At 51.3% G+C, this 72089-nt stretch overlaps 2 protein-coding genes across 2 annotated transcripts in view; both read right to left on the bottom strand.

Moving 5' to 3' along the window:
* Positions 1–2471, bottom strand: part of SNX4 (sorting nexin 4) — a 13393-nt gene extending 10922 nt beyond the window's left edge. Inside the window, exon 1 of the mRNA XM_044298260.1 lies at positions 2299–2471. Within this exon, the coding sequence (XP_044154195.1) occupies positions 2299–2388 (90 nt within the window). The 5' untranslated portion in view covers positions 2389–2471. The remainder of the gene's footprint in view (positions 1–2298) is intronic.
* Positions 2472–37927: 35456 nt separating this feature from the next.
* On the bottom strand, positions 37928–65891 carry OSBPL11 (oxysterol binding protein like 11). The gene is made up of 14 exons (XM_044298906.1): positions 64921–65891; positions 64564–64782; positions 61338–61406; positions 59511–59686; positions 59337–59416; positions 59030–59215; positions 53595–53796; positions 51340–51485; positions 50549–50686; positions 47946–48435; positions 39070–39256; positions 38802–38984; positions 38548–38701; positions 37928–38455 (listed from the first exon to the last, which is right to left on the bottom strand). Exons 2-14 carry the CDS (start codon positions 64701–64703, stop codon positions 38399–38401), a joined length of 2208 nt encoding a protein of 735 aa, XP_044154841.1. The 5' UTR covers positions 64704–64782; positions 64921–65891; the 3' UTR covers positions 37928–38398.
* Positions 65892–72089: the final 6198 nt, after the last annotated feature.

The raw sequence follows: 72089 nt of genomic DNA, 5'->3' as shown, positions 1-72089 counted from the left end.
GCCTGCGCCGGGGAGGGAGAGGGACGACAGCCAGACAGCCAGCCTGCGCCGGGGAGGGAGAGGGACGACAGCCAGACAGCCAGCCTGCGCCGGGGAGGGAGAGGGACGACAGCCAGACAGCCAGCCTGCGCCGGGGAGGGAGAGGGACGACAGCCAGACAGCCAGCCTGCGCCGGGGAGGGAGAGGGACGACAGCCAGACAGCCAGCCTGCGCCGGGGAGGGAGAGGACAGACAGACAGCCTGCGCCGGGGAGGGAGAGGACAGACAGACAGCCTGCGCCGGGGAGGGAGAGGACAGACAGACAGCCTGCGCCGGGGAGGGAGAGGACAGACAGACAGCCTGCGCCGGGGAGGGGAGGACAGACAGACAGCCTGCGCCAGGGAGGGGAGGACAGACAGACAGCCTGCGCCAGGGAGGAGAGGACAGACAGACAGCCTGCGCCAGGGAGGAGAGGACAGACAGACAGCCTGCGCCAGGGAGGAGAGGACAGACAGACAGCCTGCGCCGGGGAGGACAGACAGACAGACAGCCTGCGCCGGGGAGGACAGACAGACAGCCTGCGCCAGGGAGGACAGACAGACAGCCTGCGCCAGGGAGGGAGAGGGACGACAGCCAGACAGCCAGCCTGCGCCGGGGAGGGAGAGGGACGACAGCCAGACAGCCAGCCTGCGCCGGGGAGGGAGAGGGACGACAGCCAGACAGCCAGCCTGCGCCGGGGAGGGAGAGGGACGACAGCCAGACAGCCAGCCTGCGCCGGGGAGGGAGAGGGACGACAGCCAGACAGCCAGCCTGCGCCGGGGAGGGAGAGGGACGACAGCCAGACAGCCAGCCTGCGCCGGGGAGGGAGAGGGACGACAGCCAGACAGCCAGCCTGCGCCGGGGAGGGAGAGGGACGACAGCCAGCCTGCGCCGGGGAGGGAGAGGACAGACAGACAGCCTGCGCCGGGGAGGGAGAGGACAGACAGACAGCCTGCGCCGGGGAGGAGAGGACAGACAGACAGCCTGCGCCAGGGAGGAGAGGACAGACAGACAGCCTGCGCCAGGGAGGAGAGGACAGACAGACAGCCTGCGCCAGGGAGGAGAGGACAGACAGCCTGCGCCGGGGAGGACAGACAGACAGACAGCCTGCGCCGGGGAGGACAGACAGACAGACAGCCTGCGCCAGGGAGGACAGACAGACAGCCTGCGCCAGGGAGGAGAGGACAGACAGACAGCCTGCGCTGGGGAGGAGGAGAGGACAGACAGACAGCCTGCGCCGGGGAGGAGGAGAGGACAGACAGACAGCCTGCGCCGGGGAGGAGGAGAGGACAGACAGACAGCCTGCGCTGGGGAGGAGGAGAGGACAGACAGACAGCCTGCGCTGGGGAGGAGGAGAGGACAGACAGACAGCCTGCGCTGGGGAGGAGGAGAGGACAGACAGACAGCCTGCGCTGGGGAGGAGGAGAGGACAGACAGACAGCCTGCGCTGGGGAGGAGGAGAGGACAGACAGACAGCCTGCGCTGGGGAGGAGGAGAGGACAGACAGACAGCCTGCGCTGGGGAGGAGAGGACAGACAGACAGACAGCCTGCGCCGGGGAGGAGAGGACAGACAGACAGCCTGCGCCGGGAGGAGGAGAGGACAGACAGACAGCCTGCGCTGGGGAGGAGGAGAGGACAGACAGCCTGCGCCGGGGAGGAGGAGAGGACAGACAGACAGCCTGCGCCGGGGAGGAGGAGAGGACAGACAGACAGCCTGCGCTGGGGAGGAGGAGAGGACAGACAGACAGCCTGCGCTGGGGAGGAGGAGAGGACAGACAGACAGCCTGCGCTGGGGAGGAGGAGAGGACAGACAGACAGCCTGCGCTGGGGAGGAGGAGAGGACAGACAGACAGCCTGCGCTGGGGAGGAGGAGAGGACAGACAGACAGCCTGCGCTGGGGAGGAGGAGAGGACAGACAGACAGCCTGCGCTGGGGAGGAGGAGAGGACAGACAGACAGCCTGCGCTGGGGAGGAGGAGAGGACAGACAGACAGCCTGCGCCGGGGAGGAGAGGACAGACAGACAGCCTGCGCTGGGGAGGAGGAGAGGACAGACAGACAGCCTGCGCCGGGGAGGAGAGGACAGACAGACAGCCTGCGCCGGGGAGGAGAGGACAGACAGACAGCCTGCGCCTGGGAGGAGGAGAGGACAGACAGCCTGCGCCTGGGAGGAGGAGAGGACAGACAGCCTGCGCCGGGGAGGAGGAGAGGACAGACAGACAGCCTGCGCCGGAGGAGCCTGAAGGGCTGGGGACGGAGGAATAGTCTGCAGGGCGCTCACCACTTCCGCCCCCTCTAGGCCCGGGGCCTCCTCTCCGGCCTCGGGGTCTTCGTTGTCAAACAGCCCGGACGGCTCCTCCTCGCCGCTCATCTCTCCGCTGTCACCCGCTTCCGGTATAAAGAGTGACCCGCTCCGGGTGTCAGACTCACAGCTGACAACTTCCGGCCGCGGACTCCACCCCGTCTCTATAGGAACCGGAATGGATGCGCTGCGCATGCGCACCAGATGAACGCTACCTCAGCTGCTGCAGAACCTCCCTAATCCAAGCACAGTGTCCTCATAAATTATCGGGGCGGCCAGCGGGGCCCTATGGGGGAGGGGCGGTCTGCGGGGCCCTATGGGGGAGGGGCGGTCTGCGGGGCCCTATGGGGATCCTGACGAAGCTGGTAGCGAATCCCGGCTCGGGCAGAGACACATAAAACGCGGTCTCTGTGATGTACGTACAATAGAAGCTCGGCGCTCCGGTCTCCGGTCCGGTGAATGAAATCAAACTCATCTGCAAGAGAGAGGAGCAGACATCCTCCTACCGAGCCTGTACTGACCCTGAGACATAAGCTGCATTATACCCCAGAGCTGCACTCACAATTCTGCTGTTATATCATCTCATACTCCTCTTACATCCAGAGCTGCACTCACAATTCTGCTGTTACATCCAGCTGAAAAACAGCCGGTTCCAGTTTATTCGTTGTCTTCAGTAAAGGCTCAGATCACGTCCTGTCTCCTCCATCTCTTCTTGTTGGACCTTGTTCGGATCCTGCCAGGATAAATAGGAGTTCTGGCCCCTTTCACACGGGCGAGATTTCCGCGAGGGTGCGATGCGTGAGGTGAACGCATTGCACCCGCACTGAATCCCGACCCATTCATTTCTATGGGGCTGTGCACATAGCGGTGATTTTCATGCTCTATATTCTGCGTTTTTCATGTAACACAAGCCCCATAGAAGTGAATGGGGCTGCGTGAAAATCACAAGCGAGTGCGGATGCGGTGCGGCTTTCGCGCACGGTTGCTAGGAGACGATCGGATGGAGACCTGATCTGTATTATTTCCCCTTATAACCTGGTTATTATCTGAATACAGACTGCATAGTACAATAGCGCTGGAGGGGTTAACAAAATAAAATTATTTAACTCCCCTTAATCCACTTGTTCGCGCAGCCGGCATCTCTCCTGTCTTCTTCTTTGAGGAATAGGATCTTTGATGATGTCACTATGCTCATCACATGGTCCGTCACATGATCCATCACTATGGTGACGGACCATGTGATGAGCGCAGTGACATCATCAAAGGTCCTATTCCTCAAAGAAGAAGACAGGAGAGATGCCGGCTGCGCGAACAAGTGGATTAGGGGAGTTAAATCATTTTATTTTGTTAACCCCTCCAGCGCTAGTGTACTGTGCAGTCTGTATTCAGATAATAACCAGGTTATAAGGGGAAATAATACAATCTACAGAACCCCGGTCCCAAGCACCGCTAGTGTCCTCTGACTCGTGGTTCAGCGGTACGCTGCCCCCGGTGGTCACTGTCAATCAGACGCACGATGTGATAACATTACTGATGAGATTTTCTGATAAATACTTAGCGGGGAAATTAATTTGATGAAACCCTTGGATCCGTGACCTGATCCTTAATGTTACTATTTGTATAACTACCGATCATGTTCCTTTAATTGTCATAGACTGAGATGCACCTACCTTTCTATTTCTGTACATCAGCCTGATGAAGGGCATCCTATTTGCCCGAAACGTTGCTTTGGGCACCGCCATGTCCGGCCAATACTCCTCTTACATCCATAGCTGCACTCACAATTCTGCTGTTACATCATCTCATACTCCTCTTATACCCAGAGCTGCACTCACAATTCTGCTGTTACATCATGGCATACTCCTCTTATACCCAGAGCTGCACTCACAAGTCTGCTGTTACATCATGGCATACTCCTCTTACATCCAGAGCTGCACTCACAATTCTGCTGTTACATCATCTCATACTCCTCTTATACCCAGAGCTGCACTCACAATTCTGCTGTTACATCATGGCATACTCCTCTTATACCCAGAGCTGCACTCACAAGTCTGCTGTTACATCATGGCATACTCCTCTTACATCCAGAGCTGCGCTCACAAGTCTGCTGTTACATCATCTCATACTCCTCTTACATCCAGAGCTGCACTCACAATTCTGCTTTGACATCATCTCATACTCCTCTTACTTCCATAGCTGCGCTCACAATTCTGCTGTTACATCATCTCATACTCCTCTTACTTCCATAGCTGCACTCACAATTCTGCTGTTACATCATGGCATACTCCTCTTACATCCAGAGCTGCACTCACAATTCTGCTGTTACATCATCTCATACTCCTCTTATACCCAGAGCTGCACTCACAAGTCTGCTGTTACATCATCTCATACTCCTCTTATACCCAGAGCTGCACTCACAAGTCTGCTGTTACATCATCTCATACTCCTCTTATACCCAGAGCTGCACTCACAAGTCTGCTGTTACATCATCTCATACTCCTCTTACTTCCATAGCTGCGCTCACAATTCTGCTGTTACATCATCTCATACTCCTCTTACTTCCATAGCTTCACTCACAATTCTGCTGTTACATCATCTCATACTCCTCTTACTTCCATAGCTGCGCTCACAATTCTGCTGTTACATCATCTCATACTCCTCTTACTTCCATAGCTGCACTCACAATTCTGCTGTTACATCATTTCATACTCCTCTTACTTCCATAGCTGCACTATTCTGCTGTTACATCATCTCATACTCCTCTTACTTCCATAGCTTCACTCACAATTCTGCTGTTACATCATCTCATACTCCTCTTACTTCCATAGCTGCACTCACAATTCTGCTGTTACATCATCTCATACTCCTCTTACTTCCATAGCTTCACTCACAATTCTGCTGTTACATCATCTCATACTCCTCTTACTTCCATAGCTGCGCTCACAATTCTGCTGTTACATCATCTCATACTCCTCTTACTTCCATAGCTGCACTATTCTGCTGTTACATCATCTCATACTCCTCTTACATCCAGAGCTGCGCTCACAATTCTGCTGTTACATCATCTCATACTCCTCTTACATCCAGAGCTGCACTCACAATTCTGCTTTTACATCATCTCATACTCCTCTTACTTCCATAGCTGCGCTCACAATTCTGCTGTTACATCATCTCATACTCCTCTTACTTCCATAGCTGCACTCACAATTCTGCTGTTACATCATGGCATACTCCTCTTACATCCAGAGCTGCACTCACAATTCTGCTGTTACATCATCTCATACTCCTCTTATACCCAGAGCTGCACTCACAAGTCTGCTGTTACATCATCTCATACTCCTCTTATACCCAGAGCTGCACTCACAAGTCTGCTGTTACATCATCTCATACTCCTCTTATACCCAGAGCTGCACTTACAAGTCTGCTGTTACATCATCTCATACTCCTCTTACTTCCATAGCTGCGCTCACAATTCTGCTGTTACATCATCTCATACTCCTCTTACTTCCATAGCTTCACTCACAATTCTGCTGTTACATCATCTCATACTCCTCTTACTTCCATAGCTGCGCTCACAATTCTGCTGTTACATCATCTCATACTCCTCTTACTTCCATAGCTGCACTATTCTGCTGTTACATCATCTCATACTCCTCTTACATCCAGAGCTGCGCTCACAATTCTGCTGTTACATCATCTCATACTCCTCTTACTTCCATAGCTTCACTCACAATTCTGCTGTTACATCATCTCATACTCCTCTTACATCCAGAGCTGCGCTCACAATTCTGCTGTTACATCATCTCATACTCCTCTTACTTCCATAGCTGCACTATTCTGCTGTTACATCATCTCATACTCCTCTTACTTCCAGAGCTGCACTCACAATTCTGCTTTTACATCATCTCATACTCCTCTTACTTCCATAGCTGCGCTCACAATTCTGCTGTTACATCATCTCATACTCCTCTTACATCCAGAGCTGCACTCACAATTCTGCTGTTACATCATCTCATACTCCTCTTACATCCAGAGCTGCACTCACAATTCTGCTGTTACATCATCTCATACTCCTCTTACTTCCATAGCTGCGCTCACAATTCTGCTGTTACATCATCTCATACTCCTCTTACATCCATAGCTGCGCTCACAATTCTGCTGTTACATCATCTCATACTCCTCTTACATCCATAGCTGCGCTCACAATTCTGCTGTTACATCATCTCATACTCCTCTTACTTCCATAGCTGCGCTCACAATTCTGCTGTTACATCATCTCATACTCCTCTTACATCCATAGCTGCACTCACAATTCTGCTGTTACATCATCTCATACTCCTCTTACATCCATAGCTGCACTCACAATTCTGCTGTTACATCATCTCATACTCCTCTTACTTCCATAGCTGCACTATTCTGCTGTCACATAATATGTCAAACTCCAGTCACGTCCACAGCTATATGTCACATTTTGTCTTATAGTTCACATCCAGAGCTGTATTCAAAATTTCACTGTGATATTGTGTCTTATACTCCAGTCACACCTGGAGCTGCCTTCATAATCCTTCAGTTGCATCATGTCTTAAACCCCAGTGACATCCAGAGCTTCAATAAAACTTCAGCTACTTGGAGTCCATCACCGGACAGATCCATCCGTATCAGGGGTCTAGACTCCCCGGATGCAGTCATGTGGCTCTTCTTTTGCAGAAAGCAGGATAATGACAGCATCCAGGTGATGCCCCACTCAGGGGCCCCCTTACAGGCCCCACCCATGTTCTGCTGCAAGCCCCACCCTTGTCCCGCCTCCAGCCACACCCTATACAGTCTTTAATAAGCACATTTTTGTATGGGGCCCCTCCCCCCAAGAAAACTACTGATCGTTACACAAAAACAAGCCCTCACAGGGACCGAAATATAGAAAAGTAATTAAACCAAATAAAAACTATACAAGTTTTGTATCGTATTGAGCCGCAGAATAAAGACGTCATTTTTAGTGAACGCCACGATGTCAAAACCTTGGCGGAATTGTGTGCGGTTTTTTTTTAACCCACAAAGAATTTATTTTTTTCCTGCATTCTGATACAAGACATGGCAAATTAAGTGGCGACATTTAAAAAATGCATCTTGTCCCACACAAATGGGAAATGGGAAAATAAAAAGGTCACGGCTAATGTAAAAATGAAAATGGGCCCGGACTGTAAGGGGTAAAAGGTATCAAACTGCAATGTTTTATATTGCTTGTTTTTTTTTAGAGCATCAGGGTTTTTGCACATTTTACACACACAGCTCTGCTACACACACAGCTCTGAGTGGCACATTATATATCACTGTGTTACACATTTTACATACACAGCTCTGCTACACACACAGCTCTACTACACACACAGCTCTGCTACACACACAGCTCTGAGTGGCACATTATATATCACTGTGTTACACATTTTACACACACAGCTCTACTACACACACAGCTCTGCTACATACACAGCTCTGCTACACACACAGCTCTGCTACATACACAGCTCTGCTACACACACAGCTTTGCTACATACACAGCTCTGCTACACACACAGCTCTGCGTGGCACATTATATATCACTGTGTTACACATTTTACATACACAGCTCTGCTACACACACAGCTCTGCTACATACACAGCTCTGCTACATACACAGCTCTGAGTGGCACATTATATATCACTGTGTTACACATTTTACACACACAGCTCTGCTACACACACAGCTCTGCTACATACACAGCTCTGCTACATACACAGCTCTGAGTGGCACATTATATATCACTGTGTTACACATTTTACACACACAGCTCTGCTACACACACAGCTCTGCTACATACACAGCTCTGCTACACACACAGCTCTGCTACACACACAGCTCTGAGTGGCACATTATATATCACTGTGTTACACATTTTACACACACAGCTCTGCTGTGCACATTATACATGCCTCTGTCGCATACAGCTCTGCTACATACACCACACACACTACTGTGCTGGATTCACACTATACACCTATCCAGGGCCGGTAATGCTATTATTCTCCCTTATAACCGTGTTATAAGGGAAAATAATACAGTGAATAGACTTTCATCCTAGCAACCATGTGTGAAAATCGCACCGCATCCGCACTTGCTTGCGGATGCGGTGCGATTTTCACGCATGGTTGCTAGGTGACAGTCTATTCACTGCATTATTTTCCCTTATAACATGACCCTGCAGCAGTATTACACTGCAAGATGGTCTCAATCGGCAGCAGTATTACACTGCAAGATGGTCTGACCCTGCGGTAGTATTACCCTCCATCTTGCAGTGTAATACTGCCGCAGGTCCAGACCATCTTGCAGTGTAATACTGCCGCAGGTCCAGACCATCTTGCAGTGTAATACTGCCGCAGGTCCAGACCATCTTGCAGTGTAATACTGCCGCAGGTCCAGACCATCTTGCAGTGTAATACTGCCGCAGGTCCAGACCATCTTGCAGTGTAATACTGCCGCAGGTCCAGACCATCTTGCAGTGTAATACTGCCGCAGGTCCAGACCATCTTGCAGTGTAATACTGCCGCAGGTCCAGACCATCTTGCAGTGTAATACTGCCGCAGGTCCAGACCATCTTGCAGTGTAATACTGCCGCAGGTCCAGACCATCTTGCAGTGTAATACTGCCGCAGGGTCAGACCATCTTGCAGTGTAATACTGCCGCAGGTCCAGACCATCTTGCAGTGTAATACTGCCGCAGGTCCACACCATCTTGCAGTGTAATACTGCCGCAGGTCCAGACCATCTTGCAGTGTAATACTGCCGCAGGGTCAGACCATCTTGCAGTGTAATACTGCCGCAGGTCCAGACCATCTTGCAGTGTAATACTGCCGCAGGTCCACACCATCTTGCAGTGTAATACTGCCGCAGGTCCACACCATCTTGCAGTGTAATACTGCCGCAGGTCCAGACCATCTTGCAGTGTAATACTGCCGCAGGTCCAGACCATCTTGCAGTGTAATACTGCCGCAGGTCCAGACCATCTTGCAGTGTAATACTGCCGCAGGTCCAGACCATCTTGCAGTGTAATACTGCCGCAGGTCCACACCATCTTGCAGTGTAATACTGCCGCAGGTCCACACCATCTTGCAGTGTAATACTGCCGCAGGTCCAGACCATCTTGCAGTGTAATACTGCCGCAGGTCCAGACCATCTTGCAGTGTAATACTGCCGCAGGTCCAGACCATCTTGCAGTGTAATACTGCCGCAGGTCCACACCATCTTGCAGTGTAATACTGCCGCAGGTCCACACCATCTTGCAGTGTAATACTGCCGCAGGTCCAGACCATCTTGCAGTGTAATACTGCCGCAGGTCCAGACCATCTTGCAGTGTAATACTGCCGCAGGGTCAGACCATCTTGCAGTGTAATACTGCCGCAGGGTCAGACCATCTTGCAGTGTAATACTGCCGCAGGGTCAGACCATCTTGCAGTGTAATACTGCCGCAGGTCCAGACCATCTTGCAGTGTAATACTGCCGCAGGTCCACACCATCTTGCAGTGTAATACTGCCGCAGGGTCAGACCATCTTGCAGTGTAATACTGCCGCAGGGTCAGACCATCTTGCAGTGTAATACTGCCGCAGGGTCAGACCATCTTGCAGTGTAATACTGCCGCAGGTCCACACCATCTTGCAGTGTAATACTGCCGCAGGGTCAGACCATCTTGCAGTGTAATACTGCCGCAGGGTCAGACCATCTTGCAGTGTAATACTGCCGCCGATTGAGACCATCTTGCAGTGTAATACTGCCGCAGGTCCAGACCATCTTGCAGTGTAATACTGCCGCAGGGTCAGACCATCTTGCAGTGTAATACTGCCGCCGATTGAGACCATCTTGCAGTGTAATACTGCCGCAGGGTCAGACCATCTTGCAGTGTAATACTGCCGCAGGTTCAGACCATCTTGCAGTGTAATACTGCCGCAGGGTCAGACCATCTTGCAGTGTAATACTGCCGCAGGTCCAGACCATCTTGCAGTGTAATACTGCCGCAGGTCCAGACCATCTTGCAGTGTAATACTGCCGCAGGGTCAGACCATCTTGCAGTGTAATACTGCCGCAGGGTCAGACCATCTTGCAGTGTAATACTGCCGCAGGGTCAGACCATCTTGCAGTGTAATACTGCCGCAGGTCCAGACCATCTTGCAGTGTAATACTGCCGCAGGGTCAGACCATCTTGCAGTGTAATACTGCCGCTGATTGCAAATGCTCGTCCAGCGGGCAACTGAGTATTAAGCTTGCTGATAGATCAGGATTGTGCCGTCTGATAGGGATCTGCCGCCAGCAACCACTAGACAGGGTGAGGACGAGCGATGGCACAATGATCACTGCTCCCTATACTGTGGAGGAGATCGCTGCGGTCCCCTCTGCTAGCGAGCAGGCGATTGCCGTGACGGTCTGCCACATCGGTCTGTGTATTACAGACTATAGTGTACATTTTGGAAAGTCCTTGCAGACTCCATTATGGGGGCTGCACAACTCAGACATTAACCCCTTAGTCACCACCGATATGTGTTTTTACGGCTGACGCTAAGGGGCCTTAGGCTGGGCTGCTGCTTTTTTACGGTGGCCCAGTCTAAGTTCTGCACGGGCCCCGCGATGAGAGCTGTGGCCCTGCTCTAACAGCCCGGTCCGGCAGGAGTGCTGACCCGGGCTGTTTAACCCTTTACATGCCGCGGGCAATGACCCTGAAAATGTGATTGCGGGGTGCCCATGTGTGTGAAGGCTGGCCGGGCTCTGATTAGGCCCCTGAGCAGCCCTCAGGAATTTCCAGCAGGCTGTGGCTCTCTGGCGCAGCCTGCTGGTCAATGTTAGAATCGCATTGCCATTAAAATATATATTATAAATATAGGGATAATGCATTTTAAAAGCAATCAAAGTACTGTCTGTTCTAAACAAAAACATTAAATACATAAAAAATTCCATTAAAAAAGTACGCTTTTCAATGAAAAAAAATTCCCCCAAAAATCTCCCCCATATGTTTTCTATTGCCGCATCCGTAACGACCCGGACTACATAAATTATCCCCTACGGTGAATGCCGTAAAAAAAAAAAAAAAATTCTTAGTTGCCACCGAAAAAACGTAATAACAAGCGAACAAAAAGCGCCATTTACTCCAAAATGATACCAATGAAAAACACAAGTCGTCCCGCAAAAATCGATAAATCCCGTAAAATTTATAACGTAAAAACGCAGTGGCAGTATTGCTGTTTTTCCCATCTCCCTCCCAGAAAGAGTTAATAAAAAAAGTTAATCAGAAAGTTATGTGTGCCCCACATTAAAAACTACAACTTGTCCCACAAAACACAAGCCCTGATAAAGTTCTAAAGACTGGCAGGATCAGCGATGAACATGGCGTCTCAGGGGTTCAATCACGGGCGGGGCGCAATCGCCGCTCCCTGTCATTGCACCCACTACAAGGAAATGCACTTCGTGATGAAGTCGCCACAAAGTGAATGTTTTTGTAAAATTTGCTTAAGCAGCTGAATTGGCGCTCTGCCATCTCCTCGTGCTGTCTGCAGATAAGGCGTCACCTAATCCCCTCACATCACCGACCTCCTCTGCCGCCATGTTGGTTGCGGTATAGGATCAAACACTGGGATCATATCGTCCGATCAGTTCCCATGTCTCTGCTGAGCCTTGCGATGTTCACACCCCAAACAGACGATCGTCACCAATAGACATTAGTAATCATAACACCGCACCAGCGTCTCCTCTCCATGGCAACGGCTCAGATCACGTGATCACAACATGATCACATGACCTCCTGACGGCTCTTTTCAACTACCTTTACCATCAGCTCTACAGCAACAAGAATAGTCACATGATCGGAGGGCGGTCACATGACCTAATCAGGCTGAGCTCTACCTGTACCGGTCACTGCACCGACACCTCCACCCTGTACCGGTCGCTGCACCGACACCTCCACCCTGTACCGGTCACTGCACCGACACCTCCACCCTGTACCGGTCACTGCACCGACACCTCCACCCTGTACCGGTCGCTGCACCGACACCTCCACCCTGTACCGGTCACTGCACCGACACCTCCACCCTGTACCGGTCACTGCACCGACACCTCCACCCTGTACCGGTCACTGCACCGACACCTCCACCCTGTACCGGTCACTGCACCGACACCTCCACCCTGTACCGGTCACTGCACCGACACCTCCACCCTGTACCGGTCACTGCACCGACACCTTCACCCTGTACCGGTCACTGCACCGACACCTCCACCCTGTACCGGTCACTGCACCTCCACCGTGTACCACTCACTGCACCTCCACCCTGTACCGGTCACTGCACCGACACCTCCACCCTGTACCGGTCACTGCACCAACACCTTCACCCTGTACCGGTCACTGCACCGACACCTCCACCCTGTACCGGTCACTGCACCTCCACCGTGTACCACTCACTGCACCTCCACCCTGTACCGGTCACTGCACCGACACCCTGTACCGGTCACTGCACCGACACCCTGTACCGGTCACTGCACCGACACCTCCACCCTGTACCGGTCACTGCACCAGTGCCTCCACCCTGTACCGGTCACTGCACCGACACCTCCACCCTGTACCGGTCACTGCACCAGTGCCTCCAGCACACGGATCTGGCTGGTGACCACCTCTTCTCTATAAAAGATGGTTTGGCCGTTCACGTCAATGACATATTTGACCAACCTTTAAATAAAACATTGTCTTTGGTGCATGGAAACCATCTACAAGCTCCCGCTGACTGATCTGCTGTCCTTGCAGGGTGTCTCCGTGTCAGTATACTGGGATGGATCTTATGGGCTTATTAACCCATGAATACCCGATGCAGGCATTAGATGTTTGTGATAACAAGATCAGTCAACAGCAGCATGTTCACTGTCTCCGGGTAGCGACCAGAGTAGAAATAAAATAAAAGAATAAAGATGAATGACCCCGAGGAGAGAAGTGCCGACACAATGTGAATGCTGCTCGAGCGACTGTTACTTTAAGAGATCTAGTTCACGGAAATCTGTGCTTTTTGCCCCGACAGAAGTGAAGACCTAGGAGCTGCCGTGTGTAGACACAATGAGATGTCGTGTTACATGGACGGGGCGACCGGACATCCCTGACAACTGGAGAAGACCCCCGGTGAGGTGCCACCTTATATAAGGTGTCAATGGGGAGGGGCTACATTATATGAGGCTTCACAGGGGAGGGGCTACATTATATGAGACTTCACAGGGGAGGGGCTACATTATATGAGGTGTCACAGGGGAGGGGCTACATTATATAAGGCTTCACTGGGGCGGGGCTACATTAGATAAGCCTTCACTGGGGAGAGGCTACATTAGATAAGCCTTCACTGGGGAGGGGCTACATTGTGATGTGTCACTGGGGGAGGGGCTACATTATATAAGGTGTCACTGGGGGAGGGGCCACACATATGAGGTGTCACTGGGGAGGGGCTACATTATATAAGGTGTCACTTGGGGAGGGGCCACACATATGAGGTATTACTGGGGAGGGGCCAGTCAATGTTAACGCATCTCCACACCATTATAGTACAGTGCTGTGCAGGAGGGGGTTAAAGAACGCCCCATACATCACCTGGTTATTACATGTCATGGCTATGGCCACCCAGAATCCCTTTCTCTGCAGAACCTGATCTATGGGGAGGTCACAGCTGGTTATCCTGGTTCATGAATATAATGCCAGAACTACATGATAGACTGACACCCAGCAGAGCAGTAGTAGTGCAGAGTTACCAGGCATTCCGGGTCTCTGGAAAACTGGTTGACAGCCTGGACATAATCTCCAAAATCTTACATGAAAAAGTGAAGCACGAATAAACCTATAGCGACACGAGAGGCGACTTCCGCTCATCCATCTGATATAAGGGATGAATGTCTCTGTGTGCAGAGCGTCTCCAAGGTAACAGACCTGTGTAGTCTAATCAGTAACCGGGGTCCATCACCATGGAGACACATGGCTGTGCACAGGAGCTGGAGAGGTTTTTAATCCAAGGTTCATCAGCAGTTTTGGTGAATTTTTATTCTGTTGTCCCAAGGCTCACGTGCAGCAGCCATAACGACTTCTATATGCAGATTACCGCTTCCCTTGTCTATGGGCGTGCGGTTGCGCAGCTAGTTTACCGTCTGCACAGTAACAATCAGATGCTTTTAGCTGCGCCAATCTGCAGGTTGCTGCGGGTTCAGTCAGGCTTCATGGTGTGGATGCAGCCTCAAGTCAGACCTGAAACTAATGGAGGCGGGGTCCAGGGCGAACGGGGTCCAGGGGTCCAGTGGAGTACAGTGTAAGCGGTGTATATTGTACGGAGTGTAGTGTGAGCGGAGTACAATATCAGCAAAGTATAGTGTACGGAGTATAGTGTAAGAGGTGTATATTGTACAGTGTATAGTGTAAACGGGGTACAGTGTCAGTGGAGTACAGTGTAAGCGGAGTATATTGTACAGCGTACAGTGTGAGCGGAGTATAGTGTATATTGTACAGCATACAGTGTGAGCGGAGTATAGTGTATATTGTACAGTGTGAGCGGAGTATAGTGTATATTGTACAGCATACAGTGTAAGCGGAGTATATTGTACAGCGTACAGTGTGAGCGGAGTATAGTGTATATTGTACAGCATACAGTGTGAGCTGAGTATAGTGTATATTGTACAGCATACAGTGTGAGCGGAGTATAGTGTATATTGTACAGCATACAGTGTGAGCGGAGTATAGTGTATATTGTACAGCATACAGTGTGAGCGGGGTATAGTGTATATTGCGCAGAGTACAGTGTGAGCGGGGTATAGTGTATATTGCGCAGAGTACAGTGTGAGCGGAGTATAGTGTATATTGTACAGCATACAGTGTGAGCGGAGTATAGTGTATATTGTGCAGAGTACAGTGTGAGCGGAGTATAGTGTATATTGTACAGAGTACAGTGTGAGCTGGGTATAGTGTATATTGCGCAGAGTACAGTGTGAGCTGAGTATAGTGTATATTGTACAGCATACAGTGTGAGCGGAGTATAGTGTATATTGTGCAGAGTACAGTGTGAGCTGAGTATAGTGTATATTGTACAGCATACAGTGTGAGCGGAGTATAGTGTATATTGTACAGAGTACAGTGTGAGCGGAGTATAGTGTATATTGTACAGCATACAGTGTGAGCTGAGTATAGTGTATATTGTACAGCATACAGTGTGAGCGGGGTATAGTGTACAGCATACAGTGTGAGCGGAGTATAGTGTATATTGTACAGCATACAGTGTGAGCGGAGTATAGTGTATATTGTACAGCATACAGTGTGAGCAGAGTATAGTGTATATTGTGCAGAGTACAGTGTGAGCGGAGTATAGTGTATATTGTACAGTGTGAGCGGAGTATAGTGTATATTGTACAGCATACAGTGTGAGCGGGGTATAGTGTATATTGTACAGCATACAGTGTGAGCAGAGTATAGTGTACAGCATACAGTGTGAGCGGAGTATAGTGTATATTGTACAGTGTGAGCGGGGTATAGTGTACAGCATACAGTGTGAGCGGAGTATAGTGTATATTGTACAGCATATAGTGTGAGCGGAGTATAGTGTATATTGTACAGCATACAGTGTGAGCGGGGTATAGTGTATATTGTGCAGAGTACAGTGTGAGCGGGGTATAGTGTATATTGTACAGCATATAGTGTGAGCGGAGTATAGTGTATATTGTACAGCATACAGTGTGAGCGGAGTATAGTGTATATTGTACAGTGTGAGCGGAGTATAGTGTATATTGTGCAGAGTACAGTGTGAGCGGAGTATAGTGTATATTGTACAGCATACAGTGTGAGCGGGGTATAGTGTATATTGTACAGCATACAGTGTGAGCGGAGTATAGTGTATATTGCGCAGAGTACAGTGTGCGCGGAGTATAGTGTATATTGTACAGAGTACAGTGTGAGCGGAGTATAGTGTATATTGTGCAGAGTACAGTGTGAGCTGAGTATAGTGTATATTGTACAGCATACAGTGTGAGCGGAGTATAGTGTATATTGTACAGCATACAGTGTGAGCGGGGTATAGTGTATATTGTACAGCATACAGTGTGAGCTGAGTATAGTGTATATTGTGCAGAGTACAGTGTGAGCGGGGTATAGTGTATATTGTGCAGAGTACAGTGTGCGCGGAGTATAGTGTATATTGTACAGCATACAGTGTGAGCGGGGTATAGTGTACAGCATACAGTGTGAGCGGAGTATAGTGTATATTGTACAGCATACAGTGTGAGCGGGGTATAGTGTATATTGTACAGCATACAGTGTGAGCGGAGTATAGTGTACATTGTGCAGAGTACAGTGTGAGCTGAGTATAGTGTATATTGTGCAGAGTACAGTGTGAGCAGAGTATAGTGTATATTGTGCAGAGTACAGTGTGAGCAGAGTATAGTGTATATTGTGCAGAGTACAGTGTGAGCGGAGTATAGTGTATATTGTGCAGAGTACAGTGTGAGCGGAGTATAGTGTATATTGTGCAGAGTACAGTGTGAGCGGGGTATAGTGTATATTGTACAGCATACAGTGTGAGCGGAGTATAGTGTATATTGTACAGAGTACAGTGTGAGCGGAGTATAGTGTATATTGTACAGAGTACAGTGTGAGTGGAGTATAGTGTATATTGTACAGCATACAGTGTGAGCGGAGTATAGTGTATATTGTGCAGAGTACAGTGTGAGCTGGGTATAGTGTATATTGTACAGCATACAGTGTGAGCGGAGTATAGTGTATATTGTACAGCATACAGTGTGAGCGGAGTATAGTGTATATTGTACAGCATACAGTGTGAGCGGAGTATAGTGTATATTGTACAGCATACAGTGTGAGCGGAGTATAGTGTATATTGTGCAGAGTACAGTGTGAGCGGAGTATAGTGTATATTGTGCAGAGTACAGTGTGAGCTGAGTATAGTGTATATTGCGCAGAGTACAGTGTGAGCTGAGTATAGTGTATATTGTACAGCATACAGTGTGAGCGGAGTATAGTGTATATTGTACAGCATACAGTGTGAGCGGAGTATAGTGTATATTGTGCAGAGTACAGTGTGAGCGGAGTATAGTGTATATTGTACAGCATACAGTGTGAGCGGAGTATAGTGTATATTGTGCAGAGTACAGTGTGAGCTGGGTATAGTGTATATTGTGCAGAGTACAGTGTGAGCGGGGTATAGTGTATATTGTACAGCATACAGTGTGAGCTGAGTATAGTGTATATTGTACAGCATACAGTGTGAGCGGAGTATAGTGTATATTGTGCAGAGTACAGTGTGAGCGGGGTATAGTGTATATTGTACAGCATACAGTGTGAGCGGGGTATAGTGTATATTGTACAGCATACAGTGTGAGCGGGGTATAGTGTACAGCATACAGTGTGAGCGGAGTATAGTGTATATTGTGCAGAGTACAGTGTGAGCGGAGTATAGTGTATATTGTACAGCATACAGTGTGAGCGGAGTATAGTGTATATTGTACGGAGTACAGTGTGAGCGGAGTATAGTGTATATTGTACAGCATACAGTGTGAGCTGAGTATAGTGTATATTGTACAGCATACAGTGTGAGCGGGGTATAGTGTATATTGTACAGCATACAGTGTGAGCGGAGTATAGTGTATATTGTACAGCATACAGTGTGAGCGGAGTATAGTGTATATTGTACAGCATACAGTGTGAGCGGAGTATAGTGTACATTGTGCAGAGTACAGTGTGAGCGGAGTATAGTGTATATTGTACAGCATACAGTGTGAGCGGGGTATAGTGTATATTGTACAGCATACAGTGTGAGCTGGGTATAGTGTATATTGTACAGCATACAGTGTGAGCGGGGTATAGTGTATATTGTACAGCATACAGTGTGAGCTGAGTATAGTGTATATTGTACAGCATACAGTGTGAGCGGAGTATAGTGTATATTGTACAGAGTACAGTGTGAGCTGGGTATAGTGTATATTGTACAGCATACAGTGTGAGCGGAGTATAGTGTATATTGTACAGCATACAGTGTGAGCGGGGTATAGTGTACAGCATACAGTGTGAGCGGAGTATAGTGTATATTGTGCAGAGTACAGTGTGAGCGGAGTATAGTGTATATTGTACAGCATACAGTGTGAGCGGAGTATAGTGTATATTGTACAGCATACAGTGTGAGCGGAGTATAGTGTATATTGCGCAGAGTACAGTGTGAGCGGAGTATAGTGTATATTGCGCAGAGTACAGTGTGAGCGGGGTATAGTGTATATTGTACAGCATACAGTGTGAGCGGAGTATAGTGTATATTGTACAGCATACAGTGTGAGCGGGGTATAGTGTACAGCATACAGTGTGAGCGGAGTATAGTGTATATTGTGCAGAGTACAGTGTGAGCGGAGTATAGTGTATATTGTACAGCATACAGTGTGAGCGGAGTATAGTGTATATTGTACAGCATACAGTGTGAGCGGAGTATAGTGTATATTGTACAGCATACAGTGTGAGCTGAGTATAGTGTATATTGCGCAGAGTACAGTGTGAGCGGGGTATAGTGTATATTGCACAGAGTACAGTGTGAGCTGAGTATAGTGTATATTGTACAGCATACAGTGTGAGCGGAGTATAGTGTATATTGTACAGCATACAGTGTGAGCGGAGTATAGTGTATATTGTGCAGAGTACAGTGTGAGCGGAGTATAGTGTATATTGCACAGAGTACAGTGTGAGCTGAGTATAGTGTATATTGTACAGCATACAGTGTGAGCGGAGTATAGTGTATATTGTACAGCATACAGTGTGAGCAGGGTATAGTGTATATTGTACAGCATACAGTGTGAGCGGAGTATAGTGTATATTGTACAGCATACAGTGTGAGCGGAGTATAGTGTATATTGTACAGCATACAGTGTGAGCGGGGTATAGTGTACAGCATACAGTGTGAGCGGAGTATAGTGTATATTGTACAGCATACAGTGTGAGCGGAGTATAGTGTATATTGTACAGCATACAGTGTGAGCGGAGTATAGTGTATATTGTACAGCATACAGTGTGAGCGGAGTATAGTGTATATTGCACAGAGTACAGTGTGAGCTGAGTATAGTGTATATTGTACAGCATACAGTGTGAGCGGAGTATAGTGTATATTGTACAGCATACAGTGTGAGCGGAGTATAGTGTATATTGCGCAGAGTACAGTGTGAGCTGAGTATAGTGTATATTGCGCAGAGTACAGTGTGAGCTGAGTATAGTGTATATTGTACAGCATACAGTGTGAGCGGAGTATAGTGTATATTGTACAGCATACAGTGTGAGCGGAGTATAGTGTATATTGTACAGCATACAGTGTGAGCTGGGTATAGTGTATATTGTACAGTATACAGTGTGAGCGGGGTATAGTGTATATTGTACAGCATACAGTGTGAGCGGAGTATAGTGTATATTGTACAGCATACAGTGTGAGCGGAGTATAGTGTATATTGTACAGCATACAGTGTGAGCGGGGTATAGTGTACAGCATACAGTGTGAGCGGAGTATAGTGTATATTGTGCAGAGTACAGTGTGAGCGGAGTATAGTGTATATTGTACAGCATACAGTGTGAGCGGAGTATAGTGTATATTGTACAGCATACAGTGTGAGCGGAGTATAGTGTATAGTGTACAGCATACAGTGTGAGCGGAGTATAGTGTATAGTGTACAGCATACAGTGTGAGCGGAGTATAGTGTATATTGTGCAGAGTACAGTGTGAGCGGAGTATAGTGTATATTGTACAGCATACAGTGTGAGCGGAGTATAGTGTATATTGTACAGCATACAGTGTGAGCGGAGTATAGTGTATATTGTACAGCATACAGTGTGAGCGGAGTATAGTGTATATTGTACAGCATACAGTGTGAGCGGAGTATAGTGTATATTGTACAGCATACAGTGTGAGCTGAGTATAGTGTATATTGCGCAGAGTACAGTGTGAGCTGAGTATAGTGTATATTGTACAGCATACAGTGTGAGCGGAGTATATTGTATAGCATACAGTGTGAGTGGAGTATAGTGTATATTGTGCAGAGTACAGTGTGAGCTGAGTATAGTGTATATTGCGCAGAGTACAGTGTGAGCTGAGTATAGTGTATATTGTACAGCATACAGTGTGAGCGGAGTATAGTGTATATTGTACAGCATACAGTGTGAGCGGAGTATAGTGTATATTGTGCAGAGTACAGTGTGAGCTGGGTATAGTGTATATTGTACAGCATACAGTGTGAGCGGAGTATAGTGTATATTGTACAGCATACAGTGTGAGCGGAGTATAGTGTATATTGTACAGCATACAGTGTGAGCGGAGTATAGTGTATATTGCACAGAGTACAGTGTGAGCGGAGTATAGTGTATATTGTACAGCATACAGTGTGAGCGGGGTATAGTGTATATTGTACAGCATACAGTGTGAGCTGGGTATAGTGTATATTGTACAGCATACAGTGTGAGCGGAGTATAGTGTATATTGTACAGCATACAGTGTGAGCGGAGTATAGTGTATATTGTGCAGAGTACAGTGTGAGCTGAGTATAGTGTATATTGTACAGCATACAGTGTGAGCGGGGTATAGTGTATATTGTACAGCATACAGTGTGAGCGGAGTATAGTGTATATTGTACAGCATACAGTGTGAGCGGAGTATAGTGTATATTGTACAGCATACAGTGTGAGCGGAGTATAGTGTATATTGTACAGCATACAGTGTGAGCGGGGTATAGTGTACAGCATACAGTGTGAGCGGAGTATAGTGTATATTGTACAGCATACAGTGTGAGCGGAGTATAGTGTATTACAGCTACAGTGTGAGCAGAGTATAGTGTATATTGCGCAGAGTACAGTGTGAGCGGAGTATAGTGTATATTGCACAGAGTACAGTGTGAGCGGAGTATAGTGTATATTGTACAGCATACAGTGTGAGCGGAGTATAGTGTATATTGTACAGCATACAGTGTGAGCGGAGTATAGTGTATATTGTACAGCATACAGTGTGAGCGGAGTATAGTGTATATTGTACAGCATACAGTGTGAGCGGTGTATAGTGTATATTGTACAGCATACAGTGTGAGCGGTGTATAGTGTATATTGTACAGCATACAGTGTGAGCGGAGTATAGTGTATATTGTACAGCATACAGTGTGAGCGGAGTATAGTGTATATTGTACAGCATACAGTGTGAGCGGAGTATAGTGTATATTGTGCAGAGTACAGTGTGAGCGGAGTATAGTGTATATTGCACAGAGTACAGTGTGAGCGGAGTATAGTGTATATTGTACAGCATACAGTGTGAGCGGAGTATAGTGTATATTGTACAGCATACAGTGTGAGCGGAGTATAGTGTATATTGTACAGCATACAGTGTGAGCGGAGTATAGTGTATATTGTACAGCATACAGTGTGAGCTGGGTATAGTGTATATTGTACAGCATACAGTGTGAGCGGAGTATAGTGTATATTGTACAGCATACAGTGTGAGCGGAGTATAGTGTATATTGTACAGCATACAGTGTGAGCTGGGTATAGTGTATATTGTACAGCATACAGTGTGAGCGGAGTATAGTGTATATTGTACAGCATACAGTGTGAGCGGAGTATAGTGTATATTGTACAGCATACAGTGTGAGCGGAGTATAGTGTATATTGTACAGCATACAGTGTGAGCGGGGTATAGTGTATATTGTACAGCATACAGTGTGAGCGGAGTATAGTGTATATTGTACAGCATACAGTGTGAGCGGAGTATAGTGTATATTGTACAGCATACAGTGTGAGCGGAGTATAGTGTATATTGTACAGCATACAGTGTGAGCGGGGTATAGTGTATATTGTACAGCATACAGTGTGAGCGGAGTATAGTGTATATTGTACAGCATACAGTGTGAGCGGAGTATAGTGTATATTGTACAGCATACAGTGTGAGCGGAGTATAGTGTATATTGTACAGCATACAGTGTGAGCGGAGTATAGTGTATATTGTACAGCATACAGTGTGAGCGGAGTATAGTGTATATTGTACAGCATACAGTGTGAGCGGAGTATAGTGTATATTGTGCAGAGTACAGTGTGAGCGGAGTATAGTGTATATTGTACAGCATACAGTGTGAGCGGGGTATAGTGTATATTGTACAGCATACAGTGTGAGCGGAGTATAGTGTATATTGTACAGCATACAGTGTGAGCGGAGTATAGTGTATATTGTACAGTGTGAGCGGAGTATAGTGTATATTGTACAGCATACAGTGTGAGCGGAGTATAGTGTATATTGTACAGCATACAGTGTGAGCGGAGTATAGTGTATATTGTACAGCATACAGTGTGAGCGGAGTATAGTGTATATTGTACAGCATACAGTGTGAGCGGAGTATAGTGTATATTGTACAGCATACAGTGTGAGCGGGGTATAGTGTATATTGTACAGCATACAGTGTGAGCGGAGTATAGTGTATATTGTACAGCATACAGTGTGAGCGGAGTATAGTGTATATTGTACAGCATACAGTGTGAGCGGAGTATAGTGTATATTGTACAGCATACAGTGTGAGCGGGGTATAGTGTATATTGTACAGCATACAGTGTGAGCTGGGTATAGTGTATATTGTACAGCATACAGTGTGAGCGGAGTATAGTGTATATTGTACAGCATACAGTGTGAGCGGGGTATAGTGTACAGCATACAGTGTGAGCGGAGTATAGTGTATATTGTACAGAGTACAGTGTGAGCGGAGTATAGTGTATATTGTACAGCATACAGTGTGAGCGGGGTATAGTGTATATTGTACAGCATACAGTGTGAGCGGAGTATAGTGTATATTGTACAGCATACAGTGTGAGCGGAGTATAGTGTATATTGTACAGTGTGAGCGGAGTATAGTGTATATTGTACAGCATACAGTGTGAGCGGAGTATAGTGTATATTGTACAGCATACAGTGTGAGCGGAGTATAGTGTATATTGTACAGCATACAGTGTGAGCGGAGTATAGTGTATATTGTACAGTGTGAGCGGAGTATAGTGTATATTGTACAGCATACAGTGTGAGCGGAGTATAGTGTATATTGTACAGTGTGAGCGGAGTATAGTGTATATTGTACAGCATACAGTGTGAGCGGAGTATAGTGTATATTGTACAGCATACAGTGTGAGCGGAGTATAGTGTATATTGTACAGCATACAGTGTGAGCGGAGTATAGTGTATATTGTACAGCATACAGTGTGAGCGGAGTATAGTGTATATTGTACAGCATACAGTGTGAGCGGAGTATAGTGTATATTGTACAGCATACAGTGTGAGCGGAGTATAGTGTATATTGTACAGCATACAGTGTGAGCGGGGTATAGTGTATATTGTACAGCATACAGTGTGAGCGGGGTATAGTGTATATTGTACAGCATACAGTGTGAGCGGAGTATAGTGTATATTGTACAGCATACAGTGTGAGCGGAGTATAGTGTATATTGTACAGAGTACAGTGTGAGCGGAGTATAGTGTATATTGTACAGCATACAGTGTGAGCGGAGTATAGTGTATATTGTACAGAGTACAGTGTGAGCGGAGTATAGTGTATATTGTACAGCATACAGTGTGAGCGGGGTATAGTGTATATTGTGCAGAGTACAGTGTGAGCGGAGTATAGTGTATATTGTACAGCATACAGTGTGAGCGGAGTATAGTGTATATTGTACAGCATACAGTGTGAGCGGGGTATAGTGTATATTGTACAGCATACAGTGTGAGCGGGGTATAGTGTATATTGTACAGCATACAGTGTGAGCGGGGTATAGTGTATATTGTACAGCATACAGTGTGAGCGGGGTATAGTGTATATTGTACAGCATACAGTGTGAGCGGAGTATAGTGTATATTGTACAGCATACAGTGTGAGCGGAGTATAGTGTATATTGTACAGCATACAGTGTGAGCGGAGTATAGTGTATATTGTACAGCATACAGTGTGAGCGGAGTATAGTGTATATTGTACAGCATACAGTGTGAGCGGGGTATAGTGTATATTGTACAGCATACAGTGTGAGCGGGGTATAGTGTATATTGTACAGCATACAGTGTGAGCGGGTATAGTGTACAGTGACAGCTGAGTACAGTTGTGCCTTTTCATAGCTATATAACATTTATATCAAAATATCCTATTATAGTGGATTTGATATATAATAGGCCATGTGTGTTATAGTCACCATTATGTCATGTATTTTAGAGATGGCCGAGAGAAGTGCACGGCAAGGACACGGTGTAAGGTCTATCCTCATGGATGTACCAGTCTGAGAAGAGTCCTTCTGGTCTCCTTGTGGATTTATTACTGAGATACGGATATTCTCTAGACCCTCTGGTGCCAATTATGGTTTAATGTAGCAGAAAATCTGTAATCTCTCTGTATGTGTATAATCAACCTTAGCTTTACGATAAGAAAATCAATAGGACCTGAGTATTGTTTTATATTGAATATTATTACCCACAAGATATAAACGTCCTATGGGTGGATGTTTAAGGCCTCATGCACACAACAGTATTTTTTCACGGTCCGCAGGTCCGTGATCCATGACCGTTTTTTCGTCCGTGGGTCTTCCTTGATTTTTGGAGGATCCACGGACATGAAAAAAGTCGTTTTGGTGTCCGCCTGGCCGTGCGGAGCCAAACGGATCCGTCCTGAATTACAATGCAAGTCAATGGGGACGGATCCGTTTGACATTGACACAATATGGTGCCACTTCAAACGGATCCGTCCCCATTGACTTTCAATGTAAAGTCAGGAGTCCCTTTTATACCATCGGATCGGAGTTTTCTCCAATCCGATGGTATATTTTAACTTGAAGCGTCCCCATCACCATGGGAACGCCTCTACGTTAGAATATACTGTCGGATATGAGTTAGATCGTGAAAACTCATTTCCGACAGTATATTCTAACACAGAGGCGTTCCCATGGTGATGGGGACGCTTCTAGTTAGAATATACTACGAACTGTGTACATGTCTGCCCCCTGCTGCCTGGCAGCACCCGATCTCTTACAGGGGGCCGTGATCAGCACAATTAACCCCTCAGGTGCCGCACCTGAAGGGGTTAATTGTACTATCATATTCCCCTGTAAGAGATCGGGTGCTGCCAGGCAGCAGGGGGCAGACATGTACACAGTTCGTAGTATATTCTAACTAGAAGCGTCCCCATCACCATGGGAACGCCTCTGTGTTAGAATATACTGTCGGATATGAGTTTTCACAAAGTGAAAACTTAGATCTGAAAAAGCTTTTATGCAGACGGATCTTCGGATCCGTCTGTATGAAAGCAACCTACGGCCACGGATCACGGCCACGGATGCCAATCTTGTGTGCATCTGTGTTCTTTCACGGACCCATTGACTTGAATGGGTCCGTGAACAGTTGTCCGTCAAAAAAATAGGACAGGTCATATTTTTTTGACGGACCGGATACACGGATCACGGATGCGGCTGCCAAATGGTGCATTTTCCGATTTTTCCACGGACCTATTGAAAGTCAATGGGTCCGCGAAAAAAAACGTAAAACGGCACAACAGCCACAGATGCACACAACGGTCGTTGTGTGACAGCAGGGCAACCCTTAGGCCTCTTTCACACAGGCGTTGCGGGAAAATGTGCGGGTGCGTTACAGGAACACCCACGATTTTTCTGCACGAGTGCAAAACATTGTAATGCGTTTTGCACTCGTGTGAAAAAAAATCGCTTCATAGAAGTTCGGACTTGGGATCGATGTTGTGTAGATTGTATTATGTTCCCTTATAACATGGTCATAAGGGAAAATAATAGCATTCTGAATACAGACTGCACAGTACAATAGCGCTGGAGGGGTTAACAAAAAATTATTATTTAACTCCCCTTAATCCACTTGATCGTGTAGCCCGGCATCTCCTTGTGTCTCCTTTGCTGAACAGGACCTGGGGTGAGCATTAATTACATGAACAGGACCTGTGGTGACGTCACTCCGGTCATCACATGGTCCATCACATGATCTTTTACCATGGTGATGGATCATGTGATGACCGGAGTGACGTCACCACAGGTCCTGTTCATGTAATTAATGCTCACCCCAGGTCTTGTTCAGCAAAGAAGACAGAAGAGATGCCGGCCGCGCGAACAAGTGGACTAAGGTGAGTTAAATAAAAAAAAATTTTATTTGTTAACCCCTCCAGCGCTATTGTACTGTGCAGTCTGTATTCAGAACGCTATTATTTTCCCTTATGACCATGTTATAAGGAAAAATAATAATGATCGGGTCTCCATCCCGATCGTCTCCTAGCAACCGTGCGTGAAAATCACACCGCATCCGAACTTGCTTGCGATTTTCACGCAGCCCCATTCACTTCTATGGGGCCTGCGTTACGTGAAAAACGCACAATATAGAACATGCTGCGATTTTCACGCAACGCACAAGTGATGTGTGAAAATCACCGCTCATGTGCACAGCCCCATAGAAATGAATGGGTCCGGATTCAGTGCGGGCGCAATGTGTTCACCTCACGCATCGCATCCGCGCGGAATACTCGCCCGTGTGAAAGGGGCCTTAGAGAAGGCAGCGACAGTTCCCAGGTGTCCCTGCCTTCTAGATTGCTGCATACACAGCGCTCACCTGTATACAGATCAGGAACCGTCCCGGTGGTCAACTGACCGCCGGGGCAGTGGAGCAGCTTTTGGGTCATTTACAGACATCGATCAGCCCTGCACTGAGGCTGTACAGCGCTGTATACCGCTGTACAGCCTCTCTGTAACTGGGGCTACTATGTCAGCCCTGCACTGAGGCTGTACAGCGCTGTATACCGCTGTACAGCCTCTCTGTAACTGGGGCTACTATGTCAGCCCTGCACTGAGGCTGTACAGCGCTGTATACCGCTGTACAGCCTCTTTGTAACTGGGGCTACTATGTCAGCCCTGCACTGAGGCTGTACAGCGCTGTATACCGCTGTACAGCCTCTCTGTAACTGGGGCTACTATGTCAGCCCTGCACTGAGGCTGTACAGCGCTGTATACCGCTATACAGCCTCTTTGTAACTGGGGCTACTATGTCAGCCCTGCACTGAGGCTGTACAGCGCTGTATACCGCTATACAGCCTCTTTGTAACTGGGGCTACTATGTCAGCCCTGCACTGAGGCTGTACAGCGCTGTATACCGCTGTACAGCCTCTCTGTAACTGGGGCTACTATGTCAGCCCTGCACTGAGGCTGTACAGCGCTGTATACCGCTGTACAGCCTCTCTGTAACTGGGGCTACTATGTCAGCCCTGCACTGAGGCTGTACAGCGCTGTATACCGCTATACAGCCTCTTTGTAACTGGGGCTACTATGTCAGCCCTGCACTGAGGCTGTACAGCGCTGTATACCGCTGTACAGCCTCTCTGTAACTGGGGCTACTATGTCAGCCCTGCACTGAGGCTGTACAGCGCTGTATACCGCTATACAGCCTCTTTGTAACTGGGGCTACTATGTCAGCCCTGCACTGAGGCTGTACAGCGCTGTATACCGCTGTACAGCCTCTTTGTAACTGGGGCTACTATGTCAGCCCTGCACTGAGGCTGTACAGCGCTGTATACCGCTATACAGCCTCTTTGTAACTGGGGCTACTATGTCAGCCCTGCACTGAGGCTGTACAGCGCTGTATACCGCTGTACAGCCTCTCTGTAACTGGGGCTACTATGTCAGCCCTGCACTGAGGCTGTACAGCGCTGTATACCGCTGTACAGCCTCTCTGTAACTGGGGCTACTATGTCAGCCCTGCACTGAGGCTGTACAGCGCTGTATACCGCTATACAGCCTCTTTGTAACTGGGGCTACTATGTCAGCCCTGCACTGAGGCTGTACAGCGCTGTATACCGCTGTACAGCCTCTCTGTAACTGGGGCTACTATGTCAGCCCTGCACTGAGGCTGTACAGCGCTGTATACCGCTATACAGCCTCTTTGTAACTGGGGCTACTATGTCAGCCCTGCACTATGGCTGTACAGCGCTGTATACCGCTGTACAGCCTCTCTGTAACTGGGGCTACTATGTCAGCCCTGCACTGAGGCTGTACAGCGCTGTATACCGCTATACAGCCTCTCTGTAACTGGGGCTACTATGTCAGCCCTGCACTGAGGCTGTACAGCGCTGTATACCGCTATACAGCCTCTTTGTAACTGGGGCTACTATGTCAGCCCTGCACTGAGGCTGTACAGCGCTGTATACCGCTGTACAGCCTCTCTGTAACTGGGGCTACTATGTCAGCCCTGCACTGAGGCTGTACAGCGCTGTATACCGCTGTACAGCCTCTCTGTAACTGGGGCTACTATGTCAGCCCTGCACTGAGGCTGTACAGCGCTGTATACCGCTATACAGCCTCTGTAACTGGGTCTACTATGTCAGCCCTGCACTGAGGCTGTACAGCGCTGTATACCGCTGTACAGCCTCTCTGTAACTGGGGCTACTATGTCAGCCCTGCACTGAGGCTGTACAGCGCTGTATACCGCTATACAGCCTCTTTGTAAGTGGGGCTACTATGTCAGCCCTGCACTGAGGCTGTACAGCGCTGTATACCGCTGTACAGCCTCTCTGTAACTGGGGCTACTATGTCAGCCCTGCACTGAGGCTGTACAGCGCTGTATACCGCTGTACAGCCTCTCTGTAACTGGGGCTACTATGTCAGCCCTGCACTGAGGCTGTACAGCGCTGTATACCGCTATACAGCCTCTCTGTAACTGGGGCTACTATGTCAGCCCTGCACTGAGGCTGTACAGCGCTGTATACCGCTGTACAGCCTCTCTGTAACTGGGGCTACTATGTCAGCCCTGCACTGAGGCTGTACAGCGCTGTATACCGCTATACAGCCTCTTTGTAAGTGGGGCTACTATGTCAGCCCTGCACTGAGGCTGTACAGCGCTGTATACCGCTGTACAGCCTCTCTGTAACTGGGGCTACTATGTCAGCCCTGCACTGAGGCTGTACAGCGCTGTATACCGCTGTACAGCCTCTCTGTAACTGGGGCTACTATGTCAGCCCTGCACTGAGGCTGTACAGCGCTGTATACCGCTATACAGCCTCTCTGTAACTGGGGCTACTATGTCAGCCCTGCACTGAGGCTGTACAGCGCTGTATACCGCTGTACAGCCTCTCTGTAACTGGGGCTACTATGTCAGCCCTGCACTGAGGCTGTACAGCGCTGTATACCGCTATACAGCCTCTCTGTAACTGGGGCTACTATGTCAGCCCTGCACTGAGGCTGTACAGCGCTGTATACCGCTGTACAGCCTCTCTGTAACTGGGGCTACTATGTCAGCCCTGCACTGAGGCTGTACAGCGCTGTATACCGCTGTACAGCCTCTCTGTAACTGGGGCTACTATGTCAGCCCTGCACTGAGGCTGTACAGCGCTGTATACCGCTATACAGCCTCTTTGTAACTGGGGCTACTATGTCAGCCCTGCACTGAGGCTGTACAGCGCTGTATACCGCTGTACAGCCTCTCTGTAAGTGGGGCTACTATGTCAGCCCTGCACTGAGGCTGTACAGCGCTGTATACCGCTATACAGCCTCTCTGTAACTGGGGCTACTATGTCAGCCCTGCACTGAGGCTGTACAGCGCTGTATACCGCTGTACAGCCTCTCTGTAACTGGGGCTACTATGTCAGCCCTGCACTGAGGCTGTACAGCGCTGTATACCGCTATACAGCCTCTCTGTAACTGGGGCTACTATGTCAGCCCTGCACTGAGGCTGTACAGCGCTGTATACCGCTGTACAGCCTCTCTGTAACTGGGGCTACTATGTCAGCCCTGCACTGAGGCTGTACAGCGCTGTATACCGCTGTACAGCCTCTCTGTAACTGGGGCTACTATGTCAGCCCTGCACTGAGGCTGTACAGCGCTGTATACCGCTGTACAGCCTCTCTGTAACTGGGGCTACTATGTCAGCCCTGCACTGAGGCTGTACAGCGCTGTATACCGCTGTACAGCCTCTCTGTAACTGGGGCTACTATGTCAGCCCTGCACTGAGGCTGTACAGCGCTGTATACCGCTGTACAGCCTCTCTGTAACTGGGGCTACTATGTCAGCCCTGCACTGAGGCTGTACAGCGCTGTATACCGCTATACAGCCTCTTTGTAAGTGGGGCTACTATGTCAGCCCTGCACTGAGGCTGTACAGCGCTGTATACCGCTGTACAGCCTCTCTGTAACTGGGGCTACTATGTCAGCCCTGCACTGAGGCTGTACAGCGCTGTACAGCCTCTCTGTAACTGGGGCTACTATGTCAGCCCTGCACTGAGGCTGTACAGCGCTGTATACCGCTATACAGCCTCTCTGTAACTGGGGCTACTATGTCAGCCCTGCACTGAGGCTGTACAGCGCTGTATACCGCTGTACAGCCTCTCTGTAACTGGGGCTACTATGTCAGCCCTGCACTGAGGCTGTACAGCGCTGTATACCGCTATACAGCCTCTCTGTAACTGGGGCTACTATGTCAGCCCTGCACTGAGGCTGTACAGCCTCTCTGTAACTGGGGCTACTATGTCAGCCCTGCACTGAGGCTGTACAGCGCTGTATACCGCTATACAGCCTCTCTGTAACTGGGGCTACTAGGTCAGCCCTGCACTGAGGCTGTACAGCGCTGTATACCGCTGTACAGCCTCTCTGTAAGTGGGGCTACTATGTCAGCCCTGCACTGAGGCTGTACAGCGCTGTATACCGCTATACAGCCTCTCTGTAACTGGGGCTACTATGTCAGCCCTGCACTGAGGCTGTACAGCGCTGTATACCGCTGTACAGCCTCTCTGTAACTGGGGCTACTATGTCAGCCCTGCACTGAGGCTGTACAGCGCTGTATACCGCTATACAGCCTCTCTGTAACTGGGGCTACTATGTCAGCCCTGCACTGAGGCTGTACAGCGCTGTATACCGCTGTACAGCCTCTCTGTAACTGGGGCTACTATGTCAGCCCTGCACTGAGGCTGTACAGCGCTGTATACCGCTGTACAGCCTCTCTGTAACTGGGGCTACTATGTCAGCCCTGCACTGAGGCTGTACAGCGCTGTATACCGCTATACAGCCTCTCTGTAACTGGGGCTACTATGTCAGCCCTGCACTGAGGCTGTACAGCGCTGTATACCGCTGTACAGCCTCTCTGTAACTGGGGCTACTATGTCAGCCCCAGTTACAGGAGAAATCAATAGTAAAAAAAAAAAAATATTAAAGGGCTTCTGTCACCCCACAACAGTCTTTTTTTTTTGATAGTTACATTCGTTATAGCGCGATATATGAGAATATAATGTCACTTACTTTCATGCGGCCGTTTCTTGAGAAAACGAAGTTTTATAATATGTAAATCCGGTCTCTACCAGCAAGTAGGGCGTCTACTTGCCGGTAGCCGCCGCAGAAAACCGCCCCCTCGCCGTGTTGATTGACAGGGCCAGCCGTGATCTCCTCCTCTGGCCAGCCCTGTCAGTATTTCAAAAATCCTGCGCCTCTGTTCATTCGGCGCAGGCGCTCTGAGAGAAGGAGGCTCGTGTCCTCAGCACTCCCTCAGTGCGCCTGCGCCGATGACGGCTTCTATTTCGGTGATGTCATCGGCGCAGGCGCACTGAGGGAGTTCTGAGGAGACGAGCCTCCTCATCTCAGAGCGCCTGCGCCGAATGAACAGAGGCGCGGGATTTTTGAAATACTGACAGGGCTGGCCGGAGGAGGAGATCACGGCTGGCCCTGTCAATCAACACGGCGAGGGGGCGGTTTTCTGCGGCGGCTACCAGCAAGTAGACGCCCTACTTGCTGGTAGAGACCCGATTTGCATATTATAAAACTTCGTTTTCTCAAGAAACGGCCGCATGAAAGTAAGTGACAACATTATATTCTCATATATCGCGCTATAACGAATGTAACTAGCCCAAAAAATAAATAAATGACTGTTGTGGGGTGACAGAAACCCTTTAAGTCAAATGTCCCCCAGAGGTCTTGTATGACCTTATAGGGGACACAAAGTGAAAAAAAAAAAAAAAAATAAATGGTTCACATGTAAAAAAAAAAAATTCCCCAAGTAATAAAAAAATTATTTCAAAATAGGAAAAAAATAAAATAGACATATTTGGTATTGCCGCGTCCATGACGGCCAGCTCTATTAATATATCACGTGATCCCCCCTGTCCGATAAACACCATAAAAAATAAAAAGCTATTTTTGTCCCCTTACATCACAAAAAGTGCAACACCAAGTGATCAAAAAGGCGTATGTCCCACAAAATGTTACCAGTAAAACAGTCACCTCATTTCGCAAAAAATGAGCCCCTGCATAAGAAAATCGCTAAAAAAATAAAAAAAACTAGAGCTCTAAGAACACGGAAACATTAAAACATCATTTTTGGTTTCAAAAATTGTATTATTGTGTTAAAGTAAAATACATTTAAAAAAAAGTAGACATATTAGGTATCGCTGCATCCGTAACAACCAGCTCTATAAAAAGATCATGATGACCCTACCCCTCAGGTGAACGCCGTAAAAATAAATAAATGGAAAGTGCCACAAAAAAGCAATTTTTTGTCACCTTACATCCCAATAAGTGTAATAGCAAGCGATCAAAAAGTCATATGCACCCAAAAATAGTGCCAGTCATCTCCTCCCGGAAAAAAATTATACTCTACCTAAGATAATCGCCCACAAAAAATTTAAAAAACTGACTCTCAGACTATGGAGACACTAAAACATGATTTTTTTTTTTTGTTTACAAAATTATATTAATATGTAAAACTTAAATAAATAGAAGAAAGTAGACATATTAGGTATTGCCACGTCCGTAACGACCGGCTCTATAAAAATATCACATGACCTAACCCCTCAGGTGAACACTGTCAAAAAAAGAAAATAGAAACTGTGCTAACAAAAAAAATACAAAAATAAAAAATAAATCACTTTTGTCACCTTACATCACTAAAAGTGCAACACCAAGCGATCATAAAGGCGTATGTCCCCCAAAATAGTACCAATCTAACAGTCACCTTATCCCACAAAAAATGACCCCCTACCTAAGGGCTGATTTACACGAATGTGTGCTGCCTGTTTTCGTATTGCGGACCGCATTTGTGGATCTTCAATACACGGGCACTGTTCCATGTGCATTCCGCACGGATGCGGACCCATTCACTTCAATGGGTCTGCAAATCTGGAGATGCAGAACGGTGCACTACGGAGTGCTTCCTGGGGTTCCATGCCTCCACACCCCAAAAAGATAGAACTTGCTCTATCATTTTGCGGAACGGAGGTTATCGCGGACCCATTCAAGTGAATGGGTCCACGATCCCCATGTGGCTGGGCCACGGTCGGAGCCTGTGCATTGCGGACCACAATTTGCGGTCCACAGCACGGGCTTCACACGGTGTGAACAAGCCCTAAGACAATCACCCAAAAAATGGCTCTCAAACTATGAATTATTATTTTTTGTTTCAAAAATTATATTATTGTGCGAGACTGAAATAAAAAAATTATAGATATTAGGTATTGCCACATCCGTAAGAACCTGCTGTATAAAAATATCACATTACCTAACCCCTCAGGTGAACACCGTAAAAAGAAAAATATAAGAAGTGTGTCAAAAAAAACATTTTTTGTCACCTTACATCACAAAAAGTGTATTACCAAGCAATCAAAAAGTCATATGCACCCCACAATAGTACCAGTCATCTCATACCGAAAAAAAAAAAAATGAGCCCCTACATAAGACAGTCTGCCAAAAAAACCTTATGGCTTTCAGAATGTGGAAACAAATTTTTTTTTTTCTTCAAAAATGCTTTATGTAAAACTGAAACAAACCAAAAAAATGTGTCATATTTGGTATTGTCGCGTCCGTAACAATCTGCTCTATAAAAATAGCACATGATCTAACCTGTCAGATGAACATTGTAAATAACAAAAAATAAAAACTGTGCCAAAACAGCTATTTTTTGTTACCTTGCCTCACAAAAAGTGTAATATAAAGCAAATAAAAATCCTATGTACCCTAAAATAGTACCAACAATACTGCCACCTTATCCCGTAGTTTCTAAAATGGGGTCACTTTTTTGGAGTTTCTACTCTAGGGGTGCATCTTCAAGTATGACATGGTGTCAAAAAACCAGTCCAGCAAAATCTGCCTTCCAAAAACCGTATGGCATTCCTTTCCTTCTGCGCCCTGCCGTGTGCCCGTACAGCAGTTTACGACCACATAAGGGGTGTTTCTGTAAACTACAGAATCAGGGCCATAAAGATTGAGTTTTGTTTGGCTGTTAACCCTTGCTTTGTTACTGGAAAAAATGGATTAAAGTTTGACAAAAATTTGAAAATTCTGAAATGTCATCTCCATATTCCATTAACTCTTGTGGAACACCTAAAGGGTTACCAAAGTTTGTTAAATCAGTTTTGAATACCTTGTGGGGGTTATTTCCCAAAATGAGTCACTTTTTTGTAGTTTCTACTCTAGGGGGGCATCAGGGGGGCTTCAAATGTGACATGGTGTCAAAAAAACAGTCCAGCAAAATCTGCCTTCCAAAAAACATGGCGTTCCTTTCCTTCTGCGCCCTGCCGTGTGCCCGTACAGCGGTTTACGACCACATATGGGGGGTTTCTGTAAACCCTTGCTTTGTTAGCGGAAAAAAATGATTAAAATGGAAAATCTGCCAAAAAAGTGAAATTCTGAAATATAATCTCCATTTTCCATTAATTTTTGTGGAACACCTAAAGGGTTAACAACATTTGTAAAAATCAGTTTTGAATACCTTGAGAAGTGTAGTTTCTAAAATGGGGTCATTTTTGGGTGGTTTCCATTATGTAGGCCTCGCAAAGTGACTTCAGACCTGAACTGGTCCTTAAAAAGTGGGTTTCGGAAATTTTCAAGATTTGCTTCTAAACTTCTAAGCCTCTAACGTCCCCAAAAATACAATGACATTCACAAAATGATCCAAACATGAAGTAGACATATGGGAAATGTAAAGTAATAACTATTTTTTGTAGTATTACTATTATAAAAGTAGAGAAATTGAAATGTTTAAATTTTTGGTAAATTTAGTATTTTTTATAATTAAAAATGACATTTTTTGACTCACGTTTACCAGTGTCATGAAGTACAATGTGTGATGAGAAAACAATCTCAGAACGGCCCGGAGAAGTGACAGCGTTTGAAAGTTATCACCACATAAAGTGACACTGGTCAGGAAGGGGGAAACGGCCCAGATGTGAAGCGGTTAAGGACATTTATGTATCTGTTATATATATATATGTGCACGTGGTCTGACTGGCTGCTGCAGTATTTGTGAGTGTATGTATTATTCTCAATAGGAACGCATACATTCCTAGAGTATACATAAATAGCAAATAGGCCAGCACTACTCACTGTTATTGGAATGATTCCAATACGTGGCGGTGCCCGCAGCGTTGAATCCTGGTCCTAGGATTCCCGTAGTAGCCAGAGAATGTGTAGAATAAGCCACGGCACTCCAAAGGGATCCAATTGGTTTCTTTATTACACCTTGTGCAGCAACGTTTCAACCTAATGGTCTTTATTACGGAAGAAATCAATTGGATCCTTTTGGAGTGCCGTGGCTTATTCTACACATTCTCTGGCTACATTCCTAGAGTATGACGAAAACAGTTTAAGTATAAACCGTGTTAATGAATCTCTGTCTAGGGAAAGATGTGTTATTTTAGTAGCAGAGGAGGCGCAGAGATCTCTGTGAGAGAACAAGGTTCGTTATATTAGCAGTTCATAAATTTGAGAGTATGGGAAAAGTCTAAATGGTGCCCAAAAGACTGTTTTTGTGTCAAAATTAACCCCTCAGCTCTGATTTAAGGCTCCATGTGTCATGTGTATAGAATGTGAGATGAATTCAAACTTGGATATTTAACCCTTACTAGGATGATACTTATAGCTTAGGTATTAGTGTCACCTAGGGGTAAATGGAAACTAATAGCTTAGGTAATATTGTCACCTAGGGGTAAATGAGTAACATTACACCAACAGCAGAAATGCATTTTGGGTAATACAATGACATCACAGTCATTATCATATGTACACGCCTAGCCGACAATGATTGGAAAACTCCAAGCTAGGAAGGTGTGTCTAACTGATACGTTTGTGATCATAAACCACACACACACACACAAGGGGAAAAAGAAGAAGAGCAACAGGAAAAAGACAGGGGGAACAAGGAAACCACAGAGAAACAAAGAAAGTCCAGGAGAAAGATCCCAATGACCAGGGCAGACTTTGGAGCTGACTTCCCTTAGTCTCTGCACATCTGCATTCTCGGGTAACATATAACTTTAATCCATGTAGTGTTGATATAAATTAATTAGCCCGATATTTAGAAAACTCCCCGTTGTATGGCGGATGTATAGTTGTTAAAAGTGCTACATCAATATGGTCACTATTCAGTAGAGATGCATATTACTGAATAAAATATCTAAATATTGATTTCAGAGGAAATTCTCCGTTTGGAATAATTTCATTCCATAGTCAATACCAGGCTTGATAATTTAAGTTGAGTGACAATCCTACCCGATTAGGGTCCAGTCACACGTCCGTAGTGTATTGTAGATCCACAATACACCCGGCTGACACCCCCATGGAAATGCCTATTCTTGTCCGCAATTGCGGACAAGAATAGGACATGTTCTGTCTTTTTCCAGAGCCGCGGACTGTTAAATCGGCGGCGCTGTCCGCATCCATTCCGTCCCTAGAGAATGAATGGGTGCGGAACAGATGCGGACCCATTATTACAGACGTGTAAATGGAGCCTTATCTGAGATTTGTCATAGTTTTGTGCAGAGCAAGGGTTTGTGTTTATTATTAACATTATTGAGTTTTATATCTGATGATTGTGGTAGAGACGGATCGGATCACATTTTATGATTGAGAGGTACCGTGCATACGCTGGTCTTTGTATTAGTGCCATCTAGTGGTGAATATTAGGTACTGCATGTGTTACTGCATATTATTGACTTTTATATTCATTAAGATTTGATTGTATCTTAAGTTACTGTTTAGTAAATCATTTATATTTTTGCATAGACGCTTGTACCACGATTTACTGATTGCACAACATCATTAAATTAACAACAACCTCATTTTGAGGTGTTTTATATGTCCACCTCGAGGATCAATTCCCTTTGGAAAAAAAAACTTTGATCCTTTCTTTTATATAAAGCCTTTTGCTTTCTAACCCCGACAGCACAGTGCAATAGTGAAGGCAGCTCTGGATGTGACTGGAGCATAAGATATGATCTAAGTAGAATAGTGACGGCAGCTTTGGATGTGACTGGAGAATATGATGTAAGTAGAATAGTGACGGCACCTCTGGATGTGACTGGAGTATATGATGTAAGTAAAATAGTGACGGCAGCATGACATGATGTAACCCCCGATAAATACCAGTGTTAGGGGGAGGGTAGTCAGCTGACGTTCTGCATCATACATGTTCTAATCCTCTCTTTGCGTGTTTCCCTTTTTACTAGGGTCACCAAGTCTAATATACGGAATGCCCCCCATAGGGCATCACCGCCGCGGCATTCAGGAGAAACTCTGGACGGAGACAATTCACAATTTATTCTCTTCTTCCATCACACAGTTTCACCCCCAAAGCTCCGGAGCCCTAACACCAGAGAGGGGGCCGCTCCCACAAGAGCAGACACGCGGCTTGGAAGACGACATTCAGAAGAGAGAGATAAGGCACCACTCTTACTGTACAACCCCCATCATCCTCCTGAGCCCCCAGCCCATCCAACCATACGGGGGGCAGAGGCAGCATGTGCAGGGAAAGGATTAATCCACATTTCTCAAAAATAAACCTAAACAAAAGCAGATTGTGGTCGCATCCGGAGTGGGACGTTCCAACCGCTCAGGGAGCAGTCAGCGACAAGAAAGAGGCAGATTAATACTGGATGAGATGCCAGGAGTTCAGAGCAGAGGAGTAGTCTCTGTGTGTCCAGGCTGGGGGGTAGAAAACAGGGGTGCCAACCCCGCAGGGGGGGTCCGTGCTCCATTCCTGCAGATTCACCCAGTTTAGAGCGAGGAGCTCCAGCTCTTCCACAGAGGGTGGTTATATATCCAGCCGTCACCCTGTGGACCGCAAAAACACACAATTAAAGGGGGATTCAGAGCACAGCGGGGGCACAGGACCTGCAGCTCTGGATGGCAGCATCTTTTCTTACCTCCTTGATGAAGTACTTGGTTTTCCAGGGCGTCTCGGTCTCGGCGCGGTGCCTCTCCTCCGCCCGCTGGCGCTCCTCCAGGACTCTCTTGTGCTCCGTTGCCTTCTCTAAGTTTTTCGCCATCAGGGCTTCTGTCACATGAGACCAAAGCCTCCTGGAGCAGCAGAAACAAGACGGTTATGAGCCCACGTAGAAGCGGCCCCCACTGCGCAGGGGGTGGAGCTTGACGACTAGGTACAGGCCAGCCTCCTCACCTGGACTCGAACGGCCCCTGCTTCTCCACCGGCCGCACTCTCTTCCTGGTCACCGGCAGCTTCGTCAGATCCACACATCTGGTGTCGCCGCTGCTGGACGTGAACTCCAGGACGCTGTTCCACTCGCCCTGAATCTTGCAGACCACAGAGTTTGTAGGGTTGTGCTTCACCTCACCAGTCACCCTGAAAAATAAAGCCCACAAGTCACCTCCATGATGCTGCACAGTCCTGAGGACCTCCGGGTGCTCACCCATTCCAGGATACTCGCCTGTGTAACTTTCCTCCATAGAAAGGCTTTGTGTGGAAGGTGATGGCTGCAGAATAGCCCGTCTTACAGCAGTTCACGTTCACTTTCCCTCCGAGCTCCACCCATGGTACGGTGAGGATGGAGCGGGCGTAGGCGCAGGGCAGCGTGAAGGTGTACTCCTCATCATAGTCCAGGAGGCGCAGGACACCTAGAAACGGACAACACTGAGAACAGCCCAAAAAGGAAAGAAACTGCTCCCCAAAGACCTGAATGTGAGTGAGCAGCTCCAGGAACCCGGGACATCCTAAAACTGAACGAGTATCACCCCAAACATCGTCCATCGGCCGAGTGAGGGACAGAAGACCAGAGGCCCCCGAATCTATGGAGGACTTCTACAAGACTCTTCTGATCAACAAGGGTTAAACATATGTCACCTCTAAATCATTACTGTACCAGAGAAAGAATGAGCCTTCATAAACAGCCTATATTATACTCCAGAGCTGCACTCACTATTCTGCTGGTGCAGTCACTGTGTACATACATTACTTATCCTGTGCTGATCCTGAGTTACATCCTGTATTATACTCCAGAGCTGCACTCACTATTCTGCTGGTGCAGTCACTGTGTACATACATTACTTATCCTGTACTGATCCTGAGTTACATCCTGTATTATACTCCAGAGCTGCACTCACTATTCTGCTGGTGCGGTCACTGTGTACATACATTACTTATCCTGTACTGATCCTGAGTTACATCCTGTATTATACTCCAGAGCTGCACTCACTATTCTGCTGGTGCAGTCACCGTGTACATACATTACTTATCCTGTACTGATCCCGAGTTACATCCTGTATTATACTCCAGAGCTGCACTCACTATTCTGCTGGTGCAGTCGCTGTGTACATACACTACTTATCCTGTACTAATCCTGAGTTACATCCTGTATTATACTCCAGAGCTGCACTCACTATTCTGCTGGTGCAGTCACTGTGTACATACATTACTTATCCTGTACTGATCCTGAGTTACATCCTGTATTACACTCCAGAGCTGCACTCACTATTCTGCTGGTGCAGTCACTGTGTACATACATTACTGATCCTGAGTCACATCCTGTATTATACTCCAGAGCTGCACTCACTATTCTGCTGGTGCAGTCACTGTGTACATACATTACTTATCCTGTACTGATCCTGAGTTACATCCTGTATTATACCCCAGAGCTGCACTCACTATTCTGCTGGTGCAGTCACTGTGTACATACATTACTTATCCTGTACTGATCCTAAGTTACATCCTGTATTATACTCCAGAGCTGCACTCACTATTCTGCTGGTGCAGTCACTGTGTACATACATTACTTATCCTGTACTGATCCTGAGTTACATCCTGTATTATACTCCAGAGCTGCACTCACTATTCTGCTGGTGGAGTCACTGTGTACATACATTACTGATCCTGTACTGATCCTGTGTTACATCCTGTATTATACTCCAGAGCTGCACTCACTATTCTGCTGGTGCAGTCGCTGTGTACATACATTACTTATCCTGTACTGATCCTGAGTTACATCCTGTATTACACTCCAGAGCTGCACTCACTATTCTGCTGGTGCAGTCACTGTGTACATGCAGTACTTTTCCTGTACTGATCCTGAGTCACATCCTGTATTATACTCCAGAGCTGCACTCACTATTCTGCTGGTGCAGTCACTGTGTACATACATTACTTATCCTGTACTGATCCTGAGTCACATCCTGTATTATACTCCAGAGCTGCACTCACTATTCTGCTGGTGCAGTCACTGTGTACATACATTACTTATCCTGTACTGATCCTGAGTTTTACATCAGACACGGAGGCGAATATTGCTTTCTCTTCCTTTACTGATCACCATAGCAGCAAGGAGAAACAAAAAACAAATGCAAATGGTCACCATAGCAACCCATATGTCCCACCCCTACAGCCCCAATATAAGGCTGCGTCCAAGGCGGTACTTCCTCTTTCTTGCTGCTCACCAGATAAGTGACATTTTATTTTATCTGCTGACTGTTATTCCCTAAGAGTTTAATTCTGGCTATTCCCCGGGTTATATTTCTCCCCTGGGGTTTGTTTTCTCCCTTTAGGTGTTTACGTTTAGGCAGCGAGATATAGATATATATTTTATCTTTGTTTCCCCTGTCGGGGCATCCTCTGCCTACCCCAGTAGTACTGGGACCTGATCGCGCGCGGCGTTTTCCCTGGGGCCCCTTCCGCTCGTCCCCTCTCTTCTACAGCAGGTAGCAGGGTTATGTGCAGTGCCATCGGATCTGTGGTCTAACTCTGTTTATCCCACGGGACTTTTACTTGGGACTCCCCACAGTGCCGGGCCGATTCTCTGGCCTTGCCGCCATTTTACCTCCCCTGTGCTGGGCACTCCCCTCTGGCACGCCCCTCACCTTGCGCGCGTCTTCGCTCTGGTCGGCGCCCTTTTCTCCCCGCTTTCGCGCTCACTCTGGCTGTCTGGAGCGAGATCTCGCGAGATTCCGGCGGCCATTTTGGTTCCCGTTCCCGCGAGATCTCGCTTCATCCGGTCTCCTGCGTGACGGCTGCCGGTTCCTCTGTGTTAGCGCTCCTCTCCTCTCGCTCCTGGGGTGATTAACCCCTCAGTTAACTGGCGCTGCGTTTTCTTTGGCCTCCGGCTCTCCTCTCTGCCCTCTCCTTACAGGTGCCCTGTTTCTTTTACTTAGCAGCATGGACCCCTCGGCCCAATCTCCCCCTAGGGGTGGAACCTCTGGCAATATTAGTCTCCCTGGCTCAGACTCACAGGCGCAACTCATCCAGCGCTCTGTGTCTGATGCAATCCTGCAGGCCATGGGTTCCATGTCCACGGTTTTGTCCCAGACCATCTCCCAGGCCCTGTCTGCACACCCCCTAGCTGGGGCCAGACTTGCTCCACCTGAGACTGCACAGCACTCTTTTGCTGCTGAACCTCCTGTGGGACAGGAGACGATGACCGGTGTGTTGATGACCACCCCAGACGACGCGCTGAGGTCGCGTAAGAGAGCTTGTCCCCGCCAGGCTGACAAATCGCGGGTGTGGAAGCACGCTAGAGCCCTAGCGGATGCCGTCTCTGACTCGGATCTGGGTTCGGGCCCGGAGGATCCAGCAGAGGCTTCTGATTTTTCTGAGGAGGATGACTCCCCTCGGGGGTCCGACCCCATTGCCACTCCCCCTGCTATGCCTTTAGCTGTAGGTTCCTCCACTACCTCAGCTGACAATTTACCTTTGGATTCCTCCGGGGCCCCCATGTTTGATCCTGAGGCCCTCCATCATCCCAGATCAGCGGAGTGGCTCCCCGATTCCCAGATTAGCAGCTATCTGGAGCATTGGGCCCGTCGTCCTCTGTCCAAAGAGGCGCGCAGTAAACTACGGGCTGAGTGTCCTCGGCCCATTATACCCCATAAGGTCTGCGACACGCCCGTCGTGGACCCAAAGATGACCCAGTTTTTGTCTAAGTCTGGGTGGAATGCCAAGAAGGGTTTGGATTCGGCCCTTAGAGGCTGCCAGGATAAGCTACTGGATATTTTCGGTCCACTGGCAAAGATTATGGAGTTGGCGGAGTCCGCCAGACAGGAGGGTTCCCACATTGACCCGGAGGAGCTCACGGGCTGGGCCCAGAGGGCGATTTGCATCGCCGGGGGAACCAATGCGTCCCTATCTGTGGAGAGGCGCAAGGCCATCCTGCTTAGGATAGACCCCAAGCTCATTAATCTCGCCCAGACGGAGACGGGCAAAGAGGCGGAAGGCCTACTTTTTGGGGACTCCTTTATTAAGGACCTCAGCCGCTTCGTCGGCACGTTTTCCGCTCTGGACAAGGCGCAGGCCACTATGCGCAAAGTCTTCCAGGGCCGGGTCTCTCACAGGGCCGGCAGCAACAGGGGCCGTCTGTCCGGCCGTTCCAGCACCCGAGGCAGGGGTGTTTCCAGAGGCTCCTTCTCCCAGCGAGCTGCGTTTCAAGACCAGCGGTCTCCCCAGACGTTCTTCCCATCCAGAGGGGGACAATGGCGCTCCCGTTCCTTCCGAGGAAACACGGCTCCCCGCAAGTTTTCCGGTAAGTCAGACCCCGGTCGGGGATTCTTCGGTACCTTATGTAGGGGGCAGACTTCGGCATTTTTTACCCGCTTGGGAACTAATCACATCAGACCCGTGGGTTCTGGGGACGGTCAGGGGCTTCTCCATAGAGCTCATAGACACCCCTTGCTCGGTACAGCTCCCGCCGGCCCCTCTTCGGAGGGGATCGGACTCCGCTCGGGTGGACGAGGAGCTCTCTTCCCTTTTCCTCAAGGGGGCCATAGAGAGAGCTCACGGTCACTCAAGGGGGGTGATAAGCAACATTTTCTTAGTCCAGAAGAAAGGGGGGCAGATGCGTCCCGTCATCAATCTCCGGGCGCTAAACAGCATCGTGCGGTACCGACACTTCAAGATGGAGGGCATCCATCTACTTCGGGACCTCCTCTCCCCCGGGGATTGGCTCGTGAAGCTGGATCTGAAGGACGCGTACCTGACGGTCTCGGTGGCCCCCCAGTCCAGGGATCTCCTTCGTTTCCTCTGGAAGGGCGAGGTTTGGAGATTCACATGCCTTCCATTCGGCTTGTCGTCGGCTCCGTGGTGTTTCACCAAGCTCCTGCGTCCGGTCATGGCCTGGCTGAGGAGTCGCGGGGTGCGCCTCATAATTTATCTGGACGACATCCTCCTGATGCATCAGTCCAGATCGTCGCTGCTGCAACACCTCCGATGGACGTCGGATCTCCTGGAGTCGCTCGGTTTCCTACTCAACTTGGAGAAGTCTTGGCTCACTCCCTCCCAGAGGTTGGACTTCCTCGGCTTCACGGTGGACTCGATCTCGGAATCCCTCAGCCTGCCGGGGGACAAGTTACGGTCCATTCGCAAGGAACTGCGACGGGCGTTGACCAATGCCCACCTGTCCCTGCGTCATCTAGCCCGCATCATCGGCCTGCTGGCATCCTCCATACAGGCGGTCTTCCCGGCGCCCTTGCATTACCGGGCCCTACAGCGCTTGAAGATTGCGCACCTCCGCTCGGGGGCCTCCTTTGCGGACATGGTGGACTTGGATGCGGAGGCCAAGGAAGAGATCCGTTGGTGGATCGCCAATCTGGAAGCTTGGAACGGCAGGGCGATTTTTGGCTTCCAGCCGGAGTTCACCATCGAGTCGGATGCCAGCCTTCAGGGCTGGGGAGCACACTGCGACGGGGTCTCCACCGGGGGGCCTTGGTCGCAGGTCGAGACGCGCTTGCACATCAATGCCTTAGAGTTGCTGGCCGGCTCTTTGGCCGTCAAGAGTTTTACCAACGGTTTGGCCAATGCATGTATCCGTCTCCGGATGGACAATATTTCAGCGGTTCGCTACATCAACCGTTTGGGCGGAACCCAGTCGGCTACCCTGGCGGGGTTGGCGAAGGATTTTTGGGCGTATTGTCTCTCCAGGGACATCATGGTGCAAGCCGAGTACCTGCCGGGACTTCACAACGTACGGGCGGATTGGAGTTCCCGCCATCTTACGGACGGCAGCGACTGGCAGTTGGACCCGTCGATTTTCTCGGAGGTGTCGTCCAGATGGGGACCCTTTTCCGTGGACTTGTTCGCCTCCCGGCTCAACGCTCACCTCCCTCGGTTCTACAGTTGGCGCCCGGATCCGGAGGCGATGGCGGCGGACGCGTTTCTGCAGGACTGGTCCTCCGGCCTTCTCTATGCTTTTCCCCCATTCATGATGATTCCTCGGATGCTTCTCCAGGTGCGTCGCCATCGGGCGGAGTTGGTGGCGATAGTCCCGTTCTGGGAATCTCAGGTATGGTTCCCGTCTCTCCTGGAGCTTCTGGTGGACATCCCAGTCCTTCTTCCGAACCCGACCTCTCTCCTGCGCTGCCCTCAGGGGACTCTCCACCCCCTGCTCCTGGACGGATCCCTTCGTTTGAGGGCCTGCCGGCTCTCAGGACTCCAGGAGCGGTCGACGGAATTTCGGAGGCAGCTAGGCGCCTCTTGGACGACGCTTGGGCTCCCGGCACCCGAAAATCTTATCGGGCGGCCTGGCGAACTTGGGCTGGCTGGTGCGTGGAACGGGACCTGGATCCCGTTTCAGCTCCTGTAGCTCAGTTGCTTCAATTCCTCACCTCTCTGTTTGAAGGGGGTAAGGCTTACAGGACGATCAACCTTTTTCGTTCGGCGATCTCTTCATCGCACCTGGGGTTTGATGGCGTTCCGGCAGGACAGCATCCTTCCGTTTCGCGCCTCCTCCGAGGCGCACGTCTTTCTCGGCCTCCCCGCCCGAGGTTTTCTTCCACTTGGGATGTTTCCCTGGTACTTACCTTTTTGTCCTCTTGGCCTTCCAATGCTGACCTTTCCTTACGTCAGCTTTCCGCGAAGTTGCTCACGCTCTTTTTGCTTGATTTCTTGTAAAAGAGTTTCTGATGTGCGGGCTCTGGACCACGACGCCAGATCCTTCACCCCGGAGGGCGTGTCATTTAACATTTCGAGACGCACGAAAACGAGCATCCGGGTCGTTTCGTATCCCAGCTTTCCAGCTTCCCCGGCCTTGTGTCCGGTAGCTTGCTTGAGAGAGTACGAGGCCAGGACTCGTCCTCACAGGTCTCCGACTGTGCCGCAGTTGTTTCTCTCCATCCGTCACCCGTTCGGCCCGGTGACTAGCCCCACCTTGGCCCGTTGGTTAAAATGGGTTATGGCTCTTGCCGGTGTGGACACTTCGGTGTTTACAGCTCATTCGGCGCGCGGGGCGGCGTCTACCTCCTTGGCGGTCTCGGGTGCTCGCCTGGAGGACATCCTGCGATTGGCGGACTGGTCGAGTTCCTCCACGTTCCGTGAGTATTATTTCCGTCCTCCTCCTCATTTATTTGATCCCTTGGTTAACCAGCTTTGAACTAGCAATATGAAGCCTCCGTGTCTGATGTAAAACTTAATGATTTTCCTAGTCTACGACGTAAAGTCATAGTTTTATTAAGACACGGAGGCGAATATTGCCCTCCCTTCCCTCCCCTGGACTCTGGTTGTATGGGGGGGGGTATGTTCGGCCGCTTACCTCTACTTAGTGGGTAGGCAGGGTTTTGGGTCTGTTAGTACGCTGGGAGGGTTCAGTTGTTCGCCATTATGTGCTCGTGCTTGAATGTATGCTTACCATCGTCCTGGGCCTGTGGTGTCCACTGGAGATGGGTTTTGGCTGGTGCCATGACCTCGCTTTATCGGTGTTTATCTCTCTTGTTCTTTCAGGTTGAGTCTTCATGCCTTTGATTGCTCCTGTTTTGGATGAGGTTGTTCCCTCCGGCTCCTGCTGCTTCCACGTTGGATGTGCTGGGAGTCTTGGATGTTGGTTCCAGTCCGTCTCCTGATGTGGATCCTGTCGCTGGAGAGTTCCTGCTTGGATTCTGAGGGGTTCGTTGGCGCGGATTGTTCTTGGACTGTTCCTGAGTTGCTGTTCGTTGGTTGTTATGGACTGGTTCGCAGAGAAAGAGGAAGTACCGCCTTGGACGCAGCCTTATATTGGGGCTGTAGGGGTGGGACATATGGGTTGCTATGGTGACCATTTGCATTTGTTTTTTGTTTCTCCTTGCTGCTATGGTGATCAGTAAAGGAAGAGAAAGCAATATTCGCCTCCGTGTCTTAATAAAACTATGACTTTACGTCGTAGACTAGGAAAATCATTAAGTTACATCCTGTATTATACTCCAGAGCTGCACTCACTGTTCTGGTGGTGCTGTCACTGTGTACATACATTACTTATCCTGTACTGATCCTGAGTTACATCCTGTATTATACTCCAGAGCTGCACTCACTATTCTGCTGGTGCAGTCACTGTGTACATACATTACTTATCCTGTACTGATCCTGAGTTACATCCTGTATTGTACTCCAGAGCTGCACTCACTATTCTGCTGGCGCAGTCACCGTGTACATACATTACTTATCCTGTACTGATCCTGAGTCACATCCTGTATTATACTCCAGAGCTGCACTCACTATTCTGCTGGTGCAGTCACTGTGTACATACATTACTTATCCTGAGTCACATCCTGTATTATACTCCAGAGCTGCACTCACTATTCTGCTGGTGCAGTCACTGTGTACATACATTACTTATCCTGTACTGATCCTGAGTTACATCCTGTATTATACCCCAGAGCTGCACTCACTATTCTGCTGGTGCAGTCACTGTGTACATACATTACTTATCCTGTACTGACCCTGAGTTACATCCTGTATTATACTCCAGAGCTGCACTCACTATTCTGCTGGTGCAGTCACTGTGTACATACATTACTTATCCTGTACTGATCCTGAGTTACATCCTGTATTATACTCCAGAGCTGCACTCACTATTCTGCTGGTGCAGTCACTGTGTACATACATTACTTATCCTGTACTGATCCTGAGTTACATCCTGTATTATACTCCAGAGCTGCACTCACTATTCTGCTGGTGCAGTCACTGTGTACATACATTACTTATTCTGTACTGATCCTGAGTTACATCCTGTATTATACCCCAGAGCTGCACTCACTATTCTGCTGGTGCAGTCACTGTGCACATACATTACTTATCCTGTACTGATCCTGAGTCACATCCTGTATTATACTCCAGAGCTGCACTCACTATTCTGCTGGTGCAGTCACTGTGCACATACATTACTTATCCTGTACTGATCCTGAGTCACATCCTGTATTATACTCCAGAGCTGCACTCACTATTCTGCTGGTGCAGTCACTGTGTACATACATTACTTATCCTGAGTTACATCCTGTATTATGCTCCAGAGCTGCACTCACTATTCTGCAGCTTCAGAGATGAAACGTTCCTACATCCCCTGCTTGTTCAGGGTCAAATCACCTTCTCCCACCATAGTGACTCCGATGGACATCCCCATGAACTTGCTCTTGGTCCACACGTGGGCGTTGACGCACATTTTGCGCTCTGGACACTCCGCGTAGAATCCAGAGACTGGAGGGTGGTGAGAAACCTGCTCAGCCACAAATCTGACGGTGTAGTAGTCCTTCTCGTCTCCGGAGTCCTCCTGAGTCGGTGTTTGATCCAGCGAGTCTTCCACGGTGTCCGAGGATTGGGGGGTCTGAACACAGTCCTTAGGGACCCTCCAGGAGCAGTGGAAGGTCTCCCCGATGATGGGGTTATACGGCTTCTTGGCCAGGGCCCCCTTCCGTCCTTCGTGGAAGGAGGTCAGGTAATATTCCACAAACCTCAGCATGCGAGCCTCCGGGGTGAGCCCCCCGCTGATGGACAGGAAGAGGTCAGGGTGGGACAGGAAGTCTGCATACATCTCCAGCAGTGAGCGCTTCTCCAGGATGAAGGTGGGAAGGACGACCTGCAAATAACAGCCGTGAGAAGGCGTCACCTGCGCCAAAGTCACCAACGAGGAGGCGACCGGAGCAAAAGAAATCAGCCTACATTAACAAGCAGCACTAGAAGAGTCTGATACATTGTAACAGACGCTCAGTACTGGAGGGGGCCTGTCTGCACTGATACACTGTAACAGACGCTCAGCACTGGAGGGGGCCTGTCTGCACCGATACATTGTAACAGACACTCAGTACTGGAGGGGGTCTGTCTGCACTGATACACTGTAATAGACACTCAGTACTGGAGGGGGTCTGTCTGCACTGATACACTGTAACAGACGATCAGCACTGGAGGGGGGCTGTCTGCACTGATACATTGTAACAGACGATCAGCACTGGAGGGGGCCTGTCTGCACTGATACATTGTAACAGACGATCAGCACTGGAGGGGGCCTGTCTGCACTGATACACTGTAACAGACGCTCAGCACTGGAGGGGGCCTGTCTGCACTGATACACTGTAACAGACGCTCAGCACTGGAGGGGGTCTGTCTGCACTGATACATTGTAACAGACGCTCAGTACTGGAGGGGGTCTGTCTGCACTGATACACTGTAACAGACGCTCAGCACTGGAGGGGGCCTGTCTGCACTGATACACTGTAACAGACGCTCAGCACTGGAGGGGGTCTGTCTGCACTGATACATTGTAACAGACGATCAGCACTGGAGGGGGTCTGTCTGCACTGATACACTGTAACAGACACTCAGCACTGGAGGGGGCCTGTCTGCACTGATACACTGTAATAGACGATCAGCACTGGAGGGGGCCTGTCTGCACTGATACATTGTAACAGACGCTCAGTACTGGAGGGGGTCTGTCTGCACTGATACACTGTAACAGACGCTCAGCACTGGAGGGGGTCTGTCTGCACTGATACACTGTAATAGACGATCAGCACTGGAGGGGGCCTGTCTGCACTGATACACTGTAACAGACGCTCAGTACTGGAGGGGGTCTGTCTGCACTGATACACTGTAACAGACACTCAGCACTGGAGGGGGCCTGTCTGCACTGATACACTGTAATAGACGATCAGCACTGGAGGGGGTCTGTCTGCACTGATACACTGTAACAGACGATCAGCACTGGAGGGGGTCTGTCTGCACTGATACACTGTAACAGACGATCAGCACTGGAGGGGGTCTGTCTGCACTGATACACTGTAACAGACGCTCAGTACTGGAGGGGGTCTGTCTGCACTGATACACTGTAACAGACGCTCAGCACTGGAGGGGGTCTGTCTGCACTGATACATTGTAACAGACGCTCAGTACTGGAGGGGGTCTGTCTGCACTGATACACTGTAACAGACGCTCAGTACTGGAGGGGGTCTGTCTGCACTGATACATTGTAACAGACGCTCAGTACTGGAGGGGGCCTGTCTGCACTGATACACTGTAACAGACGCTCAGCACTGGAGGGGGTCTGTCTGCACTGATACATTGTAACAGACGCTCAGTACTGGAGGGGGTCTGTCTGCACTGATACACTGTAACAGACGCTCAGTACTGGAGGGGGCCTGTCTGCACTGATACACTGTAACAGACGCTCAGTACTGGAGGGGGCCTGTCTGCACTGATACACTGTAACAGACGCTCAGTACTGGAGGGGGGCCTGTCTGCACTGATACACTGTAACAGACGCTCAGTACTGGAGGGGGCCTGTCTGCACTGATACACTGTAACAGACGCTCAGCACTGGAGGGGGCCTGTCTGCACTGATACACTGTAATAGACGATCAGCACTGGAGGGGGTCTGTCTGCACTGATACACTGTAACAGACGATCAGCACTGGAGGGGGTCTGTCTGCACTGATACACTGTAACAGACACTCAGCACTGGAGGGGGTCTGTCTGCACTGATACACTGTAACAGACACTCAGCACTGGAGGGGGGCTGTCTGCACTGATACACTGTGAGCAGGACTAGTTCAGGGACGGTTTACAGGCTATGAATTTAAAGCATATGTTTCAATTCATTGACAGCAAGCAGAGATTACTGAAAACTGGGGGATTCAGCTCTGAAGAGTGAACAAGAATGTATAGGAACTCTGCTGTCTGGACAGAATGAGACTGACCCGTGTGAGGTCCATGCCGAGCTTCAGCTGTGACAGGAGGTGCAGGATGACGCTGCGCTGCTCCTCCACCGCCCCCAGATCATCCTCCGTCAGCTCCCACGCGTCCTCCTCCTCCTCCGGGTCTATATCCACAGGGTCCTGTGAGGGACAGAAGAGACAGTGAGGAGCACAGGGGCATGAGCCGCAGTCCACTACCTCGGGGGCGGATCTGCCTGAGGACACACCCAGCGTGGTGATGTTACCGCTGCCGTCGCCTCCATTGCTGGGACTGGAGATAACAAGTCTGGAAATTTAACCCCTCAGATGCTGCAGTGACTGGCGGCTCCACACTCCGCGGTCACAGCCGGGGGTTGCTGATCTGGCGCTGGTGTGAGCAGCGTCAATCTGAGCTCTACACCGGCTCGGCCCGGCAGCTTCCATCTACCGCTCCACACAGGCCATGCCCTCTCCGCTCCACACAGGCCACGCCCCCTCTGCTCCACTAGTCACAAAAATGGCAACGGCATCATGAAAAAATGCAAAAGGACTGTAAGGTCAGGTGATCTCTTACAGGGGCTCCTGCAGATCGGTGACATCACACTGTGGGGGTGAAGGGGCCCCCCATGATGTGATTCTACCACAGTCTTTGAAGGGCCCCATGTCTTGATATGTGGGGGCCCCTGTGCTACGTACTGGTAAGCATTAACCCTCAGTCCAGCACTACTGTCTGTGCAGCCGACATGCCACTGGTTGGACCGCGGGGGGTGGGCTCACGTCTGTCGCCCCCGATGCGGGGCGGATGGGGTGCTTACCCTGCTCAGCGGGCTGCTCTCCGGCTCCTGCATCTCAATCAGTAAGTCGGGCCCCTTACTGTCCTCGGCCGTGAAGCGGGGGGCCTCTCCATTCTCCAGGTGCGCGGACAGGAGGCTCTTTGGTTCCAACCAGTTTAGCGGCGCCCCTGTGGGAAAAGGAGTTTTGTACTTAAAGCGGCTCATGATCCATGCAGAACGTCCTACAGCGCGCGGTGATCATGTGACATGGCGGCCCTACAGCGCGCGGTGATCATGTGACATGGCGGCCGGGAACAGCGCCCTAAAAATCCGGAGGAGCGCAGAACGTGCGGCTTCTCCCAGCGCCTCAGCGAGATCTGTGGGATCGACAATGCCCTCGGTGACTGCCACGCTGCCAGAGAGAACCTGATACTGAGGGGTAAGGCGACACCGCGCAGGAGCGAGCCCGACAGCGCGCTCAATGTCACCGCCGGAAACTACAAACAGTGGCAGGGCAGAGGGGCAGCGGCCGGGCAGAGGATAATCGGTGGAGCACAGGGGCAGCTGCCGGGCACAGTACACAGGATAAGCACAGGGGCAGAGGGGCAGCGGCCAGGCAGAGGATAATCGGTGGAGCACAGGGGCAGCTGCCGGGCACAGTACACAGGATAAGCACAGGGGCAGAGGGGCAGCGGCCGGGCAGAGGATAATCGGTGGAGCACAGGGGCAGCTGCCGGGCACAGTACACAGGATAAGCACAGGGGCAGCGGCCGGGCAGAGGATAATCGGTGGAGCACAGGGGCAGCTGCCGGGCACAGTACACAGGATAAGCACAGGGGCAGCGGCCGGGCAGAGGATAATCGGTGGAGCACAGGGGCAGCTGCCGGGCACAGTACACAGGATAAGCACAGGGGCAGAGGGGAGGCGGTCGGGCACAGTATTTGGGGCACAGAAGAAATGGCTGGGCACAATAATCAAGACAGAGGATACAGTCGGGCACAGTACTCAGCCATACGGGGCAGAGGGGAAGCAGTGGGGAACAGTAATTAGAACACAGAGGACGCCACTAGGTACAATACTCGGGGCAGAGGGGAAGCGGCAGGGGCACAGTACACGGGGCAGAGGGGGAGCAGCGGGGCACAGTACTCGGAGCAGAGGGGGAGCAGCGGGGCACAGTACTCGGAGCAGAGGGGGAGCAGCGGGGCACAGTACTCGGGGCAGAGGGGGAGCAGCGGGGCACAGTACACGGGGCAGAGGGGGAGCAGCGGGGCACAGTACACGGGGCAGAGGGGGAGCAGCGGGGCACAGTACACGGGGCAGAGGGGAAGCGGCAGGGGCACAGTACACGGGGCAGAGGGGAAGCGGCAGGGGCACAGTACTCGGAGCAGAGGGGGAGCAGCGGGGCACAGTACTCGGGGCAGAGGGGGAGCAGCGGGGCACAGTACTCGGGGCAGAGGGGGAGCAGCGGGGCACAGTACTCGGGGCAGAGTGGGAGCAGCGGGGCACAGTACTCGGGGCAGAGGGGGAGCAGCGGGGCACAGTACTCGGGGCAGAGGGGGAGCAGCGGGGCACAGTACTCGGGGCAGAGGGGGAGCAGCGGGGCACAGTACTCGGGGCAGAGAGGGGACACGTGGCTGCTCCATATGGATTACATTATGAGCTTTTCAATCTGGCCTTTGGATCGGGGGCCCGGAGCGGATTACGAGGTGGAGTAACGACTGTAGACCGATTGGTCCCTGTGTGAACAGCGCATCACAGAAGTGGCGAGACCTCCGCCCGGCGTACACCCTCACCAATAATCTGCATTATCCGCGTTTTGGGCTTGTTGCTTCCTATATGCGATATAGCGGTGACGCTGGGGGAGCAGGGCTCAGGTCATACTGACGACCTGCGGTACCAGGGTGAGCGGTCGGGGGCGTTCCCCCTGCGGCTGTGACCTGCTGTCACCTGAGCTCTGGTTACAGTCAGGCGGCTGTGAGAACCGGGATAAATTATTTACATGCCCCTTTCTCATGTGCGGGCGCCGCTGCTCCTGTTAACTATTCATGATCGCAGAATGTCAGATCACCAGGCGGCTGTACAGCAGGGAAGGGGCTCCAACACCGGGGGTCTATGTGCACTGCAGCATACCTTCCGAGTATACAGATAAGGGTAGTCTGCGATTGCTGGGTGGTAACAGTACAGTCTGCGATTGCTGGGTGGTAACCGATACGCAGTACTTCACTAGGAGGGGGAGGAGCCGTTGAGAAACACCACTGATGCCGCTGATCATCTGGGGGGGGGGGGGGGGCACTCACCAGCGGGAAAGCTGCTCTTCTGCAGAGCGGTGTGCTGTTGGTATAACATGTGGAAGCAGTCGTTCAGGCAGTTCATGGTCGCCATAGACGTGGCCTTCAGCATCAGCAGATCCTGGTCCAGGGAACTGAAGTGACCGCTGGGGGGAAGGCCTTCTATCCCGCGCATCAACTCCCTCTGCTGACACTCCGCCCGCGACATCATCTGAAGAGAGGACACATCAGAAGGTGGAGAGACCAGTGTGTGGCCCCAGACACAGAAGAATTAAAGAGATCTAAAGAGATGCTGATTAATACTACACCGTTCCTTTGTCTGGAGCTATCTGCTGTTTTATTCATATGCAAATGAGCATGTCGGAGCACCAGAAGGGGCTGAACCCGTTCAGCACTGCTATGTAACACCCCATATGTTTTGCAGAGCTGTGTTACATCTACATATCATATACACTATGTACTATAGCTTCACCACACTGACATCTGCTCAGAAAGTGTATATGATATGTAGATGAGCTTTCTAAACAGATGTCAGTGTGGTGAAGCTATAGTACATAGTGTATATGATATGTAGATGAGCTTTCTAAACAGATGTCAGTGTGGTGAAGCTATAGTACATAGTGTATATGACATGTAGATGAGCTTTCTAAACAGATGTCAGTGTGGTGAAGCTATAGTACATAGTGTATATGACATGTAGATGAGCTTTCTAAACAGATGTCAGTGTGGTGAAGCTATAGTACATAGTGTATATGACATGTAGATGAGCTTTCTAAACAGATGTCAGTGTGGTGAAGCTATAGTACATAGTGTATATGATATGTAGATGAGCTTTCTAAACAGAAGCTACATGTAAGAAGCTTCCTTGCGGTCTTACATTTAGACCATTTTCTACGACTAAAAAAGGCGCAGTAAATAATGAGACGCCTCCCCGGCCTCCCCTTCCTCTTTTTTAAGCCAGGTGTGAGCGGGGAAAAGTCGCAGATAGTGGCGCAAAGGACCGAATTTAGGCATATTTCTGTTTAATAAATTACCCCCTATGTCCTTATATTGAGAGTAATGTTTTCAGGCTTAAAAAGCTCATAAATATTGCGGTTTACAATCACATATTGGGCCTGGGAAAAAAACAGCAACTCAAAACACTGTCCTGACTATAGTGAGGCCTCTTCTTGTATTATAGGATTATAGGATAGCCTTTTATTATGGGCTAAATGAGAGGGAAAAAAAATAAAAAATGTTTATGGACGTCTCTCCCAGGATTCAAGCCCGGGATCTCTACATGCAGAACAAGCGCTTCCCACCAAGCTACCGCATTACTGCATAGAGAAGCACGTTCCTCCGATATTTACAAGCTAACAGATCACTGGTGTCTGTGTGATCATATATTGTGCCTGTGAATAAAGCAGCGATATGTAGATGAGCAGATGTCAGTGTGGTGAAGCTATAGTACATAGTGATAGGATGTTGCTAGCACACAGCTCTTGGACAGGGCTCTGCTCTCAGCAGGTCTAGCCCTGTCAATCAAGGGGAGGGGGGACTGTGCAGAGCACGGGGGGGGGTTACAAAGCAGTGCTCAAATAATGTAGCCCCGCCTACTGGTGCCCAAACTTCTAATTAGCATATGAATAAAAACACAGATTTCACTGCAGCTGTTCAGCAAACAGATAAAAGAAAGATGTAGTATTAATCAGCATGATGAGCCCCACCAGGCAGTGTGTATGGTTTAATAGGGTTGATCCTGATGACAGAGCCTCTTACAGAGGAGCCACAGAAGAAAGACGGCTGATATCTCTCCTGCACACACCAGGCCACAGTGTGAGAGCACCTCAGGGGATACAATGTATATACCTATAATACCTGTCCTATACTCCAGAGCTGCACTCACTATTCTGCTGGTGGAGTCACTGTGTACATACATTACTTATCCTGTACTGATCCTGAGTTACATCCTGTATTATACTCCAGAGCTGCACTCACTATTCTGCTGGTGCAGTCACTGTGTACATACATTACTTCTCCTGTACTGATCCTGAGTTACATCCTGTATTATACTCCAGAGCTGCACTCACTATTCTGCTGGTGCAGTCACTGTGTACATACATTACTTATCCTGTACTGATCCTAAGTTACATCCTGTATTATACTCCAGAGCTGCACTCACTATTCTGCTGGTGCAGTCACTGTGTACATACATTACTTATCCTGTACTGATCCTGTGTTACATCCTGTATTATACTCCAGAGCTGCACTCACTATTCTGCTGGCGGAGTCACTGTGTACATACATTACTTATCCTGTGCTGATCCTGAGTTACATCCTGTATTATACTCCAGAGCTGCACTCACTATTCTGCTGCTGCAGTCACTGTGTACATACATTACTTATCCTGTACTGATCCTGAGTTACATCCTGTATTATACTCCAGAGCTGCACTCACTATTCTGCTGGTGCAGTCACTGTGTACATACATTACTTATCCTGTACTGATCCTGAGTTACATCCTGTATTATACTCCAGAGCTGCACTCACTATTCTGCTGGCGGAGTCACTGTGTACATACATTACTTATCCTGTGCTGATCCTGAGTTACATCCTGTATTATACCCCAGAGCTGTACTCACTATTCTGCTGGTGCAGTCACTGTGTACATACATTACTTATCCTGTACTGATCCTGAGTTACACCCTGTATTACACTCCAGAGCTGCACTCACTATTCTGCTGGTGCAGTCACTGTGTACATATATTACTTATCCTGTGCTGATCCCGAGTTACATCCTGTATTATACTCCAGAGCTGCACTCACTATTCTGCTGGTGCAGTCACTGTGTACATACATTACTTATCCTGTGCTGATCCTGAGTTACATCCTGTATTATACTCCAGAGCTGCACTCACTATTCTGCTGGTGCAGTCACTGTGTACACACATTACTTATCCTGTGCTGATCCTGAGTTACATCCTGTATTATACTCCAGAGCTGCACTCACTATTCTGCTGCAGTCACTGTGTACACACATTACTTATCCTGTACTGATCCTGAGTTACATCCTGTATTATACTCCAGAGCTGCACTCACTATTCTGCTGGTGCGGTCACTGTGTACATACATTACTTATCCTGTACTTATCCTGAGTTACATCCTGCATTATACTCCAGAGCTGCACTCACTATTCTGCTGGTGCAGTCACTGTGTACATACATTACTTATCCTGTACTGATCCTGTGTTACATCCTGCATTATACTCCAGAGCTGCACTCACTATTCTGCTGGTGCAGTCACTGTGTACATACATTACTTATCCAGTACTGATCCTGAGTTACATCCTGCATTATACTCCAGAGCTGCACTCACTATTCTGCTGGTGCAGTCATTGTGTACATACATTACTTATCCTGTACTTATCCTGAGTTACATCCTGCATTATACTCCAGAGCTGCACTCACTATTCTGCTGGTGCAGTCACTGTGTACATACATTACTTATCCTGTACTGATCCTGAGTTACATCCTGTATTATACTCCAGAGCTGCACTCACTATTTTGCTGGTGCAGTCACTGTGTACATACATTACTTATCCTGTACTGATCCTGAGTTACATCCTGTATTATACTCCACAGCTGCACTCACTATTCTGCTGGTGCAGTCACTGTGTACATACATTACTTATCCTGTACTGATCCTGAGTTACATCCTGTATTATACTCCAGAGCTGCACTCACTATTCTGCTGGTGTAGTCACTGTGTACATACATTACTTATCCTGCATTATACTCCAGAGCTGCACTCACTATTCTGCTGGTGCAGTCACTGTGTACATACATTACTTATCCTGTACTTATCCTGAGTTACATCCTGTATTATACTCCAGAGCTGCACTCACTATTCTGCTGGTGTAGTCACTGTGTACATACATTACTTATCCTGTATTATACCCCAGAGCTGCACTCACTATTCTGCTGGTGCAGTCACTGTGTACATACATTACTTATCCTGTACTGATCCTGAGTTACATCCTGTATTATACTCCAGAGCTGCACTCACTATTTTGCTGGTGCAGTCACTGTGTACACACATTACTTATCCTGTATTATACTCCAGAGCTGCACTCACTATTTTGCTGGTGCAGTCACTGTGTACATACATTACTTATCCTGTACTGATCCTGAGTTACATCCTGTATTATACTCCAGAGCTGCACTCACTATTCTGCTGGTGCAGTCACTGTGTACATACATTACTTATCCTGTACTGATCCTGAGTTACATCCTGTATTATACTCCAGAGCTGCGCTCACTATTCTGCTGGTGCAGTCACTGTGTACATACATTACTTATCCTGTACTGATCCTGAGTTACATCCTATATTATACTCCAGAGCTGCACTCACTATTTTGCTGGTGCAGTCACTGTGTACATACATTACTTATCCTGTACTGATCCTGAGTTACATCCTGTATTATACTCCAGAGCTGCGCTCACTATTCTGCTGGTGCAGTCACTGTGTACGTACATTACTTATCCTGTACTGATCCTGAGTTACATCCTGTATTATACTCCAGAGCTGCACTCACTATTCTGCTGCTGCAGTCACTGTGTACATACATTACTTATCCTGTGCTGAAATCTCCCAGTCTCCTTGCTTGTTCAGTGTCTTCACTGTAATGTCTGTATTATAGCGCTGCCTCTATGACTGGAGCTCCGTTGAGCTGTAAGAGGGGAGTGTACATGCTCGGTGACCGTTTCCAATCATGCCCAGCAGAATGGGGAGGCAGAGATGACATTAGTTATATATATTACGGGGTGATCTCCATATAGGTGCATCCTCTGTACTCAGAGCCATGGACAGGACATACGCTCCCCCTTTCAGTGCGGTCTCCATGGGACGTTGCGAGCTGTCGCTGCTGCCTACAGTTCTAGGTCAGTATGGGAAGTGTCTGGTAACGCGATCCCTCCGCACGCGCTGCCTAATCACTCCCATCACTTCTACATTTCACATTTTCCGTGCACTTTGTAAAGTATCCGCAGGTGAGATATCGTGACCGCACGTCCAGGAGACGGTGCCTCCGCCTGGCATTGAGCACTGCTCTCGCGCCCACCACATTTTCTGCGGATCACACATTCATTTCTATGAGTCTGCAAAAACTGCGGAGCGCACACGGATCACGGATGTCACCTGCGTGCTGTCCACATCCGCGCGGCCGCTCCACAGACTGTAGAACACGTCCATTTCATGTATGAGTGCAGCGAACACTGCGCCGCCGGGACCCTATACAGTCCGTGGCCAACACGTCTAGCGGATGAAGCGGAGCCCCGACCATCTGATCCGTCAGCGTCCCAGCAGTCAGACCACCCCCGATCCTCGGCTAGCCTACTGCTGACTGTTTCCACAAGGCTCTCAGGCCCTGATGGAGACCGACTCAAAGTGGTAAGTTTCCCACTTACCTCCCGCACTTCTCCCAGGTGGTCGGGCTGTAGCATGTAGGTTTTCCTGCTGGTTGGCATGGCGCGGTGATGCCCGATGTTGAAGAATGATGCAGCATTTTGGCTGGGGCGCCGCTGGGTGCCAGGAGAGCTGCCGCTGCCCTGAGACGCCAGAGAGAAGCTGCGAGACTTCAGAGGAGGATTGTTCTGCAGAGGAGAGCAGGAGTGACCACAGCGTCCTCGGCACACCACCCCCGGGGGGCCCGCTCACTGCGCTGGAGAAGACCCGCTCCCCCTCCCCCACCCCGGGACTTCCTTCTCCGCTCACCTTGCCGATGGCTTCCGTGTGGTGCTGGGTGCAGATCTGCAGGCGGCTCACCCAGTGCTGGCGCTCCTTAGTGTCTGAAGCTGGGGAGACATAACGAGCAGATTACTAACGAGCACAACACAGTACGACCCGTGTGCCGGGCACGTCCAGGGCACGCCCCCGTTAACCCCTCACCTCTCAGTTTGTACAGCTCTCCACTTGCAGCATTGACTGTGAATGTGTGGGAGTCTTCATCGCTGGGGGAGATGACGGCCCCCGCCAGCTGCACCGTCCCCCGCGGCTTCTGGGTCTTTGACTGCTCATTCACGAAATATTCCAGGAGCCCCGCCTCATTGTTCAGGACGAAAAACCTGAGAAAAGCGCAAAACCATCAACGCATCAAAAATATCCTGTGGCATGAAAGAGCGCCCCCTGGTGGAGGGATGAACTCAATACATGTATGTTCTCATAGGAGCCTGCAGTAACAGAGCGCCACCTGGTGGTGGGATGGACTCATCACATGTATGTTCTCATAGGAGCCTGCAGTGACAGAGCGCCCCCGGTGGAGGGATGAACTCAATACATGTATGTTCTCATAGGACCCTGCAGTAACAGAGCGCCCCCTGGTGGAGGGATGAACTCAATACATGTATGTTCTCATAGGAGCCTGCAGTAACAGAGCGCCACCTGGTGGTGGGATGGACTCATCACATGTATGTTCTCATAGGAGCCTGCAGTGACAGAGCGCCCCCTGGTGGAGGGATGAACTCATTACATGTATGTTCTCATAGGACCCTGCAGTAACAGAGCGCCACCTGGTGGAGGGATGAACTCAATACATGTATGTTCTCATAGGACCCTGCAGTGACAGAGCGCCCCCGGTGGTGGCATGAACTCATTACATGTATGTTCTCATAGGACCCTGCAGTAACAGAGCGCCCCCTGGTGGAGGGATGAACTCAATACATGTATGTTCTCATAGGACCCTGCAGTGACAGAGCGCCCCCGGTGGTGGGATGAACTCATTACATGTATGTTCTCATAGGACCCTGCAGTAACAGAGCGCCCCCTGGTGGAGGGATGAACTCATTACATGTATGTTCTCATAGGACCCTGCAGTAACAGAGCGCCACCTGGTGGAGGGATGAACTCATTACATGTATGTTCTCATAGGACCCTGCAGTGAGAGCGCCCCTGGTGGTGGCATGAACTCATTACATGTATGTTCTCATAGGACCCTGCAGTAACAGAGCGCCCCCTGGTGGAGGGATGAACTCATTACATGTATGTTCTCATAGGACCCTGCAGTAACAGAGCGCCACCTGGTGGAGGGATGAACTCATTACATGTATGTTCTCATAGGACCCTGCAGTGAGAGCGCCCCTGGTGGTGGCATGAACTCATTACATGTATGTTCTCATAGGACCCTGCAGTAACAGAGCGCCCCCGGTGGTGGGATGAACTCATTACATGTATGTTCTCATAGGAGCCTGCAGTAACAGAGCGCCACCTGGTGGAGGGATGAACTCAATACATGTATGTTCTCATAGGACCCTGCAGTAACAGAGCGCCACCTGGTGGAGGGATGAACTCAATACATGTATGTTCTCATAGGACCCTGTAGTGACAGAGCGCCCCCGGTGGTGGGATGAACTCATTACATGTATGTTCTCATAGGAGCCTGCAGTAACAGAGCGCCTCCAGTGGTGGGATGGACTCATTACATGTATGTTCTCATAGGACCCTGCAGTGACAGAGCGCCCCCGGTGGTAGGATGGACTCATTACATGTATGTTCTCATAGGACTCTGCAGTGACAGAGCGCCCCCGGTGGTGGGATGGACTCATTACATGTATGTTCTCATAGGACCCTGCAGTGACAGAGCGCCCCTGCTGGTGGCATGGACTCATCACATGTATGTTGTAAGATATATGAGAAATATTCCAGGCTCCAACCTGCGCAGCGTGCTGTGGGGGCGCTCCGCACAGATACCACAAGGCCCACCCAGGCTGTGGAGATTACCTGAACTGCCAGCCGGTGACCAGGTTGGTGTACTTCATCAGATAGCCGCAGATGTTCTCCATGTGGTCGCTGATGGGAAGAGCAGAGGACAGATGAGACACGGCCCCGAGCCCCCTCCAGATGTCCCAACACCCCCACCATGCACACGCCCCGAAAACCCTACATCCCAACACCCCCACCACGCCACTACAACCCAACGTCCTGACACCCCTCACCGTTTACACTCCCCTACAACGCAACACCCCCCACCATGCACACACCCCTACAACCAAAGGTCCTGACACCCTCCACTGCACACGTCCCAACACCTCCTACCATGCACACACCCCTACAACCTAATGTCCCCACACCCCCCAACGCACACGTCCCAACACCTCCTACCATGCACACGCCCCTAAAACCCTACATTCCGACACCCCTCACCACCATGCACACATTCTAACACCCTCCACAGCAGACGTCCCTACACGCCCAGCCTCTAAAACCCTACGTCCCGACACCCTACACTGCACACTTCCTGACACCACTCGCAATGCACACGCTTCTACAACCTAACGTCCCGACACCCTCCACTGCACACGCTCCTACAACCTAACATCCCAACCACACATGTCCCGACACCCCCAACCATGCACACGCCTCTAAAACCCTACGTCCCGACACCCTCCACTGCACTCTTCCTGACACCACTCACAATGCACACGCTTCTACAACCTAACATCCCGACCGCACACGTCCGGACACCCTCAACCATTTACACGCCCCTAAAACCCTACATCCCGGCACCCCTCACCCTGCACACGTCCCGGCACCCCTCACCCTGCACACGTCCCGGCACCCCTCACCCTGCACACGTCCCGGCACCCCTCACCCTGCACACGTCCCGGCACCCCTCACCATGCACACGTCCCGACACCCCTCACCCTGCACACGTCCCGACACCCCGCACACGTCCCGACACCCCTCACACGTCCCGGCACCCCTCACACGTCCCGGCACCCCTCACACGTCCCGGCACCCCTCACACGTCCCGACACCCCTCACACGTCCCGACACCCCTCACACGTCCCGACACCCCTCACACGTCCCGACACCCCTCACACGTCCCGACACCCCTCACACGTCCCGACACCCCTCACCCTGCACACGTCCCGACACCCCTCACCCTGCACACGTCCCGACACCCCTCACCCTGCACACGTCCCGACACCCCTCACACTCTCCCTACAACCCAAAAGGAATGGTAACGCCCAGTTGTCTGCTCATTATCCGGAACACACAGGCTGAGGTGAGGATGGATCGGACTTAAAGGGCCGACGTCTATTATATATCTATTAGACGTCTAACAGCCTCACCATTTTTAAGATCTCTGCTTGCAGTCAGTGAAAGGAAACACTGGTTGTTTACATCCACTTAGCCCTGCTCACACAGCTGAGGGTTTGCTGCAGTCTAGACTCTTCCGGCTCTGAATGATGACATAACGTCCGCTCTATGGAACGCATGTGTTCCAGAGCGGCGTTTTTTAGCCCTCAATTGTCCATGTGTCATACTACTGTGAACTACATCATAGCTCAGGAGAGCGATTGGTATACACCCTTCATAATGTGGAGGAGAAGCATACAGGCGGTCTGAGGAGCTGGGACCGCAGTATTTAAGGCGCCAGTTTGACCCCCAACATCCCAGAAGCCTGCACCCTGGCTCTAGCCTCCCAGAGGGTCCTGATTGAGGGGCCCGAGTGATAGTCTCCACTGTGAGACTGAAAGGTAAAGAGGACTTTTCCCCGACGAACCGGTCGTGATCTTTACCGACTGGGAAATTGTCTTTTCTACGTAACTCTGTCCTCTGGCGGGACGCTTATCTGCGCTCATCTACATCCCCCTCCCTGAACAGGGTCTGATGGGGCATTTAGACCAGGTACGAGGACAGGGAACCCCTACCATTAAGGGGTGTCCCTGGGTTGAGGTCTAGGAAGGGACGCGGAGGGAGAACTAGGTTTTTATCGCTTGTCCCCAGCTGCGCTGCCCAGTGATGTCACCACCGCGTCCCTCTCCTACGAGTCCCCTGCAACAAACCGTGAGGAACCCTGGAAGATGCTAATAACCATACATTGGTCTGAGAGGTGAAGCCCCTCATTGTGCACCCGTCGCCGGGGTCCGCGGGAGCTGAGCTTATGCTTTAAGAGATCATTAAAAGGTCCATTTTACCTTTATGGGAAGGTTCTGGATCCTTCTGGTTTACACTGCCGACCTGCAGCCTGGACTCTCGTCTCCCCGAGCGGCACGGCCCGAGCAGAGCGCCCCCCAGAGACACGGTGGGGAACCTGAAGCTCATGTACCTCAGCAGCGGGGACACCAGAGGAGGCACCTGCGCTGACACACTGTAACAGCACCGCACGACGCTCCTCCTGTAACTCGGCCTATTAGCCGCTGATACCAAGTTTCCAGAACTTTCCACATCCGACAACATTCGCTTCCCCATCACAAGGAGTCAAGTATTAACCAGTGATGGCCCTGAAATCAAGGACTGCAGCGGTACCCATGGGGGCCACAGGGCGGTACTACTGATCACGTGACTGGACCGCTGTGTTCCTCAAATCATGGGTGTTAACCGGGACAATAACAAGAGGGGGCGGAGCTACAAGGGAGGCCCCTCCTACTGATGAGAAGACCCCAGCATCATAAATGACACATGGTCGGCAGGGGCCCAGACCAGACAGTGAGCAGAGGTCTAGAAAAATGCTGAGGAGTCACCGAGATAAACGTAAAAGGACAATCGTCCTGCACACTGCAGCAGAGCGGACAGGCCCCTCCCCCCGGACTCCCACAGGTGGGACGGACGGACCCCCTCCCCCCGGTGGGACGGACGGACCCCCTCCCCCCGGACTCCCACAGGTGGGCGGACGGACCCCCTCCCCCCGGACTCCCACAGGTGGGCGGACGGACCCCCTCCCCCCGGACTCCCACAGGTGGGCGGACGGGCCCCTCCCCCTGGACTCCCACAGGTGGGTGGACGGGCCCCTCCCCCCGGACTCCCACAGGTGGGCGGACGGACCCCTCCCCCCGGACTCCCACAGGTGGGCGGACGGACCCCTCCCCCCGGACTCCCACAGGTCCGGACTCCCGCAGGTGGCTGGACGGACCCCTCCCCCCGGACTCCCACAGGTGGACAGACCCGCCCCAGGGGATACATGCGTCCTGGGGGCGGCCCCTGCTTGCAGCACACTGACCTGTACTGCCACACCTTGCTGCTCACCCCCCGGGGGGCCACACGGTGGTTGTGGGGGCTGGGGGTCAGGTCCAGCTTCCCATCACTATCAGAGACTCTCATAGCCGGAGGGTCCCCCTGCATGGTGGAGTCCAGAGCCATCACCTCCTGAGGTCACTTGTCTCACATGTGCGGTCTAATAGATGATGTCTCAGTGGAGCACTCTCTCTCTGGAGCTGATGTCTCAGTGGAGCACTCTCTCTGGAGCTGATGTCTCAGTGGAGCACTCTCTCTGGAGCTGATGTCTCAGTGGAGCACTCTCTCTGGAGCACTCTCTCTGGAGCTGATGTCTCAGTGGAGCACTCTCTCTGGAGCTGATGTCTCAGTGGAGCACTCTCTCTGGAGCTGATGTCTCAGTGGAGCACTCTCTCTGGAGCTGATGTCTCAGTGGAGCACTCTCTCTGGAGCTGATGTCTCAGTGGAGCACTCTCTCTGGAGCTGATGTCTCAGTGGAGCACTCTCTCTGGAGCTGATGTCTCAGTGGAGCACTCTCTCTCGGATGCTGATGTCTCAGTGGAGCACTCTCTCTCGGATGCTGATGTCTCAGTGGAGCACTCTCTCTCGGATGCTGATGTCTCAGTGGATCACTCTCTCAGATGCTGATGTCTCAGTGGAGCACTCTCTCAGATGCTGATGTCTCAGTGGAGCACTCTCTCAGATGCTGATGTCTCAGTGGAGCACTCTCTCCGATGCTGATGTCTCAGTGGAGCACTCTCTCAGATGCTGATGTCTCAGTGGAGCACTCTCTCTAAGATGCTGATGTCTCAGTGGAGCACTCTCTCTCAGATGCTGATGTCTCAGTGGAGCACTCTCTCGGATGCTGATGTCTCAGTGGTGCAGTCTCTCTCGGATGCTGATGTCTCAGTGGAGCACTCTCTCTCAGATGCTGATGTCTCAGTGGAGCACTCTCTCAGATGCTGATGTCTCAGTGGAGCACTCTCTCAGATGCTGATGTCTCAGTGGAGCACTCTCTCAGATGCTGATGTCTCAGTGGTGCAGTCTCTCTCCCAGAACTCTCTCTATAGGGGGCAGCACTGTATGTATGGGGGGATGGGACAGGTTCAGCTGAGGGGTGTGAATATATATGCAATAGGTCTCCAGGTGCCAGGTGTGTGCGGGTGAGCGCAGTTTGAGGTCACATGACACAGGGCAGCGGCTCTGCTCACGTGACCGGCTCTATAGGCGCAGGCGGCTCCCGTTCTTTCAGTCACGAGCTCCCAGCAACCGCCCCCGTTGTCTCCATGTCTCCTCCGCAGCCTTCCCGGGCAGGACGAGAAGGCTTCCGTCACTTCCGGGTCACGCACCAGTCGCTGCACGTGCCCACGCACAATGAAGAGGGCGCCATGTTGTTTACTGGTAACTCTGCCAAGGAGGGGGGGCAGATCATGTGACTTGAACCGGGCGCTTGTATTGGCTGCAAGCAGATCACGTGTTTCTGGTGATACCAGGCGCTCAGGCTAGAATACACAGGGATCAGCACTTCCGGTGTCTGAAACTACAACTCCCAGAGTGCACTATTCACTTCTATGGGAGTTAGAACAGCCAAGCATGTTTGCATGCTGGGAGTTGTAGTTTCACAGCAGCTGTGCAGGACAAGGTCATGGGGCAGGTCTGAGCTCACAGTCCGGGGCAGGACGAGGTCGGGGGCAGGTCTGAGCTCACAGTCCGGGGCAGGACGAGGTCGGGGGCAGGTCTGAGCTCACAGTCCGGGGCAGGACGAGGTCGGGGGCAGGTCTGAGCTCACAGTCCGGGGCAGGACGAGGTCGGGGGCAGGTCTGAGCTCACAGTCCGGGGCAGGATGAGGTCGGGGGCAGGTCTGAGCTCACAGTCCGGGGCAGGACGAGGTCAGGGGGCAGGTCTGAGCTCACAGTCCGGGGCAGGACGAGGTCGGGGGCAGGACGAGGTCGGGGGCAGGTCTGAGCTCACAGTCCGGGGCAGGACGAGGTCGGGGGCAGGTCTGAGCTCACAGTCCGGGGCAGGACGAGGTCGGGGGCAGGTCTGAGCTCAAAGTCCGGGGCAGGACGAGGTCGGGGGCAGGTCTGAGCTCACAGTCCGGAGCAGGACGAGGTCGGGGGCAGGTCTGAGCTCACAGTCCGGGGCAGGACGAGGTCGGGGGCAGGTCTGAGCTCAAAGTCCGGGGCAGGACGAGGTCGGGGGCAGGTCTGAGCTCACAGTCCGGGGCAGGACGAGGTCGGGGGCAGGTCTGAGCTCACAGTCCGGGGGAGGATGAAGTCGGGGTAGATCTTAGCTCACAGTCCGGGCAGGATGAGGTCGGGGGCAGGTCTGAGCTCACAGATCCGGGCAGGACGAGGTCGGGGGCAGGTCTGAGCTCACAGTCCGGGGCAGGACGAGGTCGGGGGCAGGTCTGAGCTCACAGTCCGGGGCAGGACGAGGTCGGGGGCAGGTCTGGCTCACAGTCCGGGGCAGGACGAGGTCGGGGGCAGGTCTAAGTTCACAGTCCGGGGCAGGATGAAGTCGGGGGTAGATCTTAGCTCACAGTTCCGGGCAGGACGAGGTCGGGGGCAGGTCTGAGCTCACAGTCCGGGGCAGGACGAGGTCGGGGGCAGGTCTGAGCTCACAGTCCGGGGCAGGACGAGGTCGGGGGCAGGTCTGGCTCACAGTCAGGGGCAGGACGAGGTCGGGGGGGCAGGTCTAAGTTCACAGTCCGGGGCAGGATGAAGTCGGGGGTAGGTCTTAGCTCACAGTTCCGGGCAGGACGAGGTCGGGGGCAGGTCTGAGCTCACAGTCCGGTGCAGGATGAAGTCGGGGGCAGGTCAGAGCTCACAGTCCGGGGCAGGATGAAGTCGGGGGCAGGTCTGAGCTCACAGTCCGGGGCAGGACGAAGTCGGGGGCAGGTCTGAGCTCACAGTCCGGGGCAGAATGAAGTCGGGGGTAGATCTTAGCTCACAGTTCCGGGCAGGACGAGGTTGGGGGCAGGTCTGAGCTCACAGTCCGGGGCAGGACGAGGTCGGGGGCAGGTCTGAGCTCACAGTCCAGGGCAGGACGAGGTCGGGGGCAGGTCTGAGCTCACAGTTCGGGGCAGGACGAGGTCGGTGGCGGGTCTGAGCTCACAGTCCGGGGCAGGTCAGAGCTCACAGTCCGGGGCAGGATGAAGTCGGGGGCAGGTCTGAGCTCACAGTCCGGGGCAGGATAAAGTCGGGGGTAGATCTTAGCTCACAGTTCCGGGCAGGACGAGGTCGGGGGCAGGTCTGAGCTTACAGTCCGGGGCAGGACGAGGTCGGGGGCAGGTCTGAGCTCACAGTCCGGGGCAGGACGAGGTCGGGGGCAGGTCTGAGCTCACAGTCCGGGGCAGGATGAAGTCGGGGGCAGGTCTGAGCTCACAGTCCGGGGCAGGATAAAGTCGGGGGTAGATCTTAGCTCACAGTTCCGGGCAGGACGAGGTCGGGGGCAGGACGAGGTCGGGGGCAGGTCTGAGCTCACAGTCCGGGGCAGGACGAGGTCGGGGGCAGGTCTGGCTCACAGTCAGGGCATGACGAGGTCGGGGGCAGGTCTGAGCTCACAGTCCGGGGCAGGACGAGGTCGGGGGCAGGTCTGAGCTCACAGTCCGGGGCAGGTCTGAGCTCACAGTCCGGGGCAGGACGAGGTCGGGGGCAGGTCTGAGCTCACAGTCCGGGGCAGGACGAGGTCGGGGGCAGGTCTGAGCTCACAGTTCGGGGCAGGACGAGGTCGGTGGCAGGTCTGAGCTCACAGTCCGGGGCAGGTCAGAGCTCACAGTCCGGGGCAGGATGAAGTCTGGTGCAGGATAAAGTCGGGGGTAGATCTTAGCTCACTGTTCCGGGCAGGACGAGGTCGGGGGCAGGTCTGAGCTTACAGTCCGGGGCAGGACGAGGTCGGGGGCAGGTCTGAGCTCACAGTCCGGGGCAGGATAAAATCGGGGGTAGATCTTAGCTCACATTTCCGGGCAGGACGAGGTCGGGGGCAGGACGAGGTCGGGGGCAGGTCTGAGCTCACAGTCCGGGGCAGGATGAAGTCGGGGGCAGGTCTGAGCTCACAGTCCGGGGCAGGATAAAATCGGGGGTAGATCTTAGCTCACAGTTCCGGGCAGGACGAGGTCGGGGGCAGGACGAGGTCGGGGGCAGGTCTGAGCTCACAGTCCGGGGCAGGACGAGGTCGGGGGCAGGTCAGAGCTCACAGTCCGGGGCAGAATGAAGTCGGGGGCAGGTCTGAGCTCACAGTCCGGGGCAGGATAAAGTCGGGGGTAGATCTTAGCTCACAGTTCCGCGCAGGACGAGGTCGGCGGCAGGTCTAAGCTCACAGTCCGAGGCAGGACGAGGTTGGGGGCAGGTCTGAGCTCACAGTCCGGGGCAGGACGAGGTCGGGGGCAGGTCTGAGCTCACAGTCCGAGGCAGGACGAGGTCGGGGGCAGGTCTGAGCTCACAGTCCGGGGCAGGACGAGGTCAGGGGCAGGTCTGAGCTCACAGTCCGGGGCAGGACGAGGTCGGGGGCAGGTCTGAGCTCACAGTCCGGGGCAGGACGAGGTCGGGGGCAGGTCTAAGCTCACAGTCCGGGGCAGGACGAGGTCGGGGGCAGGTCTGAGCTCACAGTCCGGGGCAGGACGAGGTCGGGGGCAGGTCTGAGCTCACAGTCCGGGGCAGGACGAGGTCGGGGGCAGGTCTGAGCTCACAGTTCGGGGCAGGACGAGGTCGGTGGCAGGTCTGAGCTCACAGTCCGGGGCAGGTCAGAGCTCACAGTCCGGGGCAGGATAAAATCGGGGGCAGGTCTGAGCTCACAGTCCGGGGCAGGATAAAGTCGGGGGTAGATCTTAGCTCACAGTTCCGGGCAGGACGAGGTCGGGGGCAGGTCTGAGCTTACAGTCCGGGGCAGGACGAGGTCGGGGGCAGGTCTGAGCTCACAGTCCGGGGCAGGACGAGGTCGGGGGCAGGTCTGAGCTCACAGTCCGGGGCAGGACGAGGTCGGGGGCAGGACGAGGTCGGGGGCAGGTCTAAGCTCACAGTCCGGGGCAGGACGAGGTCGGGGGCAGGTCTGAGCTCACAGTCCGGGGCAGGACGAGGTCGGGGGCAGGTCTGAGCTCACAGTCCGGGGCAGGACGAGGTCGGGGGCAGGTCTGAGCTCACAGTTCGGGGCAGGACGAGGTCGGTGGCAGGTCTGAGCTCACAGTCCGGGGCAGGTCAGAGCTCACAGTCCGGGGCAGGATGAAGTCGGGGGCAGGTCTGAGCTCACAGTCCGGGGCAGGATAAAGTCGGGGGTAGATCTTAGCTCACAGTTCCGGGCAGGACGAGGTCGGGGGCAGGTCTGAGCTTACAGTCCGGGGCAGGACGAGGTCGGGGGCAGGTCCGAGCTCACAGTCCGGGGCAGGACGAGGTCGGGGGCAGGTCTGAGCTCACAGTCCGGGGCAGGATGAAGTCGGGGGCAGGTCTGAGCTCACAGTCCGGGGCAGGATAAAATCGGGGGTAGATCTTAGCTCACAGTTCCGGGCAGGACGAGGTCGGGGGCAGGACGAGGTCGGGGGCAGGTCTGAGCTCACAGTCCGGGGCAGGACGAGGTCGGGGGCAGGTCAGAGCTCACAGTCCGGGGCAGAATGAAGTCGGGGGCAGGTCTGAGCTCACAGTCCGGGGCAGGATAAAGTCGGGGGTAGATCTTAGCTCACAGTTCCGGGCAGGACGAGGTTGGGGGCAGGTCTGAGCTCACAGTCCGGGGCAGGACGAGGTCGGGGGCAGGTCTGAGCTCACAGTCCAGGGCAGGACGAGGTCGGGGGCAGGTCTGAGCTCACAGTGCGGGGCAGGACGAGGTCGGTGGCAGGTCTGAGCTCACAGTCCGGGGCAGGTCAGAGCTCACAGTCCGGGGCAGGATGAAGTCGGGGGCAGGTCTGAGCTCACAGTCCGGGGCAGGATAAAGTCGGGGGTAGATCTTAGCTCACAGTTCCGGGCAGGACGAGGTCGGGGGCAGGTCTGAGCTTACAGTCCGGGGCAGGACGAGGTCGGGGGCAGGTCTGAGCTCACAGTCCGGGGCAGGACGAGGTCGGGGGCAGGTCTGAGCTCACAGTCCGGGGCAGGATGAAGTCGGGGGCAGGTCTGAGCTCACAGTCCGGGGCAGGATAAAGTCGGGGGTAGATCTTAGCTCACAGTTCCGGGCAGGACGAGGTCGGGGGCAGGACGAGGACGGGGGCAGGTCTGAGCTCACAGTCCGGGGCAGGACGAGGTCGGGGGCAGGTCTGGCTCACAGTCAGGGGCATGACGAGGTTGGGGGCAGGTCTGAGCTCACAGTCCGGGGCAGGACGAGGTCGGGGGCAGGTCTGAGCTCACAGTCCGGGGCAGGATGAAGTCGGGGGCAGGTCTGAGCTCACAGTCCGGGGCAGGATAAAATCGGGGGTAGATCTTAGCTCACAGTTCCGGGCAGGACGAGGTCGGGGGCAGGACGAGGTCGGGGGCAGGTCTGAGCTCACAGTCCGGGGCAGGACGAGGTCGGGGGCAGGTCAGAGCTCACAGTCCGGGGCAGAATGAAGTCGGGGGCAGGTCTGAGCTCACAGTCCGGGGCAGGATAAAGTCGGGGGTAGATCTTAGCTCACAGTTCCGGGCAGGACGAGGTCGGGGGCAGGTCTAAGCTCACAGTCCGAGGCAGGACGAGGTTGGGGGCAGGTCTGAGCTCACAGTCCGGGGCAGGACGAGGTCGGGGGCAGGTCTGAGCTCACAGTCCGAGGCAGGACGAGGTCGGGGGCAGGTCTGAGCTCACAGTCCGGGGCAGGACGAGGTCGGGGGCAGGTCTGAGCTCACAGTCCGGGGCAGGACGAGGTCGGGGGCAGGTCTGAGTTCACAGTCCGGGGCAGGACGAGGTCGGGGGCAGGTCTGAACTCACAGTCCGGGGCAGGACGAGGTCGGGGGCAGGTCTGAACTCACAGTCCGGGGTAGGACGAGGTCGGAGGCAGGTCTGAGCTTACAGTCCGGGGCAGGACGAGGTCGGGGGCAGGTCTGAGCTCACAGTCCGGGGCAGGACGAGGCCGGGGGCAGGTCTGAGCTCACAGTCCGGGGCAGGACGAGGTCAGGGGCAGGTCTGAGCTCACAGTCCGGGGCAGGACGAGGTCGGGGGCAGGTCTGAGCTCACAGTCCGGGGCAGGACGAGGTCGGGGGCAGGTCTGAGCTCACAGTCCGGGGCAGGACGAGGTCGGGGCAGGTCTGAGCTCACAGTCCGGGGCAGGACGAGGTCGGGGGCAGGTCAGAGCTCACAGTCCTGGACAGAATGAAGTCGGGGGCAGGTCTGAGCTCACAGTCCGGGGCAGGATAAAGTCGGGGGTAGATCTTAGCTCACAGTTCCGGGCAGGACGAGGTCGGGGGCAGGTCTAAGCTCACAGTCCGAGGCAGGACGAGGTGGGGGGCAGGTCTGAGCTCACAGTCCGGGGCAGGACGAGGTCGGGGGCAGGTCTGAGCTCACAGTCCGAGGCAGGACGAGGTCGGGGGCAGGTCTGAGCTCACAGTCCGGGGCAGGACGAGGTCGGGGGCAGGTCTGAGCTCA

The sequence above is a fragment of the Bufo gargarizans genome, chromosome 6 (genome assembly GCF_014858855.1).
Source record: "Bufo gargarizans isolate SCDJY-AF-19 chromosome 6, ASM1485885v1, whole genome shotgun sequence".
In the NCBI taxonomy this organism is placed as follows: Eukaryota; Metazoa; Chordata; class Amphibia; order Anura; family Bufonidae; genus Bufo; species Bufo gargarizans.
The sequence above is the reverse complement of the archived record's forward strand: the minus strand, read 5'-3'. Positions and strand labels throughout refer to the sequence as shown.

Bases quoted from the DNA above. Each gene is read 5' to 3' on its own strand.
- OSBPL11 (XM_044298906.1), bottom strand. From the start codon at position 64,703: ATGGCTCTGGACTCCACCATGCAGGGGGACCCTCCGGCTATGAGAGTC. The intron at 59,216-59,336 runs GTGAGCGGAGAA...TCTCCTCTGCAG, and splicing joins ACACGGAAGCCATCGGCAAG to AACAATCCTCCTCTGAAGTC. The intron at 50,687-51,339 runs GTAAGCACCCCA...TGTCCCTCACAG, and splicing joins AGAGCAGCCCGCTGAGCAGG to GACCCTGTGGATATAGACCC.